This window comes from Nymphaea colorata, chromosome 12, assembly GCF_008831285.2.
Source record: "Nymphaea colorata isolate Beijing-Zhang1983 chromosome 12, ASM883128v2, whole genome shotgun sequence".
Lineage (NCBI taxonomy): Eukaryota > Viridiplantae > Streptophyta > Magnoliopsida > Nymphaeales > Nymphaeaceae > Nymphaea > Nymphaea colorata.
Window position 1 is genome coordinate 11093235 of NC_045149.1, and position 72089 is coordinate 11165323.

At 37.4% G+C, this 72089-nt stretch overlaps 1 protein-coding gene and 1 pseudogene across 1 annotated transcript; both read left to right on the forward strand.

The window, feature by feature from the left end:
* The first annotated feature begins 5148 nt into the window (after positions 1-5148).
* On the forward strand, positions 5149-23985 carry LOC116265254 (low affinity inorganic phosphate transporter 1-like; annotated as a pseudogene).
* A 15352-nt stretch (positions 23986-39337) lies between these two features.
* On the forward strand, positions 39338-41940 carry LOC116266239 (probable inorganic phosphate transporter 1-3). Its single transcript, XM_031647371.2, has one exon. The coding sequence runs from the start codon at positions 39779-39781 to the stop codon at positions 41369-41371; it is 1593 nt and encodes a 530-aa protein (XP_031503231.1). The 5' UTR covers positions 39338-39778; the 3' UTR covers positions 41372-41940.
* Positions 41941-72089: the final 30149 nt, after the last annotated feature.

The following is a 72089-nucleotide window of genomic DNA, read 5'->3' on the forward strand; positions in this document are numbered from 1 at the left end:
AATCCAAATTTTGAACTGAATCTAATCGATTTTCAAAATGTAAGAACACTATCATATTTATTTAAAAATAAATCTGATCCGGATCCAAATCTGAATCAAATCAAATATTTATGTATATCCGAATCTGATTGAATGTCATTTCTTAACTCCAAATTTGATCTGATTTCTTAATCAGATGTTAAATTTTTATGGATATCTGATATTTGCAGAATGGTTCGGTCAGATATCTGATTCAAATCGGATATATATTTGACATCCCTAACCCCAACGACCTGTTTTCTTAAATACAGGAGCATTGACTTGAATCCTTTATTTTAGCAACGTAATTCCAGTTTAGAAAATGGGAGCATTCATTTTATATATCATATGGCTTCTTTATTACCCACCTTTCCATTTTGTTGACGATATTAGGACTGGATTCGGTTGGTGCATAACTTGGACATGGCACTAGATTTGGCATAACAGTTGATTTTGCCATCGGACGAAGATTGAAATGAACTTACTTGCTGAGTCATGCTAAGATCGCCCTCAAGCTTGCTTAAGAGGCAAAGCTTGGTCTAAAGCTCAGGTAACGATTTGGTAATATGTAAGCTACTTGAAGTTTACAGTTAATTTTGCCCCGAACGAAATGAACGTTAGTGTCAACATGCATGGAGCTTTCTGTATAACTGGATTAGCTACCATGAACGTGGCACTCACATATATACCAAATCCAGAGGCCAAAAGTTTTGCCGTTGAGGATGTCATATACTCTTAACTGTATTTGCGTGTGTGTATATATATATATATATATATATATATATTTTCACATATTTGGCTTCTAATACAAACAAAGAAAAGTCATATCCTAATCCAAATCTAAAATCCGATTTTACAATCCAAATTCATTTTTTATGTTCATATTGGAATCTGAATCCAAATTTTGAACAGAATCCCGCTTATTTTCAAAATGTAAGAGGTTTGCATATATGGTATTCATTTGAACCTAAATTTAATCTGCATTAGAAAACAATCGGATATTCATGTAAATCCGAATCTGAATGCAGCCCAATGTCATTTCTTAAAAACTAATCCAAGCCGGATCCGATTTTTTAAGTTCAACCCATGAACAGGTGCATGATGCTCCAGTTCTACGTTGGATTGGACCTAGCAACCAGCTTATTCTGTTTTTTGAGAACTCGTGGAAATTAAGTTTTTACTACCATAAACAGCATAAGCTCCAACCTATTTGCTATCGTTTAAAATTGCCCGCCCAATCTGCGTCAAAGTAGGTCAATTGTTGAAGCTAGGAGACAGAGAAATGAGAAGCCATAGTCTAAAGTGCCTTAAAACACATTGCGTTATTATTCTGGCATGCATTTATTGCCACATACTCAATTGACGACAAATGTAAGAACCAGTTTAGTATATTGTTGTGGGATAGGGTGGGGTCGTCCAAAAAATGCCACTAAATGCCTGGAGTTTGGTGACGGAACCGAGCAGCGACAATGGGTTTTTGTTGGCGATGAAGGTATTAATGGACCAGGGATCCCAACGGCATGAAGATCCAACATGGTTTCTCTTGTGTTTTCACTTTGGTTGTGTGCGTCGTCCAACATGGCATCAGAGCCGATACCTTGATCCTCTGCAGTGGTGTGTCCCTTTGCCCTCGGTGCGTTCCTGTGTACTCTCTTCGAGCAATTTCTGGTGTTGCCTCTTTGAAGGCGGTCTCCTTGCTGGTTGGGGTGGTTACTGACCACGGCTTCCCTGTTTCAGCGTGCTGGTTTCGGTAGTTGCAGATCAAGGCTTCCATGTCTAGTCCGTGGCTGTTCTAACAGTTGAAGTCATTTTATTGCTGACGATGTGCATTGCTATTCGTGGCCTGTTTCTGATTTTTCAGATCTGTGCAGTGGCTGTTTTCTGTTTTTCTGTGTCGTGATCACATATCTGTGTGAGAATCGTGTGGGCATTCTGTGCCTTTATTGTTCAGCATCAAGTTGTGCTCAACAGTTCGCTTGATTAAACTTGGTTAGTACTCTACAATCTTTTGCATCTTATCCGAGCATGCACATCCTTCATATGAAGAAAGATCTTCAAACCATCAAGAAGGAACCAAGATCCATGTTGGAGAGTCTCATCGAAGTTAAGTTTGGGTTGGATTTTTTGTCCCCTTAAATGAATCTATTAGTGTTGCATACTTTGAACGGCCTGCCCGCTTTGTACGAGGGTTTTGTAACAATGATATACAACATCATTCAATTATCTACAATCATTTTCGGAGATCTATGATTTCTTTCTCAACCAGGAAAAGAGAGTTGAGATGTTGCATCCAGCCATAGACAGCACCAATGAATCTGCTACCACTGTTCTTTTACGCCTAATCTGATCCAGCTTCACGAAATCGATACAAAGGGAAAGGCGATGGCAAGTTCAACCACAATAATAAAAACGAGAGCCAGTTGTGTGCACAGGCTTGTGCACGAAATTTTTGTGTGCGCTTGGAGTCCACAAATTACGTTCTAATATTGTCTTCAATGAAAATGAAAAACTTATCGCATTGACCTAAATACTCTTTTCGTGTCCAGACTCAATAAAAAAAGAAAAAATTATTGCCTTGACCTAAATGTCCTTTTATTTCTTTTCCTACTCTCTGTCATGTTATGAAAAATCTGAGCTGAATAAAACTTGGTCATCAAGCACATACAAGGAGAAGGTTGAAAGGAAGAAAGAACAGCTTTGTTCATTATGTCTCGCAATCGGTAGTTTCACAATGCCAATGTGTTCTACAAGCTCCAAACTTTTTTGGTTGGCATTCGATATTTTGACAATGTAAAGGTGTTCTACAGGCTCCCAAATTTTTTTCCAGTGGACATTTGAAATGATTGAACGAATGCTTTAATACTCTATGAAAATCAACACTACTCGTACATAGGAAGAAAAAGGATAGCCAACTGGTATAGTACTATCACACACACTATTGCAAAGGTGGTCTACAATGAGGATATGCATGGTTCGCACACTTGCTCCTACACTATCACTCACATATAATCGCAAACATATTATTGGTCGTACACAGTCGTATACACTATCATGTGGCTTTTTTGTGGTGTTTTGTTGTTGACGTAAACTGCATCACAACTCTATCCCACAAACTGTGGTGCTTAATCGTTGATTCTCATACACTACAGATGACATGACTGTCATCCATTCATCATCATCTGAAAGCAGCATCGAGCAATCTGATTCGGTAGCAGAAGAATTTAAATGCGTCGAAGAGAACAAGTGTTTGGTACCTGCAGTCAATTGCCCATAGGAAAACGTATTGCCCAGCTATTTTTTCCTGATGAAAAATAAATACTACATATGTAAGTGCCGGAAAAGATGAAGGTGTCCGGACCTGTGTTACTATGGTAGGAATGGTGTTTGACGATGAGTACGATGCTTACTATAATCACTTCAAATTTTTTCAAAAAGACTATGTTCTTTTACCCAAACACAAAACTCAACTTTAGATCTGATTTAAATCCAAAATTCAATTCTCGGATTCAAATTAGATCTGAAACCCAAGTTCAGATCAAAGTCAAGCATTTCAAACCCAAAATTCGAAATCGAGTTCAACCCAAAATTCGAAATCGAGTTCAAAATGACAAAATTTGAATTTATGAACGCCTCGCATGCACTGACCTTCATTTTGTTTTAAGTTCTTATTCTCACACCAAAACCTGTCTCTAAGCCTAAGTCTGCGCTAGAACGAGTCGACAACCGATTGAACCCAAATCGTATTTAAAACGATTTCGAAGTCTTTTAAAACCCAGACCCAACTTATTAATATTATATCACCTGGTTCTTTTTTTTGAGAGACTTGGGCAAGATGACCGTTTCTGTCCCACGCACAGGAGGGAGGGCAGCCGCCGACCACCGACAAGCTGCTACCCTCGTCCTGCCCAGCGACGTCTGCCAACAAGCTAAGTTCCAGCATTGCATGGCTCGAGCACGATGGCATCGTGGCAAGCGGTCGAGCTGCAGGCGTGCAGCTCTTTGCAGGCGACCGATTCTGGCAGAAGGTACCAAACATTGCAGGGAGTTGTCGGGCGTGCTTCCTCACTGCACCATCGCTGTAAGGGGTGAGGTTCTGATGGCAGTGCAGAAGGTGGGATGCAGCCAGTGGTTGAATGCATGACAAGCTAGCAGTGACAGGAGATGGCGTACAATAGGTCCTGTCCCCCGATGGTTCGTCTTTCAACAAGGCAGCACAAGCTTTAGGCGTGCAGCAGCAAAGTAGCTTTGGAGATGTCCGATAGAGGGCGTGGGTAGCAGCATGCGAACCAGGTCTTTCTTCTTCTATAGAACTCATTATCGACTGTAAATCAGGGGGCTTTAGACCTATCTTGAAAAAACTAAGGATCATCAGAGCAATCCATGGTCAATTTGAGTACAAATCAACTCCATTCCTCATTTGGAAACAACACCCTGTTTCCTGGAGAGGAGACTCTCTGGCAGATCTGTTTAAACATCCACCGCTGATTTCTCCGATGGTCTTTTGCCCTCCCAAAGCTCAGACCAGATCCTCTGCCTCTTGCGGTTCTGATGAGCCCAAGCTCGACCGGTGCCGTGACTCCAGCCGCCCATAATCAACAGAACTCTCGCCGCTAGTCTAATCCCTGCAGTAACCCTCCCCTGTTCGCACGAGGGAGGAAAGGGTGGCACTATCACCTCTAGTTACTAATCACTATGAAATTGCACTATATCACTGAAGTATGACGGTTCCAACTCACTGGAGCTCGATCGGAGAAGAGGCTGGAGTTGCCGAAATAGCAAGTTTTTCGGCTGCTGCCTATTTTGTGAGTGCTGGCAAGATGTCATACTACTGGGGATCTGATCTCACAAGAAGTCATAGAACACATAAATCTGAGCAAGGATAAAAAATCTGTAGAGGTGTGAAGCTGCCCCTGTCCTTCAACCTAGAGCACAGGACCTACGACAACCACTAGAACAGTTCATGTTCCGTGGCCTCTGCCACCCATTCCGCTGTGGTTTCTCTCTCTCGTTGGGTCCACAGTGTGCTTGACCTATCCACCTTTCCAACCATCCATAGCATGCCCAGATCTGAGCTGTGAACTAGGAGCAACGAGGCTGAGAACAGAACCTGTCCACTGGATATCTCAGACCATGGCTTCTGCGACTGCCGAGGCTGTTCCGCGGCCATTTTATCAGCGCTTTGCCATCCAATCTTCGCAAGCCACGGCGTACCCCAATCCGACCTCAGAGGAGGAAGCAGCGGCATCTGGAAGCTGCACTTGTCTCTCAGCATCAACAGGCATGACAACAAGCAGACCGGTCCTAGGGAGGAGCTTGCTACCTAGCCCTCTTCGGCTGAGACATACCAGCAACTTCCGGCTGACTAATCCTCTGTATTAGCCTATGTCTGAGGAGCTGAACTTACAAGGTACCCTGCTACTTCTCAAGGCACTGCATTGTCGGAAATATCCCTAGTCACCGGCAACCGCTCTAAGATCTTTCGAAGTAAGAATTCATCTTTTAAATCATTATCATTAGAGGTACGGGACCAATATCTCATTCTATTTCTTTTCCTTATTTTCTCTCTTCTTCATCTCCCCACGACCATATGATATAGCTTTCAAATCTCTCTTTTGGAGTCAGGAAGTTATTCTTGAGTGTACCAGGAGCATTAGAAAATGAGATGATATTTCATTTTATGATTGAAACATGTTCTCTTTTTTGCTTGAATGTTGTTTCTTTTTGAGATATTGTTCATGCATAATTGCTTAATTTTTCCTATTTATATGTGAATGCACGGCAAAAATGATAGTGCAGTTTGGGATTTTATCTTTATTCTTATGTTAATTTTTGACGTTGAGATTTGTTCAACCCGAGAAAACCTTCACGAAGATGTACATGCTAATATGCATCCTCATGTCATTATTGTGTTTAGTTTCCCTTTTAATCACCCAATTAGGAACCTTAATGAGCTCCTTATCATGTAGTTTGATTTTCTTCTATACCCAATGCTGGAAAATATTCCCTTGTAACAAACAAGATATTAATATATTATGTTAATATATAAAAATATTTGAAATCATGGTTTCCAAAATATTTTTGAATGAACCTTCTTTAATGCAACATTGCAGACTTAGCTTAGGCTTTTACTTGAGCCCAAGCTCCCTTCCGGCCTACATAAAACTTGAAGTCAGACATTTTAAGTTATTTCTTGTTTTTTAATCTTATGAAGACACATATGTATATACATGTTATATACGTATATGTACACATGATGATTTTCTTCATCTTTCTCTTTCTACGTTTCCACATTTTATTTTACAAATTTTCATATACACAAGAATGTGTTTATATACGTGTTCTATTCTCTCTCTCTCTCTCAAAAATCTCCCTTTCTCTTCAAATCAATATCCTTTTCCTTTTGAACTTTCATATATGTGTATATGTAATAGTATGTACACGTATATGTGTATCTTTCTCTATCTTTCTTTCTTTTTCTCCTTCTTTTAAGAGTTTTCTTTTCCTCTCTATTTAAATTAAGACTTTATTTTTAAAAGCTTATACATACATACATACATACAAAAATATGTATCTCCCCCTCTTTTAAAATCTTTCATTTAGTGATATTCAAAATCTGTTTCTCTTTCTCTTTCTCCATATTCTTCTTGTGATTAAGCCTTTATTTTTTCCATTCTTTTAAACATATTTCTCTTTCAAGTTCTTTTTATTTACCGACTTCATCAAGACCAAAACTCAAGTAATGACCCAACGTTGGATTCATGCTTGATGGTCTACAACTCCATTCAATTTTACAAAACTTTTTTTTTTGTAATAATATTTATGACAATCTCATAAACAAAAATGAGAAACTTGGATGTATGTGATGGTAGAAATGCTTTTAGATGAATGTTATGGTAGGAATGAATTATTCCCTTCTAATCATATAGGATTAATGCATTCATACTCACTTAACATCACTTATAATTACAAGCACCTCTCCAAAAGAACTTAAGCAAAATGAGATAGAGCTCTAATTTGGTGGCAACCGAATTAGAGTAAAACCTCAAACCTACTTAAAGTCTTAAGATAACACCAAAGTATTTTCCAAAAGATGATTTTCAAATGTTTCCAAACAATATTTGTAAAGATTTCTCAATTCAAGTTTTTCTCAAATCAAAATGTTTTAGATTCTTCTCAAGTGTTTCTTCAAAAACTTTTTCAAAAGTTTGAAACATCAAATCTTCAACATTTTCTCAAACACAACACTGCATTTAAAATAAAAAAGATATTTAAGCCAAAATGAAATGCATCAAGGATAATCATAGCCCTTGGATCGATTACCCCTGGTAAAGGCACTAGGAATGGTCGATCCTCGTACTGACGGGCGAGTCCCTTACTCTCTCATTTTCAAACAAAAACTCATTTTTTTGGAGCACTTCAAAACCAAAAGAAATTTTGGGGATGCAAACACTTACATATTTTATAATTTTTATACTTTGGGACATGGATTTAGAGTTAAAAAGTGAATAAGTGATGAAAATGCACATGACATCATTGTGAGAAAGTCATTTGTTTGTTTGAAGCAATGTCGTAAGAAACCTAATGAAAGTGTAAAAAAAGTAGGGATTAATACAAGATGTGATTGTGTAGTCAAATTTGTGTTGGGAAGGCTTCCCAATAAAAAAATACTATGTCCACACATTCACAGATAACCACAATCATCCCTTGGCACCTCCTTAGTCTTATGTTGAGGTTGTATCACAAGGTGCAACCAATGGTGAACTAGTTGACAGTGCTGACATTCTACCTAGGAAAATTTATATTTATTTCATCAAAGTATATGGTTGTCAGGAGAATGTTTCATTCACACCCATAGATTATAGAAACCACTTAAAGAAAAGGAGATCAGAATGGAGAAGTAAAACCCATGTTAGATTACTTGGATACAAGATCAAGCAAACACCTAAGTTTGTGGAAGTGAACCACGACTCTCAAAATTGTCTACTTGGAGAACATGATGAATGATTTGAGTGTAAATATCATATTCAACAAGTTAGGGGTCCATGTTGTCAACTATCATGGAGTGATACATACATCAAAAGGTTTAAAGAAAAAGCTAGGATATGATATCAATCAATATGTGACTAAAAGTGTATTGGAGAATACTGGCAGAAGAAAGAAGAAGAAACAACTAAGTGATCACAGGAACAACCAACCAAACTGCCGAATTATGTAAAAGTGTAAAATCATAGGGTTGAAATATTGATAACATCCCACCTAATGCACAAGTTATATCTAAGCTGCAGTTTTATTGACCTCATCAAAAGCTTTGATATTTACTTTTATTCTTTATGCAAGCATATCATAACATGAGAAATGTTTGACTATCATAGAGTTGTGTGATTTTGTATCATCTCCAATAAGAATCTATGGAAAACAAGAACCATGGTCATGTTTCTTCATTGAACAGTCATCATTTTTGTTCTGGTAATAAAGCCAAGCTTTTCTTAGAAGAATTATCTAACTGTGTATGATTTTCTAGTTTTCAGTGTTATTTGCACATAGTTCATTCAATGAAACACACATAATAAAAGGAAACACACATACGAGGAAGGTCTTTGTCTCTTAGATCCAGGGCTTGGTGAGTGCGACAATGTACAAGACGTTATGATAGGGAGAGCGATGGTGTAGCCCTGTCCAAATGATGCCAGCCCTTTTGGCTTCTTTTCAATAACTAACGCTTTAAAACTGATCTTCCAGTCCAATGTGACTACATCGTATGCCATGAGACAATATGCCTGTGATATTAATAACTGTGAGAATATCTAGGAATGTGATACAAATACTACCAAACTTGTACGATTGTGAATGAGATATTGCATATTATAGCCATCTCATCGGTTTGATGGATGCATTCCCATATATGAGTAAGAGTCCAAGTTCCTACGTTTGAATGTCTGCATGATATTTCTGTTGGATATTGAGGACAACTGCAAGGATTTAACTTCATATAGTAGATGGTCCGATAATGAGCCCGATAGTGCTGGAAACTGCAAGGATTGCAAGTGTTTGTGAGACCGATATTGCATATGATATTGTCTGTTTGGCATTGAGGAAGATTGTTTGTGTAATAGTCTTGGCGAAAATGAATATGTATTCTATTTGAAATAATACAACAATCCATACATGGTCAACATAATGGTGGATTCTTCTTGGAGGAAGAATCTACATAAGTACCACACACTTTTCGCTTTTGTTATTCAATCGACAAATGATAGTAGTCCCATTGGAGATAGCTCGTGACATCTTCCTATGTAAACCTTGGCTTATGCCATTTGTGTAAATCTTCCATGAAGTTCATCACAACCACACCACAATCATAATAGTTGTTTTGATATGGACATTCGATCGGAAACATAATGTAATCGATGATAGGTTGAGCTATCCATTTTTTCATGAAATCATACTATCAAACATGATGAAAGCATACTATCAAACATGTATTTGAACATGAAATGTAGACTGCTCAATGTTATAACCATTAATATGGATACCATTACGCACGCATTGTATGTTTGTTGCTCAGGGTCAATATGGGTAAGCAAATTGTACATATATGGATGTTTCTTCCTGTTGATGATATATAGCACCCAATATTTGGGTTCAGACCACACATAAGGCATAATGAGCTGGATGGACATGCAGGAAAAAAACAATTAATGAAAACAAAAGTGCAGAAAATCAAAAGTAGTTTAGAGACATACCATTTTACAATTGACAACACTCACATAACCTGGACAAGTAGAAATTCATTGCACAGTGTTGTCCTAATCAAAGACTGTTCTAGTTTGTGTAATTAACACTTCAAACAAATATTGTAACAACAAGAGAAATGTTTTATGAAATCTACCTTGATCAGAGATGGCATTATTATTCTAGTGCGATCTCTCCGAGAATCTTCAAAAATGTTCATGAACTCATCAAGAACCTACATAAGAACATACCTAGCAGGCACCTTGGATATAATGGTCACTGTTAAATATGGTGTGAAAATAAGTACCTCGTCACTGATCTCTTGTTTATGCTGGAAATCCTTTTAAAGGATTCAACCAGCTCAACATCAAGGTACAGAATAAACACTATTGATGCCTCTACACATTGGGCACACTCCATTGTGCCTTCTTCTTCCCTCTATGGGTGTTCATTTCTCTGTTTTACCCCTTCTACTTGAGAAACACTGCTTCTATCCTTCTTGCACATTATGTTGGTTTATTCCTTCCTTTGTCCAGTTCGATTGGTTGTGTGACTTTCCTTTGTGTTCTGGCTGTGGGGGCATCTATGGTCACAATTGCCTTCCTCCTCTTGAAGTTAGTTATATGCACATGCCTGTCCATGACTCTTTTTTCCTCATTTGCATTCTTCTAGTCCCACACTTCAAATGGGGACAAGAGACTACTATAATGTTTCTTACATGAGTCACATTGTTCTAAATCCCGATGCAGGCATCCTTTTTAAAACCATACAAAAAAACATGCTACAACAGCCACTGTTAGATCACGTCTAATCTTCTTGCCCGTACTCTAAAGGCACAATGCATACTCTGCCATCGTTATTGTGTAACAACATTTTCAGTTGGATGAAAGGTGTTATCAGTGTATTGAGCATACTGTAAGGTACGTATTGTGCAAGGCTATGTATGTTCATTTATCAGTTGCTTTTCTTTCATACTTTCGAGTTCATGATCACAAGTATGACCATCTACTCAAGTTTTGTGTACAAAGTTTGAGTTGGTTATTACATCCACGAAGAGCCATTGACTGGTTTGGTTTACACCCTAACAGCGAAGATGATCTCCAGTTAACCAGTTGAGTTTCGGGCCAATGTTCCCAAAGGTAAAACATCGAAAAACAAGATTAGACTAAGAATTTCCCAATATCCTCTGTGATTGAGCATACAATCACCTTTCACCTTGTCCAAACCACATGTTTAACCAACACCTTAACATAATCCCTATGGCCATTTGACCGATCTTCATCAACACAATTAGAGTTCTTCCATATCATAGCTTGAGGAGCATGCATCAAAAAACATGATGAGACTCAGAATTGATCTTTATCGGCATCTATCGAGCATACAATTGGCTTTTGCACTTTTCCAACATGATAACCATAAGGTTAGTGTTGTGTGATGCTATATTCGATCATTGATTGGTTACTTTGTTTTATACTTTCCAGTTCATGATCAACAAGTAAGACCATATGCTTGGTCTTCATGTACATAGTTTGAGTTGGATATTACATTAATGGAGAGCCGTTAACTGGTTTGGTTCACATTCTCACAGTGAGGATGACGTCCAGTTGAACGGCTGCATTGCAGGTCACTATTGAATAGAAATCAGGCTTAGGAAGACTGTTTGCTCTTATGTAAGTAGTTTAGTGCATCCCCTGAGAAAATACACCAAAAGACAGGATCGGATTCATGATCATTCAACATCATTTTCTATTGAGCATACCATCGCCCTTCTCCTTTTTTAAATCACATGTTTGATTGAAACCTTAAGGTGTAAGCCTTGCAACCATTTGATCGACCATCTGTGCAATTGGAGTTCTTCCGTCTCATAACTTGAGGGCGTGCAACAAAAAACATGATCAGATTCATGACCACTCTTCATTGGCGTGTATCTGGCAGACAATCTTTTCTTTTTTCACCAAATTTGTAAGGTTTTTGTGACGGTATGTATGATCCTTTCTTGCTTATTTATTGTTATCTGGCAGACAATCTTTTATTTCATGTTTGATTGCTTGCGAGGGAATGTACACTTCATTGGCGTGCATCCGGCAGACAATCTTTTTTTTCAACAATTTCGTAAGGTTTGTGCGATGGTATGTATGATACCATCTCGATTATATTTCTAATTATAACAAGCAATCAAATACAAAAATACCTGTTTTGCTTCTAATCGACATCAGTCAAAAAGAATATTTTTGCAGAATATAGTAAGACTGGAACTCCTTCAAATTCCCACAATTTGTTCCATCAGACAAATGCTCATAATGCTGCTAATTTTCACACATAACTAATTGCAACACCTATCAAAACTTTTGATGGCTAAAATCTAAATGTGCTCAAAAACAACATTATAGTGAACTCATTTTGTTGCCTAACCCAGCGCTTTGCCTCAACTACTACCTTGTCCACAATAAGCTTCCCAAAATATAAACAAAAGATATTGGTCATCCAATATGCCAAGATATACATATACATACATACATACATACATACATACATATATATATATATATATATATATATATATATATATATATATATATATATATATATATATATATATATAGAGAGAGAGAGAGAGAGAGAGAGAGACGATAAAATGGGAATCAATACCAAAATTTGGGGACAAGAAGTTCCCCAGTTACAATAACAAACACAAAAAACATAAGCAAAAAGATGAAATATACAATAAAATATACAGTAAAACAAAATAAGAGTGGTGGAAAGAGAATGAGGAGACGGAGCTGCACATTCACCGAGCTGCATAAGAAGGACGAAGTTGTAGCCGAATGGAAAAATGTACATCCCCTGCACAAGACTTGCCACAGACTCCGACGAAGAGAAGGTGCCCCTGAAGACCTTGTTGTTGTGCTCTTCCCAAATGTGCCACCAAGCTAAAATGAGTCACAACCTCCAGACACGACACCAAAAAACCGTCAGGCAGGGAGAAGGACAATAGAGAAAAAAAGACGAATGGAGGATTGATCTGTAAGACTACTAACAAGAGAAGGCCAGGAAGAGGCAAGAACACTAAAGAAAAAAGGGTAAGAGGTAAAAAGGTGGACCCGAGACTCAGCCACGGTGAGACAGAGGGGACACTGGTTAGCTAAATTGATGTCAAGGCACTACCAGTGGTCAAAAGTGTTGATGTAACATCAGTAAAAAAGAATACTTTTGCAGAATATAATAAGTCTGGAACTCTTTCAAATTCCCACAATTTGTTCCATAAGACAAATGCTCATAACGCTGCTAATTTTTACACATAACTAATTGCAACACCCGTCAAAACTTTTGATGGCTAAAATCTAAATGTGCTCAAAAACAACATTATAGTGAACTCATTTTGTTGACTAACCCACTGCTTTGCCTCAACTGCTACCTTGTCCACAATAAGCTTCCCAAAATATAAACAAAAGATATTGTTCATCCATTATGCCAGCATATACATATACATACATACATATATATTCTTGTCCCTCTATTCTTGTGAATATATCTCTAAATAATGATTTTGGCTCAGATTTTTTAAATGTGCCTCAAGTTTATCATGCAATTTCACATATCCCGATAGATATATACAGATTCCTTTTGGCATATATGATTATGCACAGCTGTCATTAAATAGAAATAAATTTCATTAAGCAGAAATAAATTAAAATTTCTATATCTGACAGCACATTCATTGCCAAATTTCACCGGATCTAATTTCTAAGGCCTTGCATCTGGATCATTAATAGAGTAGAAATAGATCTGTCGTGGCCTAATGTTTTTGAACATTTAACCACAGCTGGGTAACATTACAACCATAACTATATTGGGATTTTCCACTCTATCTAAGACCTAAATCTATACAAGTGATAAACCATATCGGCGACCACATCAGCACGACATTACAGTTTCTACATTTGACATAACTCTCATTAATGTTCAGTTCATACTGACCCTAAGCTTGTAAGTGGCTTCACCAGTAAGTCAAACTGCAACTCTAAACTCCCCTTCAATTTTAGATAATTGTTTTCCTAACAAAATATTATCTCAAAATGGGGCACAAGTGATGTGCTGTTGCTCTTTATGAAGAAACTTATGGATAAAAGTTGGTGACTTACTTGAAGGACCACTAAGTCAGTCAAATCTCTGCTGTTCACAATGACCATGATTGGAGACAGCCATCCATCTTCTGCATCCACTATGTCTATACACGACATGTTGAAATGACACACATTTTCCCAGAAAGGGATACTAGTGCCCCTTCTTCCATAGACAGATATAAACTGAACAAAAATATAGTAAGTGAACTAAAAAGAAGACTTTAATATAGGAAAGTATGAAATGATGCAAGAACACACTATGGTTGCATAAAATGATCAAGGACAAAGCAAGGTATTTGCTTGAGATGGAATCTACTGCTAAGGAGTTCTTTGTACAGAATTGCATGTCAATAGTTGTTTGGTGGTCAGCACCTTCTATGTTTGGTATGATAACTGAAACTTGGATGCCTTGAGCATGATTTAGCATCAACCTGACTACCAGAACTTACTAGCACACATGAGGAAATATAAATAACTTAAGACAACTCCAAAAATTACAGGTGAGTACTTAGTAGTGAAATTTCCTTTGTCTTCCAATCCTTGGCTGTTCTAATGAGTATCTCATTTTTACAACCATGTATTTGCATTTTATCTTTCTTGTCATGTGGTTTTCTTCCTTCTTATAATTTTGATATAATTAAGTTTCCAATGATATGCACATATATTGTTTGAACATGCATTACTGAAGGATGTGAAGCATATCTCTTCATCAAACATGTTCCACTTGTTAAATAATGAAGCTTGAAGGCTCAAAAGCATAGTGTGAGTAGTATCATGCACCGATAGAGAAGCTGCATGTCATAACCAGTCGATAGATATGCTACAAATATGTGTCTGATGTGGCTAAATTGCTGCCATCTGAATCTAATCTAAAGTGCTGACCATGGGATTAGCTCTTGGGTATCTTGGGTGAGAAGAATAGCTTCACACGGAAAGAGAAATGCATTGGCTTGAAAGTTGACATAGCCGAAGTTTTGAGAAGAGCAGCTATTATTGCAGAATCTAGAGTGCATGATCTAGAGAAGGAGATAGAGAGGCAAACTCAATAGAGAAATTGGTTGGAAGGTAAATTAGAAGAAGCTGCAAAGGAACCAGTTATATGTATAGAATACAGATTGCATCTTCATTTGTTATTTAACTTTATAAATTAGAAGAGTGCTTGAAGATATTCCTTTGTTATAACAGGGGTGAACAACGAGCCGAGTAACTCGAACTCGGCTCGTTAAAGCTCGGCTCAAATGCAAGTTCGAGCCAGCTTTTCTACTCAACGAGCCCAGTTCGAGTTGATTGTTCGGCTCGTTCATTTTATCGAGCCAAGCTCGAGTTCGTTTAAAGAAGCTCGCTTAACCCAACTCGGCTCGATAGGTTGGATATTTATGTGTTTCGTCATTGATTCATCTTCATTTTTTCGTCTTTTTTTCTCTCTCATGCTCGACCTCGAGGCTGTGCCTCTGCCGCTGCCCTTGGTACACCCTCTCTCTATCTACCGTGTTCTTCTATTTCTGCTTCCTCCTCCTCTTCTCCCACCCACAGACGGTCATCACTTTTTCTTCCTCCTCCTCTTCTCCCACCTAGAGACGGTTGCTACTTCTTCTTCCTCCTCCTCTTCTCCCACCCAAAGATGGTCGCCTGAGTCAAACATCTTCTTCCCATCCCAAACCCTAACCCTACTCCCAGCCATCACTGCAGGCCCTCCACCGTCCGATCCATCCCTCTGGCCACCATTGCCAACCTCGGCCCCGTCCTCCTTCGATTAGCACCGACATCCGGCGATTGGTGGAACGGTTGATGGCAACCAACAATGGTACTCTTTTCTCTCTCTCTCTCTCTCTCTCTCTCTCTCTCTCTCTCTCTCTCTCTCTCTAAATCAGTGAAAACATGGTTTCTGAAACCCTCTCTCCCTCAAGCGAGAGATGGGTCCTTTAGTGCTCTCTCTCTCTCTCTCTCATATTCTCTCAAACCTTCGCTCGACCAAAGGTCTGCTCTCTCATACCCTCGCTCGAGGGTCTGTTCTTGCTCAATTGCTAGAGCAGGTGTTTTGGAAATTGATACCGATTTTAGGTTTTGAGGCTTTCAATCGTTCTTTTTATTCTTTTAAATTTTTGTAACTTATGATTGTTCTTCTCCTTTGCAGAACTACCTTCTCCTACTGGCCTCTTCTTCCCCCTTCCACAGTAGCATCTGCTACTGCCGTTTTCTTCCCCCTTTCATTCTGCTACTAGCCTCTGCTACTGCCGTTTTCTTCCCCCTTTCATTCTGCTACTAGCCTCTTCTTCCCCCTTCCACAGTAGCATCTGCTACTGCCATCTTCTTCCCCCCTTTCACTTGCACAACAGAAGCATCCATCTTCTTCCTCCTTCCACTTTCACAGCAGAAGCATCTGAAACTATTGCCGTTCTCCCTTCCACAGTAGAAGTATCTGGAACAAGCAAATAATCGAGTTAAACGAGTCGGTCGAGTCAATCTCGAGCTTGAACATAATCAATCGAGTCAAGCTCGAGCTACCATTGTAAAGCTCGACTCGAGTTCGAGCCGAGCTCGAGCTGACCAAAACAAGAGTCGAGCCGAGCTCGGGCTCGACTCGGTTCGTGTTCAGCCCTATATATATATATATATATAGAGAGAGAGAGAGAGAGAGAGAGAGAAAGTTGCAGAAATCAACTGAGACCGAAGAATGGATGGAGCAAGAGTAAGGGGAGAGAGTGTCATTGAGAGGCTAGATATTTGGGATGAAACGACAAATTAAGGAGATAAGTCATTAACCTTGCAGACATATTTCAGACCGGTTCCCCAAACTGGTGCTAGGGACCTGTTCCTAGATCCAATCGATTTTTGTAGTGTGTCTCCAATCCTATCCAACTACTACTGCCTCCACACTATGTGATCACTTGTCACCTTCCCATACCATTTGTTTTCTTCCCAATCCTCTTTGGTAAGAGCTTGAGGAGGAGATCAGTGGCTGACTGGGTGACCAAACTCTTATAGACGAGGAGCCAGATCCTATGAATATCTCTATGTTAGCACCATCATCACCTCCTCATATGGATGCTAGTCATGATAGTCACGTGGAGACATATCAAACCATGACCATGAATTGCCATCCTTTGGGATCCAACCTGTTGTTGAGCTTCCTGTTCGTCAAGAGCATGACCAGAGCACATCCAGCACAGATCCAATAATAACTAGATCCATGGAAGGCATGAGGTTTCTAGAGTTTTACATGATAATTGTCGTGAGGATGTTGAACCTAATTCATATTAGGAGGACAATCTTGTTCCCAAGCGGGTCAAAGCTATGGAAGACTAAATTTCTACGTGTCACAAGAACCAAACATGGGCTGTAACTACCCATGGAAAGTTTAAAAACATAGCTTCAAAATGATGTATACAATAAAAAAAGAAACTGCAGATGGATTTGTGCGTGGTACAAGGCTAGACTTGTTGTTGCTAAAGCACATAGTCAAGAGGAGGGAATTAGCTACTCAATGACTTCCAGTCCTATTATCAAGTCTGCCATTGCAAGATCTATTCTTTCCAGTTTCTAAAGGATGGAACATTCAGCCATAAGATGGTGACAACACTTTTCTTCATGGTGTGCTCAAGGAAATTGTGAACATGAGCCAGCCTCGAAGCTTTGAACATAAAGCTTGTCCTCAGTATGTGTGCAAGATTCAAAGGCTGCATGATATATATAAATAAAGCATGCTTTGAAAAGTGTGTTTGAAAGACTTCAAAACTTCTCTCACCAACAAAAGTTATAGGAATCTCAATCAAATTCATCTTCATTCATGAATAGGGATCATGGAACAATAACTTATGTTCTAATCAGTGTTGATAACATTTTTATGTTTAAATGATCACCTTAAAAATACAATGTCCAGTAGATGAGTTTGCATGGGAATTCTGTATTCAGTATTTGGGCACCCTTAAGTTCTTTTGGGGCATAATAGCAATTAGATGCAATCATGGTTTGATGCTATTGCCATGGCTGTGTATCATGCATCTTCTTAAATAGGCAAAATGAGCAACTTCATGTAAAGCCCCGATTGTTTACCATATTTTTTTTTCTTTCAACACAATGCACCAATGAGTGACGACACAGCACATCAAAATAAAGCTGCACATTTTAAAACAACAATGGGTCAAATAATTTATTTATGCACAACAACTGTTCATGTGAAAGCAACTTTACATAGTTAAAATGGCCCCCATGAGAAAAATGGTTCAAAGACAAAACACTAATGTCTAACAAAAACAAGACATCAATAGATCAAAAACTTGATGTGCCAGCACGACTATGTACAAAAAGTCTCCAGTAGGTTATGAGTTGAGCCATTCTGATCAACCTTCTACCCCGTGTCCACCAAAACCTGAACAAGGAAAACGGAAGCTTGACCCTTCATATTATGACAACAAACCAAATAAATCCTTGACCTTCTAGGATAAGTGCTTTGATTTAAGCCCAAACATACAAAGAAAATATAATCACTTTCATATGATGACATGCATTCTCTTAAATAATCATTATAGTCCCTTTCATATTCCACAATATGTAGGAAGCTAACCAATTGTCACAAAGAATACACCTTATTAGTGGCATTCAATTCTTTCATATTTGATTCATTCACATTCGATTATTTAATTTACAGCTCCTGTTGGTGCAAAACACAGGCGCGTGCACACCACAACTGACCTCAAGCTGGAAGACTACCTCTACGGTGGCTTGAAGTACTAAGGATCCGTACACAATGTAGAGGTACAACGTTCCGCTCAAGAAGAGTATTCCAAGAAGAGTTGTTTGTCTTTCACTAGGACACACATGTTGGGAAGGTGGGAGTCCAATGCTCCAAGCACATCACACAATGATATCCAGGGCTTGCATCGAGCACAGGCAAGACTAGCGGTGACGGTGAAATGTATCCCAAACATATTGCCATAATCCACTGCCCTCAATTCAATTAATCTTTCTCAATTTATCAACAAGGACAAATTCACTTTGTGGTTGACTAAAGCACAAGGTTGGTTCACTTCATGAGTGTAATCGGACTCCAAACCACTTTTATAAAAATGTCATACATTCAGTTAGTACTCTTTGCTAACCGAACCACACTCTAAGGGTACCTCTATGCATTCAGTCGATTCAATCACATTATTTCACAATTGAAATGCACATAAAATCTCATAATGGTCAATCCACACAAAAACTTCACCCAACCACAGAGAGTAGCCATGATCCATGGTTGGCTTGTTGCTATTTTCAGCAAATATCAAGCTAGAATGCTCACTAATGCATAATTGGGTTCGAAGAGGTATTCGACTCGATATTCCATCTAAGTTGTCCCCAGAAGCTATAATTCCACCATGCATATGCTAGCCAGGGATCCTAATAACTTGCTCTTGGAAATGCGAAAGACAGTTCATATTTAGTACCAGGTAGGGATTTACCTCGAATGTCGTCATACCTTTCCACAAACACCATAAATCACCTTGAGCACTAGATCATGTCGCTCTGGTATGCTTGATGCTCGTAGTCTACATGAAGAAACTCAAAACAATAAGTTTTTCATATATTTTGCTCAAAAAATCTATTAAGGTAAGAAATAGGACTATCAAGTCAAATGTTGTCGATCCTAGAAAGTGTCGAGATGTTGAATCTGCTAGTAGGACCTTCCTTTAAGTGTTTCCATACTTACAAGGTCGTAATAAACCAATCTCAACACCAAGTCTCCCATTCAGCCAATGAGTTTTATACTTCTCAACTCACCTTATAGTCAAGGCTCGAAAGGAAATCTCAAGTATAGTTTTGACTTGACAGTTCACACTAAGTTATCAGCAGTTACGAGTTGCCATCTAGCAACATATACACATTTATACATATATGTTATTTACTTCATGGGGTCCCTTTTGCTTAACCGGTGCACGTTCATAAGAGCCTTCGTCCACTTTACATCAAACATGATTTACCCCCAGTTCGTCGATCGCAAGTATAACCTCATATTACTAACCACAGTTTACACTTACAACTTGCTAGCCCCAATCAACTATGGGGCGCACAACTGGGGTCACTAAGCATGAATCTTTCCTAAGAAATTACTAAGTTCATATCAATTAATTAGACACCGAATTCTAGACGGCTAACAATCTATTAAGGCATCACCAATGCACTTAAGCTTATCTATCAACAATCCAATTATGATGCAATACTAGTCTACAAGCAAGATCATACAACTAATCAAATCAGCTAGAAAATAGCATTTCTTTCGCGCCCTATTGTATGACCAACTATAATAACTTGTACATTCAGTCTTCTATCAAATTGTAAATTTAACATGCAAGTCAACTTAAGTACTCTCTCCTCACATGCATTGCAATATCCAACAAAAGATAACATGGATCAATGCCTTGTTAAAATAGTCCTAAACCTCCTTGATATTATAAAAATCTATACCGTTCTCCCTAAACATTTTAAATATAAGTCCAACATGCTGGAAAGATCATCATCTACATTTTTGGGGTAAATATTCATTAAAATTAGATTTTCTCAGCTGTGCTCACCCTTCCTATGACACCCCAGCTAACATAGGCATCCCTAGCAGCTATAGTGAATGCTTGGCCAACTGCCAAAACCGGAAGGCAGTCAGTTGCCACCACTCTCAACTTCTCTATTTGTTAGGAAAATTAGGAAATCATATTCCCCAAACTACAACAACCCACCATGATCAGCAAGAGAACGAGAGTGACCATACGAAAGAGAGGGAGAAGTCTGACATGAGGGGGAGAGAGTAATGTCAGATAATAGAGTAATACTGTGCGTTTTGAGAGGGTACATACAAAATAAAAAGAGGGAGGGAGCATGTGGAAAAGAGAGAGAAGATAGGAGAGGGAGGCGAAGAAATAGGAATGAACTTAGTTGAGCTCGGATAAACAAAGACTAGAAGGGAGAGACCTTAGGAGATAGTGTAGGAGAGTGAGTGGGTGAGTGAGAGAGAGCCATAGAAAAAACAAAAGAGAGCATAGAGAAACTATGACAGCAGAAGAGTGAAAACAAAGGAAGATAGTGAGGGAGAGAAAGCTCAGGAGATTGAGACAAGAAGTGCAGAGAGAGGGGGAGAGTTTAGGTAAGCAATGGAAAGAAATTGAGAGAACGAGGGAGAGAGAAAAGAAAGCGTTGTTACCATTTTTTACGCCTCCTTTTTCCTCTATTCTCTTCCTCAACCTCTTCTGTTTCTTCTTCTACGGCTCATCCTCCTCCTTTGTCCTTCTTCTTGCTCACTTCTTCCTTCTCCCTTCTCTGTTTCTTTTTCTCCATTGCTATACCCCAAAGCACCAAGAGTGATAGAGCCCTCAGTCGTCGAGCTCCTCTCAAGACGACAAAGGTCTCGGGCCATGCCTGGAACCTATTTCAGACCCAACCACACCTGCTGCACAAAAATATCACATGTATCCTAACTCCCTTAATAAATTTTGTCCTCGAAATTTAGAACATACCTCATTGTGAGAACAAGTGCTGGTACTTCTTTTGCGTGACAGCCTCGAGTTTCCTTGTGCACTGTTTCAACCAAGGGTGTTGTCATTCTTCCTTCATTGGAGAAATCCTCTTTGTGCGAAGTACTTGTTCTCTTTGATCCACAATTTTGATGGGTTTTGCTTCCATCATCAAATCATTTTGCACCTGAACACTTTGAAAATCAATCACATGTGATGGATCTGGCACACACTTTTGATGCATGAAGACCTGAAAAACGTCGTGAACATGACTCAACTCTCATAGTAGCACCAATCTACATGCATCTCTCACTTTCTCTAATATGCAATATACCTCGGGTTCAACTTTCCCTCAATACTAACTCGAAAAACGTCCTTAATAGATTAACTTTTAAAAAACACATGATCACCAACCTCAAATGCCAACCCTCTACACCAAATATTAGCATAACTCTTCTATCAACTCTGAGCTGTCAATCACTTCTTCTTTATCAACTATACTTGGTTCGTATAATGCTACAAAACCAAAGGGTTTTCGATCTATTTATCATTGGTCAAATAAGTTTGCAATTTGTAATGCCTATAATGCCTTAAAAGGTGTCATCCCAGTGTTAGAGTGATAACTATTGTTATATGCAAACTCTACCAATTTCACATATCTATACTATGTTCCTTTCTAGTCTATAATACAAGCACGTCATGTCCTCCAAGGTTTGGATGGTCCTTTCAGACTGCCCATTTGTTTGGGGGTGAAATCTTGTGCTTAGCTTACACTTGATACCCAATGGCATTTGTAGTTGCCCCAAAGACCTTAAGCATTGTAAAATATGTAAGTGTCGGTTTCATCATGGAACCACATTCCTACTGTAGGAACTTCACCAATTCCCACACATGCATATGCAATATTATCGTTCATTAATTCATAGGGACAATCATTGGGAAACATGTTTTCCTGTAAGCATTAAGTTGTAGGCAATGAACACTGATTTTCTTCGTCATATTCACATTCTTCTACTGCCGAATCAGATTGTTTACTGCTGCTTTCAAAGGATGATGAAAGGGATACAACCAAGCTATTTGTAGTGCATGAGAATCAATGGTTAAGATCACACACATCAGAAAAGTGCAATGCAGTGAGTGAGAGTTGAGATAAGTTGTGCGATAATGTGGCATAAGTATGAGCGATAATATGTGTACGACAAAATAATAATAGCGTTTGCGACCGTATTGGAGAAAGTGTATGTGGTGAGTGTGTGAACCGTAGATAGATTCATCACTGACCACCTATGTGATAATATGTGGGATAGTGTCGTACCTATTGGCTGTATGTTTTCTTCTTGTGTGCAAGTAGCATTGAGCTTCATAGAGAGTGGAAGCACTCATTTGATTTCTTCAAGGTGTCCATCCGTCAAAAAAAAAATTGAACCCTGCAAAATACATTGGCATTGTAAAAATATCAAATGCACACAAAAAAATGAAATGATCAACTGTGATTGGGGGAACATATATATTCACTTCTACCTTGCTTTTTTTGTCTCATTCCTCACCCACGAGCTCTACAGCTGTTCTTTTCTTTTTTTCTTTCCAACCTTCTCACGATTTCTGCTTGATCACCAAATTTTCTTCAGTCTGAGTTTTACATAACAAGCCAAAGGATAAAACATGAAAATACAATTAGTTTTGTGCATCGATGCACTAAAAGGGGATGACCAACTTGTCTTCAGCTCGAGTTTTGCATAACAAGGCAGAGGGAATTATAGGAAAACGTATGTTCTATGCATTCGTACACTAAAAGGGCATTAAGGTCAAGACGATAAATTCTTCTTTTTATTGTGTTTGTACACCAAAAGGCATTTAAGTTAACGCAATAAATTCTATCTTTAATTGATGACAATATTGGAACCTAATTTAAAATATCTGATACCACGTGGCAGCATCATAAGGTTGTGCATGGAACTTTCGTACACACACCTAGCTCTCCTTCCTATCTCTAACCTCTCCTTTTCTCTCTATCTATTGTATGCTAACATCACGTGATGGGGTAGCTACAGGTGCTGAAAGCGCTGGATGTGACCAAGACACAGTTGTACCACTTCACGGCCATCGTCATCGCCGGTATGGGTTTCTACACCAATGCCTATGACGTTTTCTCCATTTTCATCGTTACAAAGCTCCTTGGATGCATTTACTATGAAGATTGCAGAAAACCAGACCACCCAAAATTGGTTCCCCCAATGTCAATGCCGCTGTGAATGGCATTGCCTCTTTGGCACTCTTGCAGGTCACCTCTTATTTGACTGGCTGATCGACAAGATGTGGAGTAAGAGGGTGTACGGAATCACCTTCATCCTTAGGTTTGCTTGCTCCATCTTTATCGGCCTGTCCTTTGGGAAGTCCGCCAAGGCTGTCTATGCTTCTTTCGATTTTGGATGAGCTTCAACATCGGTAGGGACTACCCACTCTCCACCACCATCATGTCCGAGTATGCCAACAAGAAGACCACAGAGACCTTCATAGCCGCTATCTTGGGCATTTAAGTTTTGGGCATCCTGATCGGCAGGATCGTCTTCATCGTTGTCTCAGCCGCATTCATGAACCGTGAACCTCTGCAAGAAAGAAAGCCCTAGGGGTGAACAACGAGTCAAGCTACTCGAGCTCGACTCATTAAAGCTCGGTTCGTAAACAAGTTTGAACCGAGTAATTTGCTTAACGAGTCAACTCGTTCAAATAATCGAGTCAAGTTCAAGTTTTCTGATTTCAGACTGTTAAAGCTCTACTCGGGTCGATTAATGATGTGTAGCGCCCAACTCGTTTCTTAATTAAAAAATCGGTTTCGGAATCCTTTGTCTCGGTTTGCCATTTTGTTCTCAATTGTTTCAAAAATGTTTTCCCCCCAATGTAGAAACCTTTATTTGTAAGAAAGCCCTTCACCCTTCAATTTCAAATGGTTTCAAGCAAGGCACCGCCGCTTTGATCTCCCCTTGTTGATCAGGACTGTCGGCGTTGGGTTCTGCCATTCCAGTGAACCTGGTGGAACACCGGCAGCTCTCTCGTCGCAATGAGCTAGTGAGTACCTCTTTGCCCTTTTGTTCTCTCTATCGTATCAAAATTTTGTTCCCCAAATGAAACCCTCATAAGTTTGTTACTCTGCATCATCCTTCAAGGTTTCAGGTGAGCACCGCCGCCTTCAACCGATCTCCCCTTGTTGTCGAGGACCGTCGGCATCGGGTTACGCCTTTCCAGTGACCCTGGTAGAACATTGGCAGCTCTCTCATTGCAGGTAGATATGATACGATTGTAACGTTGAAGCTTCATTCATCATATAGATAGATGATTGTGATTTGTGGGTTACTCCTCTCCTTATGTTTCTTCCTTGAGCATTTGTCTATCTGTCATGTCTCTGAACCATTTTCATGTGGTTAGAAAAGAGATTAGTTGGTGATGTTTTATTGGAATGAAGCTCTCTCTCTCTATCTGCTATTAAATTTCTATGCGTTTAGCCATTATGTTTCTTGAAGTCTCCTCTCTGGTGTCTTATATGAGAAATGAGTAAAACAGTCCCAAAATGAGACCGGCTTTTCAAGTCTCTTTCCCTGCCAAGGATTCACCAATCTCGTGAATATACTTGCAATGGAACTTAATGGAAGGTTAACCCGTAACATGCATGAGAGAATGAGGTTTTAGGTTGCTACACTGCCATTACATTTTACATCAATCCTGAATTATTTTATTGTCAGCAGTCTTACCATGCTGCCAATGTTCGCGAACGTCACTTGTTGGCTATGTTAGTTGCCACCTACCATTGCAAAAGGGAAATTATAAGAGCTCAGTGGAAAGCCTAGCAGAAGGTCAACCATCAGACTCTTAGAGGCAGAACCAATAGTATTCGAGCAAGATTAGAGGAAAACAGGCAATACTATGTAATCTACTTTCTTGCTTGAGGCACAGAAAGTGGCTTACTCACCATGTCGCGAAAACAGATAGTGGAAGATTACTAGGCTGTAATCAAGATCAATAGATAAATTCTATGCAATCAAGATCAACACTTCATGCTAAAGTATGACACTTAAACATGATATCTAAATATAGTTGATTTGAGCTAATTTTATTTGCATGGTGGATCTGTTCATTTTGCAGGACCAACAGAACTTGCTATCTCAGAAAAGTCAGTCTCAAAGTGAACCTGTCAAAATCACACTACATGATTTCTTAGCTTGCAAGTTGTTCTGAGTCCTTTGGTTTTTCCATGTTTAGTTTCTCTTTATAGTTATGTTACCTAACAAAGGTATCATATGAATCAGGATACTTGTTACAATCTTAATTGTGTAATTCTCATGGAGAGACAGAGTGACAGATATTAGTTTCTGGATCAGCATGTCATTAACTACTTGGATATTTATGTTGTCTGACTTCTTTTTTATCTTACAATGGTTGTATAACATCAGCTGAGACTGTGATGCTTCAACAGCAGTGCTTGCAAGAGTTTCTTTCTCCTTTATAATCAAAGAAAAAGTCTGTTATAGTTTTTGTGTCACCTCAATCAAGAGCATCATTAGCAAACCAAGGTTTCTATCGCAGCCGAAAGCAAACCAAGGTTCTTTTTTTTAGTTAATTTCTCATTGCAAAGATTCTTTCAGAGGTTCCAACTATTTTGTCTAGGCTTATTTGTTTCATGCAACAACATATAATTTGTACTTAGTTTGCAACTAAACATGTTTGCAATACTATAGCAAGGAACTTCTTAAGTTAGTGGAGTCAACACTCTCAAAGGGTGCTCGACCAAGTGGCCAAAGAAAGGTTTCTGATTCTATTGGTGAGTCTTTTTTTCTTACCATATCTGGTTATTTAGCTACCTGTTAATTATTTGAACACTTCATCTACAAGCTCCCCGACCAAGAGGTGAGTATTGTTACTAAATATGACAGTCAAGAACTTTAGCATTTCATGAATAAGATTTCATATTCTCTTAGATTGAAATGTGTTTCCGTCAAATTTCATGTTCAAATAGGAGAATAGCTTGAGCAGAAGGGAAAATTACTTGTTTGAAGAATGATAAATTTAGAAAGAAATATAACTGATAAGGGCAAGCAAGTATGTGATTCGAGACAAAGCTCAGATGATGTCTCAATCAGAGTACATTTCTCTAATGAAACTCCTATGGATTCGTAAGACACTGAAAATGAAGGAGTTTCAATAGATGCTCATGGAGCACGTGTAAGTGGTGCAAGAAGATCAAGAGCAAAGACTTCTACAATATGGAATGATTTTGACGAGTTAATTATAAATTGTATGAAAAAAAGAAAATGTAAGTACTGCAGTACACTATTTATGATAAGTACAGGAGGATCTACATCATCAATGAGAAGACACAAATGTTTGACACGTTTTGCTAACAAAAAGCAAGCGATTTTAAGTTTTAATCTCGAAATACTTCAGATGTCACGAAGAAGCTTATAGAAATGGGTTCCAACTTCGATGCTCAATCCATAAGAGAGATAATTGCAAAATTAGTGGCAATAAAGCAGAAGTGGAAATGATAAAACAATCTTTACAAGATGTTTATGAAACTTACATTCAAAGAAATGAAGTAGATGCCAACATTTCTACCATATCAACTAATTCCTTCAGTATTCAAGGTCGAGAGACTCGAGACACACCACGCGGTGGAAGAAAGCTATTTTTTAAGTTCGTAGGTAAAGCTGAGAATGTTGCTTTTCAAGTCACCAAATCTGAGATAGACACATATTTGGAGGATTGATTGATTAAGCATGACGATAATGGTGATGAAGATTCTTTTAATATTTTGTAATGGTGGGAGGATAAAGAATCCAAGTATCAAATTCTTTCACAAATGGCATGTGATCTGTTGTCAATTCCAATAACTTCTATTGCTTCAGAAAAAACTTTTAGTACAAGAGGTCGCATTCTTAATGATAGTTGTAGTTCATTGATACCAAAAACAATTGAAGGTTTGGTTTGTTTGGATAATTGTGTAAAGAATGCTGGATGCATGAAGTGTTAACAAAAGTAAGTACTGGAACAAATTGTATTCATTAAATATTTTATGAATCATTTGTTAATTGACTATATGTATTTCTTTCAGGTTGAGGATGAATCAAGTGAATATGTATCATTAGAATGATTCAAGTTGCCTCTTGGTAATGCTTGTTTTTTCTCTTTTTTTGTTTTCTTCTTTTCTTGATCTAATGTGATCTTAGTGTCTGTTTTTGTTGTCTCTTGCAGTTTTCTACTTTGATGTCAAATGTTCATGACTGTGTGAAGAGCTTCTGTACATGTATGTAACCTGAATTACCTGAAGAGCTTCTGCGGGCGTGCATGTATGTAGTTCTCTCTCTCTCTCTCTCTTTCTCACTCTCTCTCTCTCTCTCTCAGCCTGATTGGCAATCAAGCCTCTTGGCCCTGACCTGGTAACAAGATTGAACAGGCAGATGCTGGTAAGCAAGGTAGCTCTAGCCTACTAAAGGCTGGGCCTGCATTTTTTTTGAACTTTCTATCAGAATGCATGGCTGTGCTTGGTCAGCAACCTTTGAGAAGCAGTTTAAGGATGTCTTGACTGCGAGGACTGAGGTTGAGGCTCATGGACTTTGGTGGTCTTAACTATATCTTCTGTTACTTAAGAAGTCCCTAAGCATTATGTTTTCCTTGCAGAATCTAAAGGCTCATGAATCTAGGTGACAAATTTTCATATCTCAACATTTCTTGATGTCTCTTTATTTGTTTCCTGTTATCAGCCTTTCTCTTTGTTTTTTCTGAACAGATTATCTTCAAGTGGAGTCTCAAATGGAAGCCAGCTGAGGCATAAAAGAAGAGCCTATGTTTATGGTGAACTTGCATAGCACAGAAACACTAAAATATCTGCATGTGGATGGGAAGGATGGCTCAAAGACATATTAAACCCATTGAGTTGATGTTCTCTGCAAAAGAATTTGCATTTAAATATTTTCTTTGTTGGGATAAAAAAAAGCTACAAAGAAGAGCCTATGTTTATGGTGAACTTGCTTAGCACAGGTACACAGAAATATCTGCATGTAGATGGGCAGTATGGCTCTGAGACACTATTAAACCCATTGAGTTGATGTTCTCTACAAAGGAATTTGCATTTAAATATTCTCTTCGTCGGTATCAAGAAAATTGTTTGCTAGGTTAATTTAGAAGAAAAGACGGATGAATTTTGTGTCATAGTATCATTTTCCAGCAGAAAGGGAAAATGTAGAATCCAGCTGATGTCTTCAACTGTTGAATCGTCTCCAGCACCTTTATAAGGTCCAATGACAAGCGGCTAGGCCCTCTGGCCTCTAGAGGAGAAAGCCGCTACCTTTGGAGATGTTACTCTTCCCACCACTGTATCGGGTGAGCTCAACTTTGCAAATGGGTTCTTGTCAGTGTATATATATATATATATATATATATATATATATATACACACACATATATATATATATGTGTGTGTATATATACACACACACATATATATATATCAGTTAAACAGCGGAATCTTATATTAATGAAGCATCTCCAAGAATATAACATATCTGTAACACAACTTGATTAGCAAAAGTAGAAGATTAAGCCGGGAAAAAAATAAATCCCCACCATGATGACATAATATAGTTATACGATGAGTATCAAACGCGTTTGTCGAGCCTTAATTGAGTCAAGCTCGAGCTCAGCAAGTAACGATGAGTATCAAACGAGTTTGTCGAGCCTTAATCAAGTCAAGCTTGAGCTCAACATGTGACTGCCGAGTCAAGCTCGAGCTGCTGTTGTTGAGCTATTCTCAAGCTCGAGCCGAGTCGAGCTTAAGGTTTCCTTTAGTTGAGCCGAGTTCGAGCTGACTGAACTTGGGCTCAACTCGGCTCGTGTTCACCCCTAGAAAGCCCTATTGGCTCGACTGTCCCTTAGGATTTGTATGGATGGAAGGAAAAAGAGGAAGGAAAGGAAATGAAAGGATTTGCTAATCGTGTGATTAGATGGAGGGAGTAGAAAAGAAGGGGAGGAAAAGAAATGGCGTTGTTGGGTTATTTTTAATCCCTCCAAAAGTGGAACGATTGAAGGAAGATCTTCAAAATGACTATTCTATCCTCATTATTTGAGCCCCTTTTGGACTAAATGAAGGAAAGGAAAAAAAAAAGATGGAAAGAAAAGAAAAGGTAAGGGAAAGAAAAGGAAAAGAAATAAAAGGGAAAAAAGTGGATGGTTAAAAATGCTTGTTTGGATAGAATGGAAAAAAATAAAAAAAGTGTTGAAATCATGTTTGCGTAGGCTATATAAAGGAAAAGGAAAGAGGAAAAATTAAGTTGGTTTATAATAATGCCTCAATAGTTGATAGCGAATATGATACTTCAATTTATATCATATAACTAATATAATATACCAACTTTAAATTAAATAGGTACCACCCTAAAAAAATACTGAATTTATTTTATTAATGTTTAATTTCTAAAATCGTTCATCCAATTTTTTTAATTTGTTGCCATGTACAGTCCACCTATATTTTCTAGTGTCCATGCATATACATATATATGTTTTTTTATATTTATATGTATAGGTGATGAATTTTGGTTAGTTAAATTGTATCATTTCTGTCATGAAACTTACATGGAAAACTAACGATCTACATTGGCATATCCAAGAAGAAAGAAGAATTCATGTTGAAGTATAAATCATGATTTTTACTGCTCCAAAATTGTAAACCAACGTCTGGAAACCAATTCACTATGTTTATTATTTTCAGGCAATAAAGCCTTTGAATGTTCATGATATCTTGAATGTGGTCATTTTGGTTTTTGTTCTTGGAAATCAGTTTTTAAAGTTCCTATCGTCTTTTGTTTGAAAGACACAGAAGTTTAGTCAGTTGAGCGGGTTGAGGGATAAGAATAGGAAAGATCATTTCCTATCTACTACAAATCCAATCTGATGCCTTTCATTTCTTAATTTTTCCTTTTTTTTGCCTGTCCTCATATTTTTTGCTTTCTGGGGCTCATCTGAGTGACGTGTGCGGCACATTATAGTTCATGATGTATATTTTGATTCATCCTATTGGCTCTGCCTAGCCCCAATGGATATAATACTTTATTGGATAATATTAATTTACTTGAATTAATTATACGTAAGTAAACTTGGATAAAAATAAAATCTAGAATAAGGCACCATAAGGGTTTGATTTGTGAAATAAAAATAAAAATGGTATAATACGTCTCCACAAGGACTGATGAATATTAAAATGCTTTTTCTGGTATCATTTTCTTATGGTCACGTTGAAAACAGAGACCCTTTATTCGGCTTTCTTTTATACAGACTAGGGTTAGACTCTTAACTAAAATCTATTTTGTTTACAGTGGGATGCTTGGCAGCTGGGAACATCTCCATGCTCTCTTTGATTGTCGTGGCATTCTTTTCACTCAACGTCTTTACCCAGTTGGCTCTCTCTCCAGTCATTAACCAGTCTACTTGCCTTCTCTTCAGTTATCCTTGACAGCCCAAAAGTTAATTCCAATCATGCTGCTTGAACTTCTATGCAGTACTCTGCCTTCAGCCGTCCCACAAAGGCACCAATCAACTCGACTGCTGCTTTAACTTCTATGTGGTACTCTTCTTTCAACCCACCCACGAAGGCACCAATCAAGGCTTCAACTGGCCAGCCACACACCACATTGCTCAATTCTTCAAATTCTGCCTGGTGCTACATCTTCTTCCCCTTTTGTCTGATCTTAGACAATTTTACATTATAATCCAAATATGCGGAGGGCCCAAGCCCAAACCTTACAATTAATGCCTCCAAAAAGGAATTCCACTGTTTCCCTTGTTGGACTACAAACCACCTATACCAGTGGATCACTGCCCCATTCCAAATGCAGCGCTGCGTGGGAGACCCTCTGCTTTGGTAGAATCCTATGAAAATCAAAGAATTGTTCAGCTTGAAACACCCAAATTAATGAATCATCCCCTAAAAATTTAGGGAACTCCATTTTGGGGCCTTGACATGTCCATTCGCTTCCCATTTGCATTCGGTAAACTCATAGAGGTGCCATTAGGGGTTTGCACACCTGCATTTGTACAGCCATGTGGAGATACCATTGATTCAGGTCCCTTGTGCCCCATCCCTCCACCATCGTAGTTCTTTCCCCTATTCAGCTGATGACTTCCTTCAGCAACGGCATCAGCTCTTGCTCTCCACGTCGCATTATGTGCATCTCTTTCTCCATATTGATCTTCCTTCGTCCTAGTTCACTATTGCTCTTCTCAATCCCCTCCAACCTTTTGGTGATGCAGTATGTTGGAGCAATTGAAGTGGCAGCAGAAGATGAACGTCGTCACCTGCGCAAAATGTTCACCAGAGGCTCTAGTGTTCAAGTGAAGAAGCAGCACTGTCCCCTATAGAAAATAGCAGAGCAAGAGCAAGAGGAAGAACAAGAAGAAGAAGAAGACTGATTTAGGGGTTTTCTTCTAAAGGGCTCCTCACGACCCACTTCAAGAGAGTTGATTAAACATTAAGCATTGCTGGGTATAAACAGCCAGTCCCTTAGGTTTTCCCAAATCCTAGCAGCGGTTAGAGTGAAAGATTTTCTAGGAAAATGTTGAGATAAAGATTAAATTCATCTTATGAGAAGTTTTGAGTAAATCTCGTACTGCAAGGCAGTTACGAGATATCCGAATAGGGCTCAATGGCCACTATCCAACATCTCCTACTTGGCCATGAGACCGCCAGTTTTCTTCTACTATATGTAGGTTTTTTTCATTTAACTACTTACGTGGTTTTCCATAATTGGTTTATCCATCGTAACCCAAACTTTATCCAAGATTTACAGCGAGGTTTTCCATTCAATGATTTTTCCTTCACAACCTTTCAAATATATTTTAGCCCTATATGAGTTACATGTTTTGAAAACAAGTCTTCAGATATTCCCTTAGTTAAGGGATCGGCTACCATATCATTGGTAGGCAAATAATTAACTGAGATTTCATTTTTCTCAATCATTTCATTAACATAATGGTATTTTACCATGATATGTTTACTCTTTGAGCTAACAGCTCAATTCTTCATAAGAGATATCGCTGTCTGATTATCACAGTACAGTTGAACTGGTTCATGAACAAGATCCAATTTCAAGTCTTTCAAGAACCGACTTATCCAGACGGTAAAAGTAGTTGCAACATTACATGCTACATACTCTGCTTCTTGAGTGTATTGAGCAACACATCCATGTTTCTTACAGGACAAGGCTATCGCTCCACCTCCAAAAATGAAAACATACCTTGAAGTAGACTTACTATGATCTTTGCATCCTGCAAAATCTGCATCAGAATAGCTAACTAAAGTTAGCTCATCTGCTTAATAGGACAATTTCAGTCCTTTCATTCCTTTAATATACCAAAAAATCCTTTTGACTGCTTGCCAGTGAGGCCATCCAGGATTACTTTAATAACGATTCACCAGACTGATAGGAAAGCTTATGTCTGGTCTAGTACAAAACATTAAATACATCAGACTGCCCAAAGCTTGTGCATATGGAACACTTAATTTATGTTGTCCTTTAGTAGGACAATCACTCCTACTCAAATTTGCTCCTTTAGCTATAGGAGTCCCAATTGGTTTGCAGTCTAACATACGAAATTTCTTCAAGATATAATCAATATATCATTCTTAGCTTAAACTCAAGATTCTTGAGTTTCTATCTCGAGTGATCTTTATTCCTAATATATAAGATGCTTCACCCAAGTCCTTCATTTCGAAGTTCTTGTTCAGCCATGTCTTCGTTTTGAATATCATGTCGTTATCATTTCCTGTTAGTAATATGTCATCAACATATAATGATAGAATATAGAAAATGCTCCCACTTTTCCAGACATATACACAGTGGTCTAGTTGGTTTGCAACAAACCCAAGTTTTGTAATTGCTTTGTGAAAAGCAAAATACCATTGTCTAGGCGACTGTTTCGATCCGTACAACCATTTATTCAGCTTGTACACTTTGTCTTCCTTTTCCTTGACAACATACCCTTGTGGTTGAGTCATGTATATAGTTTCTTTCAACTCACCATTTAGGAAAGTAGTCTTCACATCCATCTGACAAATATCCAAGTCATAGAATGCTACGATAGCCAAAATTATTCGAATTGATGCAAACTTTGCAACTGGCGAATAGGTTTCTGAGTAGTCAATTCCTTCCTTTTGGGAAAAACCTTTCGCCACCAGTTTGGCTTTGAATTTTTCGACTGATCCGTCAGCCTTATACTTCTTCCTTAACACCAATTTGCATCTAATGAGTTTTCTATCACTAGAAAGATCTACTAATTCCCAAACTTTATTGTTTTCTATGGATTCAATTTCTTCATCCATAGCATTCATCCAATCCGATCATTCATGCGAGCTTATGGCTTCGTCATATGTCAGATTGTCAGACATTTCGTCAATATCTGCTGAATAGCATAGCTCCTCTGTCAGATATACATAATAATCATTCAAATATGAAGGAGGAGCTCTAGGTCTTTTATGACCTAATAACATCTGAGATGACGAGGTAGTCGGATCAGTTGGTTCATTACCAGACTGTTTCTCAGACGATTCCTGCCCAGTTGGTTCATTGCCAAACTGATCTCCAGTAGGTTCATTACCACACTGTTCCTCTGAATAAATCAGATCATCCAGTGTATCATTTCGATATTCAACTAGATCAAAATCTTTGTTATTGAGTTCTTCTATGAACTCTACATCTCTCCTTTCCATAAGTCTCATAGTTGAATGATATAATTTGTAGCCATTGGATCCCTTTGGATATCCAATAAATACACATCTTACTGATCTGTTATCTAGTTTATCCATTTTTGGATCTAGAATTTTCACGTGTGCTAGAGATCCCCATCTCTTCAGATGTCTCAGATCTGGTTTTACACCAGTCCATCTCTCATAAGGAGTGGTTGGGACTGCTTTGCAGGGCACTCGATTTATTGTATACATAGTTGTTAACACAGCTTCACCCCAAAAAACTTTTGGTAATTGTGCACCTGTCAACATGGATCTCACCATGTTCAAGAGAGTTTTGTTACACCTCTTAGCCACACCATTATGTTGTGGTGTTCTAGGCATTGTCTTTTCCCTATTAATACCAAGGTCTTTATAGTATTTGAAGAATTCATTAGATGTGTATTCTCCTCCTCGATCAGACCTTACAACTTTAATATACCTCCCAAGTTGTCTCTCGACTTTAGATTTGTATTTCTTGATTTTTTCAAGTGCTTCTGACTTGTGTCTAATCAAGTGTATATAACCAAATCTTGAGAAGTCATCAATAAACGTTGTGAAGTATAACTTGCCACTATGAGTTTGAACTCTAAAAGGTCCACATATATTAGTATAGATTATCTCCAATAGTTCAGTGGCCCGAATTACTTCAGACGGAAACGATTTCCTTATCATCTTTTTGTATACACACGACTCGCATTTCGCGAAATCATTTGTATTTATGTCAGATATTAAACCCTGTTGTGCTAGAGTCTTCATCTTTTTTATGCTTATATGGCTTACTCATGCCATAAGTTTACATTGACACTCATTGCACAATCGTAATAAGCAGAACTCATTAAGTTTGAACATGCCATGTTCTTTTACAAATTTTTCATGGAACATGGACCTTCCATGTTTTCCCACTATTACTTTTCTTGGAATAAATCGAACTTCAAAACCTTTTCCAGTTAGTGCGGGAACAGACACAAGATTCCTTCTCATGGAAGGGACATACAAAACCTCATTGAGTACGACACTAGTATCCCAACATTTAGTCGATATGCCCCAACTCTCATGACCTCACAATATGAGTTGTTTTCCATGTAGACCTTGTTTGTTGTAGGACTCAGTTCTTCCATGTGAATCAACCTTCCATTGTCTTTGCAATGTGATGAGTAGCTCCTGAATCAACCCACTAGTCACTCAAATCCTCATCAGCAAAAAAACATTTTGACATAACACTTATGACTTCTTTGTTAGAGTCCCCTTGCAGCTTCCTCTTGTTGTTGTGGTCCTGACCATTGTTATCTTTCTTATTCGGAAATTTTTTCTTGTAGTTCTTCCTGATATCTCCAGGTTTTCTGCATCTGTAGCATTTCACTAGAGTTCCTTGAGATTTCTTAGTACCTGCAAAATTGCCCTTAAACTTGCCATCGTTTCGATTTTTAAATTGTTTGGGTCTTACACGCACATAACTAGTAGCAGGTTTTTCTTGGACTGTCATCAGTTCTACATTCTTTCTCTTGTTCAGACATTGTTGTTGTAAAGCTAACTGTATAAGAAGTTTTTCTAAAGTAAGATTATCAAATTAAAGACTCAAGGCAATAACTGTCATATCCCAAGAAGGAGGTAGGCTGCTCAGGATTGTGCTAATCTGCATATTGTTAGATATAACATTTCCCACCATGGCTAAATCTTTAGCCATGATTAACATCTTATTAACATGGTCCATTACATTGTCTGACTCTTTCATCCTATAGCAATTATACTATTCTAACAGTAACTGTACGTGCATCGTAGTAGTGGTGTTGTACTTGGAAGAAATAGTATCAAACATTTCCTTAGCTGTTGGACAATCCTCAAATACCTTGATTTGATTATCTTCCATGAAAGTTAACATGATGGTTTTAGCCATCAGGTCATCAGTTGTAAAGGATTTATATGTCTTTCTTTCCTCATCTGTAGGTTTATCTCCTAAAGTGAGAGAAGGCTCATTGATCACATAAATGAGTCTTTCCAAAGTCAAGGCCAACATAATTCTACGTTTCCATGCATGGAAGTTTGTCTCATCAATTTCTCAGTCTTAGCTAACTCTGAGGCTCCCACTCTTGATGTCATTTCTAAATTGATTTTCCATGACAAGTGAAGAACAACAATAACAAAAAATGAAAAAATTCACAATAAATATCACATCAAGAGGTCTTAAAGAAACTATACTAGAGCATGTACATCAACTCAAACAACATTCTAAAATAAAATTTAGAACAAGAAGACTTTAGATTAAAATTTAGAACATGCATATCTCTTTTCAAAGTTTATTTCAGAACCCTCTTTCTACACTTTTTAACAAGCTAGAGGGTGCTATAAGTAATTTTGCTTAAAAGCGCAGTCTTCCATTGAAATTACAAAATAATTTTTCGGAACCCACTTTTAGCAATTTATAATAACTCTGAGGATACCCAAAAGTAATTTCTGATAAAGTTCCCGATTTCAGATTAAAATAACTTTCGCGAGCCTCTTTTTGAAAAACTTTTTAGCAAAAAATGTTGCGGCTTTAATTTCTGATAAATGTAACAGCCCTTTTGTGAATAACGCATAAATGGTGGACTGTTTTTATAATTTTCAAAGTTAGACTATAAAAGCTCTTTTCGCCCAATTTCTCCTCATTTTTCTGCTTGATACTCTCTCTCCTCTCTCGGGAGCAACTCTCTCCTAGGGTTCGCTGGTCACGCCTCTTCTGCTGCCCCTGCCCGTTTTCCTCCACCACCGCTGTAAGCATGCCGTTCAAATCCACTTCTACCACACAAAGGGCGGCAAGGGTCGAGTCCGATTTGCAAAGAGCAACTTTAAGCCTTTCCAATCAGATTGGGGTTCGTCTGGCGCTTTCGGCAGCCGCTGCCTTCTCCTCAGCTCTCGATCTTTCTGTACTGTCGTTGTGAGGAAGAGAACCTCCCAAAACTTGGAGCAACGTCTTCCTTAATCTCCACTTTCGTTGAGATAGAGATGAACCGGCAGGCCCAGAGAAACGACAAGAGGAGGTTTGCAGGGTTTCAAATGCGGTTTACATCTTTTACCCAAGTTCGACTAGCATGAGAAAGATCTCAGCTTCTGCACGAGGAAGACGACTGAGTTCCATTCCATCGGGCGACTGCTACACGTCGGTAGAGAGGGCAGGAGCAGAGAGCGAAGGTTCTATATTTCCTTCCCTCTTATTCGTTTATTTGGTTTGGGTTTGTTGTATGTCGAGCAGAGTTGGCTGTTCACCGGAGTCGCAGGTTTATTGCTTTTACTATAGCAGATGTTTCCTGTGGACAGTCCCTCTACGAGGGTTCTGATATATATTATTAAAAAAATATTACAGAGCCATTTTTAGGCTCAGCTATGGTCTCTGTCTCTCGCAAACACAGAGAATAAAAGGCGACATAATATGGAAACCAGAGAATTCCAAACCCAATCAATACTATCATGCTTCATGAACTCAGTATCTAGCATGCTTTATTTCAGAAAACAGAACTTGAAACAGCATGATACACATGCGATTAGCATGCTCACGCACTCCACAAACGCCTCAAAGATCAAGGTCAAATTTCACTTACTTGAATTCGACAAAAACCTGGCTCTGATACCACTGTTGGAGCAATTGAAGTGGCAGAGGAAGATGCACGTCGTCACCTGCACAGAATGTTCACAGAGGCTCCAGTGTTCAAGTGAAGAAGCAGCACTGTCCCCTATAGAAAACAGCAGAGCAAGAGCAAGAGGAAGAAGAAGAAGAAGAAGAAGACTGATTTAGGGGTTTCCTTCTAAAGGGCTCCTCACGATCCTCTTCAAGAGAGTTGATTAAACATTAAGCATTGCTGGGTATAAATAGCCAACCCCTTAGGTTTTCCCCAAATCCCAGAAGCAGTTAGAGTGAGAGATTTTCCAGGAAATTGTCGAGATAAAGATTAACTTTATCTTGTGAGAAGTTTTGAGTAAATCTCGTAATTGCAAGGCAGTTACGAGATATCTGGATAGGGCTCAATGGCCACTATCCAACACAATAGCCATTTTTGGCTCTGATACCAGATGTTAGCCACTGGCCAGCACTTCCTATGACATAGAAAAAATAACCACAGCTGCCTAATCTCACCAAGAACTACGTAACACACCGGGCTTGAAGGCTGCCATACCCATGTCAACATGCTGACACTCAGATTTCGGTACAGTGATATACATGGACACCTCAGTTTTGATTTTTGAATAATGTTTGCAGCATTTTGTAGGTTTTGTGTTGAATTTTGCTTTTTTTTGTGGTGTTTTGCATATTTTTTGTAGAAATCTGCATACGTATATACATATATGTATGTATAACTTGTCTTATCCTCATGCCTTCAATTTTAAAAATTGTCGTACCTCATGCCCTTGTAACATGACTTTCTCAACCAAATATAATTTAGGTCGATAATCAAGTATGTTCGGTCCAGCCATTGGTGGGACCCTAACCATTGGAAAAAAAAACATTTTTATTTCCAAAACCATATTCGTCAACCTTATTGGTTATAATAAGGCAGCACTACCGCTGTCAAGTCTGTCTAATGAAACGTTATTCTGTTCAGATTCAGAATGGAAAATGAATTCGGATCTACTTTTTTGAAGACAAATCCAATTCAACCTACAAAAGATCTGATATTTTAAAAAAGGATGGGTTTGGTTATTATGGATGTTAAATAAGAGATTTTTAAATTAAAATTTTCTTTTACAAAAAATTGATCTCATTTCACGTTTTCAGAATGATATTACTTGTTCAATTAACATCTCACTGATGGATTATTTGTTTCTTTTTTGGTCGCTTAGTGTGAATAGTTGAAACCGATTTCAGAAACGAATGAACTATGATGGGGGGCTGGATTTAATACCCTCAAATTGACGAAAATCATGACTGACCATTTGATCTGTATATGTCTTCATTGTCATAATCTGAAAAAAAAAACCCTGCCCAACCTCCATTTTCTATCTAAAAAATTGTTTTCTATGGTCCCTCGCCATTTTGGCATCGCATAGGAAGACCCTCAAGTCAACCAATATAGATAGATAAGGGTTGCAGCGCACGAGGTCTACTTCAAAAATTCTATGGTTGCTGTCACAACCAAGTGCATTTTTTTTTTCTATTGTAACTGAAGCTAGTTATTTATGTTGTGCTGGTGCAGGAAATTTGGTATTATTATAAACAAAAATGCTTTCATTTAAATGGTTAGCCAATACAATCCTCAACGACGTTACTCCGCGTTGAGCGAGAACCAGAGCATCTAACGTGTTCCGTGGACGATGTGGACCTGTTGAACGCGCAGAAACTTAGAAGCTCCAGAGAAATGGAGGAGGAGAGAAGCGGGTGACAGACGGCACGGCAAAGGAGATGCCCCCACACGCACTGTCCAAAGAAGCATCCTTGGACGGTTCAGAAACCTTCAGCAGGGCCGCCATGGCCCATCCGTGGAAGCTGTGTGGGTGATTAGGACAAGCAGTTGACTGACCGGTTCAGCTCTAAGGTCTCCTCTCTGGCTCCTTCAGTGGTCTGCCGTTTCACCTGCGTCTTAGCTTAGAGCTCCGCCACTCTTGCCCTTCAATCAACCACGCTCTCTCTTTTCGGTCTCTGATCTCTTTCTCTGCCCGTTCTGTGCTTTGTTAACACCTTGCCGATGGGGCAGCTGCACGTGCTGAAAGCGCTTGACGTGGCCAAGACACAGTTGTACCACTTCACGGCCATCGTCATCGCCGGAATGGGTTTTTTCACCGACGCCTATGACCTTTTCTCCGTCTCCGTCGTCACAAAGCTCCTCGGCCGCATCTATTATGAAGATGGCAGCAAACCAGACCACCCAGGATTGCTTCCCCCCCACGTCAACGCCGCCGTGAACGGCGTTGCCCTCTGCGGCACTCTCGCCGGCAACCTCTTCTTCGGCTGGCTCGGCGACAGGATGGGGAGGAAGAAGGTGTACGGAATCACCCTCATCCTCATGTTTGCCTGCTCCATCTTCTCGGGCCTCTCCTTTGGAAAGTCCGCCAAGGCCGTGATGGCAACTCTCTGTTTCTTTCGGTTTTGGCTGGGCTTCGGCATCGGCGGGGATTACCCGCTCTCCGCCACCATCATGTCCGAATATGCCAACAAGAAGACCAGGGGAGCCTTCATAGCCGCCGTCTTCGCCATGCAAGGTTTGGGCATCCTGGCCGGCGGGATCGTCTCGATCATCGTCTCCGCCGCATTCATGAACAGCTACGAGAGGGGGCCTGCCGGCAAGACCGTTCCCCAGGCCGACTACGTTTGGCGAATTATCCTAATGTTTGGCGCTGTGCCGGCTGCGCTCACCTACTACTGGCGAATGCGGATGCCGGAGACGGCCAGGTACACGGCGCTCGTGGTAAAGAATGTGAAGCAGGCTGAAGCGGACATGTTGAGGGTGTTACATCTCAAGTTCGAGAATGAGCAGGACAAGAATGTCGCCTTGGATACGGCGACCTCCTTCAGTTACGGCATCCTTAGCCGCGAGTTTGCGAAGCGGCACGGTGCCCACCTATTGGGCACTGCTTCCTCATGGTTCTTCCTCGACATCGCCTTTTACAGTCAGAACCTCTTTCAGAAGGACATCTTCTCTGCCATCGGCTGGATTCCGGCGGCCAACACCATGAACGCCATAGAGGAGGTCTTCCGGATTGCACGCGCGCAGACCCTCATCGCCCTCTGCGCCACCATCCCCGGCTACTGGTTCGCCGTCGCCTCCATCGACGTCATCGGCCGCGTCACCATTCAGCTGATGGGCTTCTTTTTTATGACTCTCTTCATGTTTTCACTCGCCATCCCTTACAACCACTGGACTCAAAGGGACCACCGTATTGGCTTCGTGGTCTTGTATGCCTTCACTTTCTTCTTTGCCAACTTCGGCCCCAACACCACCACCTTCGTAATTCCCGCCGAGATCTTTCCGGCCAGGTTCCGGTCAACCTGCCACGGCATCTCTGCTGCAGCGGGGAAGGCCGGCGCCATTGTCGGGGCCTTTGGATTCCTATATGCGGCGCAGAGCAAGGACCATAAGGAGGTGGAGCAGGGTTACCCCCCCGGATTCGGAATCAAGAACGCGCTCATCGTGCTGGGCGTCAGCAACGCGCTGGGGTTCTTGTCGACGTTCCTCGTGCCTGAGTCGAAAGGAAGGTCTCTTGAGGAGATGTCCGGCGAGGCCGAGCAAGGGCACGACCTTGCTCGCGAGTCCAGATACGGTCGCAATTTTCCAGTGTAACAGGAAAGCCTCTTCTTCGTTCCCCTCTAATCGCTCTTTTTCCTTTCCTTAGGACGCCAGTTCAGTGACCTATGAGGTTGCAAAATATACAACATATGAATCTTAACCTTCTGCAAGCTCTTTTAAGTTCTATGTTACAGTTGCAATCTCTCCAAGAAAGGGAAAACCGATAACGAGGAGAAGATACACATGAGGCATCCAAACAGAGGGAAACCATCGACACAAAATTCACACCAGTCATCCAAAGTTACGGAAGTCACAAAAGGTCCAATATTTCCAACATATACCCAAAAATGAGAAGGAAAAAGCGGGAAAGTGTGAACTGATGTGCTGAACGCAATGAAAGGGCGTCGTTCTGGTGTTTGTCCAGCAATCCAAATAATGCTAGTTATAGTCCATGAGAGCTTTGCGAAGTGTCTGCCGTATTTTGGAGTAGTGGTGGAATAAGTAAAATATAGTTCTGGTGTTTAAGTGTAAAATAGTTCTTTCGTGGTGGAAAAACATACATAAATGTATAACTATGTTATCTAATGAATGGCGGCTTGCATGCCTTCAGTTTGAGGATGAAATCGATGTTCTCTCGTGCTCAACGGGGACTAGGCTTTCACAATTTTCTTAGAAACCCTTTAATGTCCACAACCCTTATCCCATCAACGATTCTATCTCACCTTCACGCCTTACTTCTTTTATTTTCTCCGACTCTGTTTATCTGTTTTTGTAACCACCACCTTAGCGGTCAAGTTATGCGGACAGTTATAAAACTGCATTTGATTTGCAGTATCAGTTTGGATCCAACCGATCATGGGCAGATCTAGATCTGAAATCCAACATTATCTCACTCGCACGTAACAGGTAGACTACTTATTATACTCCTAGAGTATAAAAATACTTATCTTTGAATAACATACTAGTGATAGGGTCAACTGTGTATCGGTTAGTGTAACACAATGGCTTAACCTGCCAAAAAAAAATTTATGTACTTTAGCTATGTTCTATATACCCTAGATCAAATTTTGCTTTCAGGAGTCTCAACACATTGAATCCATTTACATATGATGATGCTGACTATGTTAGACTGAGGCCTCTTCTTACAATTATTTGTTTGCTATTGAATCTAAAATATCCTTTCGGCAATCCAATTTGCTGGCAATAAATAATAAACATGTGTGAAGTGATAAATGATCTTTTTCTCCTACATGTATTTATTAAATCATAAGTAGTTGTTTTCATAGATATGCTCCTATTAGGATGAAGCATTCATGGTCTTCATACAATACATTAAAGGAGCATCACCAATTCATCATTGCAATATATATATATATATATATATATATATATATATATATATATATATATATATATATATATATATATATATATATATATATATATATATATATATAGAAAGACTATGAATGATTCAACCTAATAGGAGCATATCTATGAAAACAACTACTTATGATTTAATAAATACATGTAGGAGAGAAAGATCATTTATCACTTCACACATTTTTATTATTTATTGCCAGCAAATTGGATTGACGAAAGGATATTTTAGATTCAATAGCAAACAAATAATTGTAAGAAGAGGCCTCAGTCTAACATATTCACCATCATCCATGAGACCCTCACAATGAAGGAGCAGAAATCATTATTCATTTTCTATACTATAGCAAAGTTGTCTCACCCTTGTGAGATTTGTGCATAAACTGAATAATTAATTTTTTATTGTATAAATCACCAAAAGTCCAACCCCTCTGAAAGAGTCAACTTGAGTTCTCAAAGATAACACTCTCAATCCGACTAAAATAATCAGAGCCCTCGGATCTAGCTACTAGGTATACATGATTTTGTATGATCCAGTCGGTCTTATGATCTTTAGTGTAAGACCTCATCTTGATTCAGTCAAACCGATGTTTTAGTATAAATATATGCAAGATGACACTAATGCATAGTGTCTAAGATTCATTGACATCTCAACATACAAAACCTATCTTGCTTATCAGTAAGCATCCCGAGGTCATGCTCATCTTATCTCAACTCACCTTTCATATAACGCCTAAAGCAATCAGTTCGTGTGAGCAAACAATCTCAACCTGGTTGCATGGCCGAACATTTATATGTAACATTCTCTGAAGTATTTATCACACAAAAGTTTAACTTTTAGATTCAATTAAGCCCCATTGTTATTGCATGTTTTTTTAATACTTCAGTATTAATTGGCTTAGTCAATGGATCAGTCAACATTTCACTAGTGTGAATATAATTTAACAACACTTTTTCTATCTAGACATCTTGCAGATACTTACATTTAGTATCAAATTGTTTAGTTCTACTATAAAACTTTTGATTCTTTGTATATGCAATCGTTGGTTGATTGTCACAATACACAATTATTGAGATATTTGCCTCAAAGACAATCCCAAGATTATTAAATAATCTCATCAACCAAATACCTTCTTGTACTAGCATAGGTTGAACTACAAATTCAACTTCCATGGTTGAGAGGACTACACATGTCTGTCTCTTACTAAATCAAGATATTGCACTGAGGTTAAGCAGAAACACATACCCTTATGTGGATTTTCATTCGTCGGGTCTAATTTGCATTTGTGTAGCCTCTTATATTCAAATCTCCACCTTGACATCATAGAGTCAAATTTTTAGTGTTTTTCAAGTACTGCATGATACTCTTAATAGCTTTCAAATAAACATAGCAAGGATTTGAGTAGTCTCGACTGACCATATCGATGGCATAGCATATGTCTGGCCGTGTACACATAGTTAGGTACATTAGACTGCCAGTTATATTTGAATATGGTACTCTTGGCATTTGGTTTTTCTCATCTAATGTTTGTAGACATATTTTTATTGACAGAATATTGCCTTTTTTCATTGGAGTATCAAGTAGTTTGCAGCTTTGCATATTAAATCACTTTAAGGCATTCATTATGTACAATTCTATGAGAGAACAAGAAGTCTTTTTGAGCGATCTCTTTTTATTTTCATTGCTTAGAATAATACTATTTTACCATTGTCCTTCACATCAAAATGAATAGACGACCAGTGCTTGATTGATTTTAGTAACTTCATGACATTATTAACTAATAGTATAGCTCAATATACAATGAAATAATCACAACATTGTTTTTGTTATTTCATATAAGCACAATCATTTTTATCAACCATATCGAAATCATTTGAAATGATCATCACATGAAATGTCAAATACTATTGTCTGATGATTACTTAAGCCCATAAATAGATGGTTTGAGTTAACATCTTTTGCATTCATAACCTTTAGCAACATATCCCTCGGGTTGTTCGTGTAAATTTTTTCATTCAATTCTCCATTAAGAAATGTCATCTTTACATCCATATGATTTTATTCCAGATCCATATATTAAACATTTCTAATATGAGGCAAATAAAAGTCAACTTGACTACTGGAGAAAATGTTTTATCATAGTTTAGACCCTCCTTTGTATCCATTTGCAACTAAGCAAGTTTTAAATCTTTCAATGGACCCTTGACCATTTCTCTTTATATTCAAAAATCATTTGTTATGAATAGCCCTTCTTCTTGGAGTAAGATCAACAAAGTCCTAGAATTTATTGGTGTTCATGGATTTTATCTTTTCTTCCATGGCACTCTTTCAATTTTCTTTTTCTGGGCTGAGAGAGTTTCTCGCATAGATTTTAAAATGTCAATGTCATCTAGAGCTACTATCATAGGCTCTACTTCTACGTTAAATCTATGTCGCGGAATTGTCTTTGTTATACTTTCACGAAACATTGTGATTATGCTAACAACCTGTTCTATACAATGTTCACTCCTATTGTTTAAGAATGATTGACACATCTCAAGTTGTGTTTCAGTTTCTTGAACAATATTATTTACTTGTTCAAGATAGTCTAACTCATATAATTGAATATCTCTCTTTATATTACCTTTTTTAGGAAATTCATTCTCCAAGAATATAGCATTTCGAAAATTTATTTCACTCATACTCTCTCCTAAAAATACATATCCCTTGGAGTGCTCACAATATCTAATAAATATACTTTTTTTTTCACTTGGACCCAATTTCTCATGTTGATGAGAATGATCATGAATATATGTTGCAAACCTCCATGGTCTTAAGTGGCTAAGGTCAGGTCATCTACCTATCTACGATTCATAAGGAGTTAACGAAACATAATTAGTAGGGACATAGTCAAGGACATGCGTTGCAATCAATAAACAATTTCCTCAAAAAGAGATAGGCAATTGTATTTGTGCTATCACAGATTTGACCATTTCCATTAAGGTTTTATTTTTCCCTTCTAAAACTTTATTCTATTGTAGAGTATAACGAGTGGTCAATTGTCTATATATATTTTTTTCTCATCACATAGTTCAATGAACTATTTACACAAATATTCTCAAACTTGGTTTGTTCTAAGAGCTTTGATTCTATGATCAAATTGATTCTCAACCAAATTCAAAAAGCTTTTGAAACAATTCAAGCTTTAAATTTATGAGAGATAAGATATGTGTATCCATATTGTGAGTAATTGTCAATAAATGTAATAAAATATCGAGTCTACTAGATACACTCATAGGGCCACATATGTCGGAAAGAAGGCAATGGAGTATCAACCTTAATTGCCTTACCAAACGACTTTCTTGTTGAATTTTTTGCTAAGCAATGCTTGCAGTCAAGCATATCAAATTTCACAAGGGACCCTAGTAATCCCTGTGTGTGATTCTATCTATCCTCTTTTGTCTAATATGCCCAAGACGAGTATGCCAAGTTAGCAAATCAACATATATATTCATATTAAAACATTTACCATTCATATAACATGAATTAAAACAAGAATCCAACACAAAAAAACCATTCGATAGAACATTAGAACATTTCATAGAATTTTTTAACAGTATCACAAAAGAATCGTCTTAAGAAACAAGCCTATAACCAAAAGTGTAAACTAAAAGAAAGTTTTGTTGAATGTCAAGAACATATAACACATTGTGCAGCAGAAGACTTCATCCATTATATAGGTATAGCTTAAAAGTTCCGATTCAAAAAAATTCTACATGATTTTTGTTCCCTAGAAACAACTATCTTCTTCCAGTTGAGATTTTCTAATGTTCGACAAACATACTACGATCGCATGTTATGTTGTTTGTTGCTTTTGAGTCCACAATCCATAAAAGATGAGATACAACAGTTAGAGCAGAACTAGAAACAAATGAATAAACATACTGGGTCATCAAAATGCAAGTCTTCTTTGGTTCACCCTCCTTCTTAGGTTCGCTGCATTCTCTCATGAAGTGGCCAAGTTTACCACAACTAAAACATTTTACTTTTCCCTTATCTTTTTTTCCACCATGCTTTTCATGGCATCCTAGTTCTCTTTCATAGTTCTTGTTGCTCTATGATTTATTACGATTACCCCTGAACCTCGTTGGACCAAACCCTTTCTTTCGTTTGTAACTGAGAACATTCCTGAATTTCTTGGCTATGTAGGCCTGATTGTTGAACTTAGCAGCGTCTAAGTGTTCATGTTCCAACTTCAAGTGACAAGCAATGTCATCAAAGGTCATTATGCAGTTATTATAAGCCATATTAATTTTTATGTATTCTCAGTTGTTTGGCAATGACTTTATCACTGACTAAACCTATTGTTCATTTATGAGAACATGTCCAGCAAAATTAAGCTCTCTAATCATGTTGGTCATCTTCTTGAGATGCTTACTTATTGTGTGTTGATTTTGCTTTTTATGCAAGTCAAATTTAACCACAAGTATTCCAAGCTTCGTTAAAAGTGCCTCCAAACTTGCCTTTCAGAGTTATCCACATATGATGAGCAGTCTCATAATATTTACATGGATATATTATGTCATCTTGCATTGAGCATAACATTGTAATACAGTCAACAGTGTTTATACACTTCCATGCATTACATGATTATATGCCTCTACATGATTGTTGACCGTTTTCCTCAGATTTAGTCATGACATGGTTCAGGGATTCAAGGGCTTCGACCTCCTTGAAGACAAATTGGATTCTAAGATAACAATGTCATAGTTATCTCCATTCAGTTTTTCAATGCGGGATAAGTCTAGTATGTTCTTACTTGGTGCAGCTGTCTCCTATGTCAATAAAAAAGATTAATGTTCATAATGTGTTGTCCAATCCTGTTCCTAATTGCATAACACATCTATGTTCAGTCATGTTCTCATGACTAGAAACATGATTTTTTTGTATGAGACGTGGAATCAAATTGTCACTATGTTCAAATTATCTCTCACTATTCTAATGATCCAAATTATTTAACTAATTAGTAAACCCTAACTTTAATATACAATCAAAGTGAGCCCAAAACTTAATTGTCTCTCACTCATGATGACACCATGTTATATTAAAAATGAAAGAAGCATAGCATGCATAGATAATCATCACAAAGGAAAAGTAATAAATGTCACACGTCCATATATATATGAATCTTATTGGCATCAAGTTTAAAAACAAGATATGTCTATCATTATTGACAAAAGCAAATTTATAATGAAATCGAAATTAGACATACAAGTAGCAACTAGTCAATTGTAACTGTATCTAGGACATGATCGTATGACTCTGAGCTTAGATGGACAGTATCTAGAAAAGTTTGCATGTAATCAAATACTCTCTCAGATGTTAGAACTTCTTGCAATTCTTGCTTGTGCAGCATCAACTATGCTTCCATGTCATTCCCTGAAGCCAGGTATCACACTTTTTTGTTTCGAAGAGTAAAATAGTCCATGTGATCGTCTTGAAATTGACTTCACCAAAATGTTCTTTTATCCGGCGCTCAATCGCGTATTCAATGTCGATCAACTTCCTATGGAGAGTAATTTGTTTTTCATGCCTTAACAAATAATTTTCTCTAAACTAAGCCCAATCATCTAGAAGAGAACTCAAGATAAAAGTTCCTTGCTGTTCGAGGCTAAAAAAGATCCCAATCTCTGCCCTCAAGTGACCAATCTTATCATTCCATGTCATTCCCTGATTCCAGGTATCACACTTTTCACAGTTTAGATCATCAAGCTGGAGTGAACAACGAGTGACTTGAATCATTAAAGCTCGGCTTGACCTCTAACTGGAGCAGAGTCTTTTTGCTCATGGGTCGAGCTCGAGCTTGAGCCTGAACTCATTTATTTGCTCAAGTCGATTTAAAATTTACTGAACTCAACTCGTTAAAACTCGCCATTTCGTTGTTTTTTTCATATCGATTGATTAATATTTGACTCAGCTAACAAATTGGTCCTTGTACAGTTGGAAAACTGAAAATGTAAGGCTCAACTCAAACCCTCGTGGTTCAGACTCTCAACCAAAAAAACAAAAATGCAAACCCTCATCCCTCTCCTGCTCTCCTTCATAGGTAGTGGCGCAGCTGTGCAAGGTAGCAAAAGCTCTTCGTCTACATAGGGCAATAGGAAGCAACCATCTCCTTGGCAGCACCAGCTTGAGGCTTCCTTTCTTCAGCCACTTAGCGAGACAGTGACCTACTCTCGCTATCTCACAAGGCATCTTCCTTTACGCTCTCTCTTGTGTCCCCCTTTTCATCTCCTCCCCCATCTTCTCCTTTTTAGTTTTCATCTAGGGCTCAGGAATGATGTTAAAGAGGGGCATAAGTCATCAGTAGGCAGCAGTCTTCTAATATGGTTACAGCCACTCGGGTATCTCCTTGCCATGCTTCAATCATGTTAAAGATTTAAAAGATGAAATATTTTTGTGGTACATCCTTCTGCAATCTTAAAATCCTGGGGTTCAGCTTTAATCATGTTAAAGACTTCCAATTGTTTGTGTATATTATGATTAGAAAATTATTGATATTCCATCTTAGATAAGATACAGAGAGTTTTTGGTGGTACCAGTGAACCAGACAGTGTAAAGTAAAAACGATATTTTTGTTAGAAATGATAAGGGATATGTGGAAATAATCCCATAGATTTGCTTTTGAAGTTATTTACCTTCTTGTTGATAAAAGTTCTGTTACATACTACCTTTACATTTTTTACCACTTATGTTATTTTAAAAAGAATGTTACACTAATTTTGTTTACATAAAAAACATACTGCATACAGCCCATTATTAAATAATAAATAAGCCATTGTTTGTTAGCATGGCTCATTCAACTCATCTAGAAAGTGAAAGAGCTTTCAAATTCCTTGAAACCTGTAGAGCTGTTAACTTTATCCAATCATTCTCTATGTAACTTATTGATGGGATGTACAAGTATCTTCTTGCTACTTGAGTGTGTAAGACCAAAAGGTTAAAAATCCAAGGATGTTGATGGCCCTTACGTGTAGACATGTCAGGATTAACACCATTCCTGGTTCATATTATACTGAACAATTCATTTTATGAATAAATAACACTGTTATTATTTCATGATGATTTGAAATATAAAATTGTAGAAATATATAAAGCAATGGTGTTTGCCAGTATTCAAGGCAGGAATTTTTTTTTTTGTTGTTGTTAATAGCACAATAAGAAACTCAAATACAAAAAGGAAAATGGCCTGCAAGAAGTAGCAGAAAAAAAAAATGAGGCAATTTTTTGACCTTTTATGGCAGAATAAACTATGTTCTTCCTATTTCACATACAGTGATATGTTGTCAGCTTTAAGTAGTAACCATCTTAAAATTGATGATCCAACTGATTGGATTTGGGGCTTGACAAACTTTGTCTGACTTCGTTATCAGTTTCTGTTTAAACTATTGTGCTTTTTTTTCACAAAAAGCACCATGACTTTGTGTAACAGTTTTATTTCCCTGTACTTTATTTTTTTGAGGTGAGAATATAACAAATCAGGTCAAGGTAGTGGTGAAGGCCTTCTAGTATTCAGTATCAAAAGTGAAAATGATATCAAGATAGCCAATGTGGCACTACATTCCTCTTGCATTGCTGCAATAAGGAAGCCAGGAAAATATGCACTAGTAATTGTCGTACTAGTGTTGCATCAGTATGCTCTCTCTCTCTCTCTCTCTCTCTCTCTCTCTCTTGCTTGCCTATGCAATAGTCTTCTATGCATTTTAAGACTATTATGTCATGCAACTGATTGGTTAAATTTGATTCTTTGAAGTATTTTTCTTTACACACCATGAAATTTGATTCATTTCATATTTAATTATATCTCATGACCATGTAGAGGTAAGCATTGTCCCAAAGACAAGCTTTTTGTCATAAGAAATCTCATTGAAGCTTATACACTTTATGTGTAATTGCTCGTCTAAGTTCATTTTGTTCGTCTCGTGTTAGCACTCATTTTTCTTCCCTTACACTCTATTCTGTTGTTATCCCCTTCTGATCTCACTATGCACATGCACAAATTTGTAGCTCCTTGTGGTAATGTTGTAAATTGTATATATGCAACTAGGTGTTAGTTCATCTCAAATGTTTATGACTGTCTCTGATTTCAAGGAACCATAAACTTCAGAAAGCAACTCAGTGAGAGTGTGTACTCTTTGCTAGCTTTGATGATAATCCTTCTCCAACTGTCTTCATAGATCTTTCTCACAAGTTTTTTTTGGTTGATTATTTGGTTCAAATTTCAGTTCTTTTTATGGATTTTTATGTGTGTGTGTGTGTGTGTGTGTGTATATATATATATATATATATAATATAATATAATTTAGATTAGGGACAAAACCAGACACCTCAAAAAATGCATGTAGACATGTTTTAACTTGTCCAATGAACAAGTTCACTTGTGTATTTTGATACCTGAAGTAGCATGAACTATCTTGAAAGCACACATTCCCTTTTTTCTTTTGTCTTGTGTGAATTTCTTAGACTCCTTTCTTAGTTAATATGTATGTCATTCTAGCTTGGTTTGTCTTCCTATATTCATTAGGTTGATGGATATTGCTTTGTACACCCAGTGAGAAAAATGCAAAAAGACCTTTTTTTTTAAGAAGCCAATGTCATTGTGTGCTCTTGTTTTTTTTTTGGCATAGTTTGACATGTGCTAAATTGTATTATGTGCATTGGATGCTCATTTTTTGTCGTAGTTCAAGACATGAATATGTTTATAATAAGAATGACAAGTTTTTGTGGACAAACAGTGTGGTAGTTAGAAGAAAATACTGTTAACAAGAGAAAACCAGGATATAATTCAATTGATATGCCTATGGAGGTGCACTCTTCAAATGAAATTCCTAGACCTCCAGTATTTCTAGGCAATGACTGTAAAGGAACTTCTATGGAACAATCTGAAGTACCAGTAGTTAATAAGAGATCTAGAACAATGACTTTTGTGGTATGGAAAGATTTTGATGAGTTAGTTGTAAATGGTGTCAAAAAAGAAAAATATAAGCATTGCAATGCTTTATCTGTGGCAAGTTAGGGTGGGAACATATCATCATGGAAAAAACATAAATGTCTGAGCTGTTATTTGAACCAAAAAAATAGAAGACTTTAAGTTGTAGGTTAAGTGGGATTTCAGATGTCACAAAAAAACTGATGGAAATTGATTCTAATATTGAACCAAAGACAATACGATAAATCATAGCAAATATGGTGGTAACTAGAGATCTTTCATTTTCCACAATAGACAATTGCTGATTTAGGTTCCTTTTTAGGCTAGACTTATCTAGGTAGGTGTCAATTTCAAGAACGACTGTCTAGAGAGATGTAATGGTATTGTATAAATACAAAAAAGAAACTGAAAGAAGCTTTCAAGAGCATTGATAAGGTTGCCTTGACAATAGATAGGTGGGCATCAAGTCAACAACTTGGGTATATGTCTGGAAAGTGCATCACCGTATCATCAAACTTAACTGAAGTTGAGCCACCTCATATAGGGTTGGTGTTAGTAAATGTAATTGCTAAACACCTTGTAGATTGGGATATTAAAAAAAAAAAGTCATGTCTATTACACTTGATAACACATCATGAAATAATGTCCTTGCCAAAAAAATAAATGAGAACATGGAATTGAGTTGTGTAAATTAATATTGTGGAGGTAAATTTTTTCATGTGCGATGTTGTGCACATATTTTAAACGTAATGGTGCAAGATGGATTGAGTGCCATTAAAGATGAAATTATTAGCATTAGAGAAGCAGTTAAATATCTCAAAGTTTCACAATCATGACTATAACTTTGCAGCAGTAGTAATAAAAGTTTCAACTTCAAGACATTTGGTGTTAAGACACACTCACTTGATGGAATTCCACATATCTTATGTTGGATACAGCATTTGTCTATAAAGATATATTAGGAAGATATTTCATGAAAGACTCAGGTTTTGTCTAGTTGTTTTCATATGAGGATTGGAAAAAAAAAATGGCAACAATATATGAATTTCTTCATCTTTTTGAAGATCTCTGTTTTTTTTTTCTCGGTCTACTTATTCTACTACAAACTTATTTCTTATTGAGATTTGAAGAGTTCAGGACATATTGCAAGACAAGTTGAAAATGGAGATGGAATTATGAAAGCAATGACATTATGAAAGCAATGACAACAAAAATGAAACAATGACAACAAAAATTTGATAAGTTTTAGAAATCAACTTGTTAATGATCATTGCATTTATCTTACATCAACGTATAGAACTTATATTATCAGAATTTGTCTTCTCAAATGTTTGTCAATTGAGAGAAGAAAAGTAACAAGAATTGAAAAAGATAAAACGTACACTGCGAGCGGTCTATGATATATATGTCAACATAATTGAATTGCAAGTGCATGGTAATTATTCTAGTTCATCAAGTAGTAGTAGTTCATCTATTGTATCTACCCAAGGTTGAGGGGGTACATGAGATCGAAGTAATGGAACTAAGTTATTTCTTATGTTCTTAGGTAATGACGGTCATGTTCCTTTGCAAGATGTGAAGTGCAAGCACTACCAAAGGAAAACTGTTATACCAAAGTGTCAATACCGGGAAGATTTAAGTTCCTGGTCTATACCGGTGAAAATATTAATTGCTGTAGATAAAATCACGGCTTATGTCTTGCTCTCTTGTGTTTGTGTATGGGTTTTGCAGGTCCAAAGCTTCCAAAGGGAAGGAAGAGGAAGACGAGTCGGTGACTGTTACTTTTTCTTCTTTCTATCGCATCCATGGCTTTGCATAGGCAACAAGTGGTTAGATCGTGACATTAGACTTTCAATCGGAAGGTTCATACTGTCATCGCTCACGCTTGCAGTGTGCGTGTTGCGCCCTGCACTGAGCGCAGATTTTTGCAGTCCAAAAGGTTGCTCTGAGCCCCTCAACTGGGTTGCACATGCTAGTAAGAGAGGGCACAAGCTTTTTTTTTTTTTCCTTTTCCCCTCTCTAGCTTAATGAGGGGGTGTCTTTTCCCTTTTTGCCAAAAGACGCTGAGAGCATTCTGATTCTACCACCTCTCCACAATCTGCCACAGGTAATCTTCTACCAGCCTGTTTTCCTAGGTGTGTATGTCCAACACACAGCTCCTGTTGCAGGTAAACTCCTCTCTCCTTCTCTTTGTTTTGTGGCCAGAAAGCAGTCCTCTTACAAATGTTTGGCAAGTCTTAGTGTCCTCTTTTAGGAAGATGACTCTTAAGACTCCTCCTCATGATCCTCTACAAGGGAAGAAAGCCAGGTGCCAATAGCTATCACCATCTCTCTCACATTGATGTCGTTAGGAATATATATATATATATATATATATATATATATATATATATATATATATATATATATATATATATATATATATATATATGCAAGGAGTTGAGTTTTGTTTCAAGCACGCTTGCATCATAATACAACATTTGCATGTTGTTGCAAACCAAAAGTGTGTTCCTCAAAATTATGGGATTTTATGTCTAACATGTGAACTAAGACATTTTCTTCCTTGCTTATATTCAGTTTCTTAGATAAAGCAGATATGATATCTGATATGGACATGTAGAAGGGATTTACAGAAACCCTTGGAGATTATGCACAGTCACACAAGTGAAGGATCTAAAGTTACTTCTGAGTCTCTTGCCTGTGATGGTTACTAGCATCATATACTGTGGAGTATATGCTCAGATGTACAGTCTTTGTAGAACAAGGAAGCATCATCGAGAGAAATCTCAAGAGCTTTGTTGTTCCACTAGTGACATTATATAGCTTTGAGGTGCTCACTACCATCTTATGGATCCCAATTTACGATATCATCATTGTTGCAGTTGGTCAAAAGTTTACGGACAATCCACGCAGGTTTACTGAGTTACAAAGAATGGGGATAGGGTGGTTGCTAATTATTCTTTCCATGATAGCAGCTGACTAGTGGAGATGAAGTGGTTGGGAAGCAACAAGGGAAGCAGATGAACATAGCATGGCAACTTCCTCGGTGGTTTCTGATAGGTGTTACTGAAGTGTTCACTTGCATTGGGCAGATGGAATTTTTCTATGACCAATCACCTGATTCTCTGAAAAGTGTCTGCACGGTCATGTCTCTGCTAACCAAAGCTCTTGAAGGTTAATGGAGCTTTAATTTGTCAAAATTATTACTCAGAATTTATAGTAATTTAAATACACTATCTTCATCTCTTCACTCAAGTAAACCATCATACTTCAGTTAGTAACATATCAATATTGGTAAGTTGTTTATAGAATGGATTTACTTCATCATAGATAACAAACATCTAAATGCCAAAAACTATCTTATTTCTGCAAATCTTTCTCTAAATGTTCACTGTTGGAAGGTTATTAATCATTGTTAGCATGTTCAAGTGATCGTTAAGATGATTCCATCTGCAGGATAGTGTCTTCCTATCTTCAATAATTATGTTCAACCATTTCTTTCATTTTAGGTTGTTGGTAACCACTTCTAAAGCAATGTTGTAAAAGGCGTAGCATATCGCGTATCGGTCAGGCTGACCTATACATTGTATCGTAACGTATCGTAAATGTAGCCTAGCGTATTATAAAATTAATCTTTTAATTTTTAAAAATATTAAAACTAAAAAAATATAAACAAATCATAAAGATCCAAAAAAATAAGTAAAAAATCAGAAAAATCAAGAAAAATGTATTTAAAGGAACATTCATGTATATAAACAACATATTCCAAAATAAGAAATCAAAGATTCAAAATAACATAATAAGCATCAGTCTAAGCCTCTTAGCATGCCGAAGAGAATTAGATTACATCACAATTCATAAGTTCAAAACATATAGTAATCATCTTTCATGATTCAATGATAATCCTCGTCATCTGCATCATCATCTTCATCATTATCTTCATTTTCTTCATTAATTGCTTCTATTCCTTCTGTTGGAATCTCAGCAACAGTCCATTGCTCCCCAACCTCTCCTTCTTCAATAATCTTTGTTGCTCATTCACAAATCTAATAACAGATGGAAAGTAAATACAAAATAGTATAAATATCTAAGAAGGTAGAAACAACAAATAAAATAACAACCAAAAAGTATAAAGTCCCTTTCTCTAATACCTGGATGCAAAGATGACCTGCATCGAATTGCTGTGTCTCAACCCATGCTACCAGAACCAGTATCATATTTGTTGATCAACACATGGATAGCTTTTTTTTCTCTATAATCACTTACTAATATCTCAATACAATCCAACGTGCCATACTTGACCTCTCTGTCCTTCTTAAAAGTGGGAAGAAATCTAGTAGCAGCATTTAGGTAGTAGGCTGCTGCATGAAGTGGGTAATGAAGTTGTCTAGACCACCTTTCATCTATAATCTTTCATATAGGCATGTACAACTTCTTTTTTCCCTTCATATTATCTCTAATGGCCTCCTTTGCTCTGTCCATAGTCTCATATAAATATCCAATAGAAGGTCTATCTTCACTGTTAACTAATCTGAGGACTTTCACTAGAGGTACCCAAATCTTCAATAAGTTCACACATGATTCCCAAAAGTCAGCATTGAATATGGCATCCACAACTATCGTGGCCTTTTTTTTATAGGCATGTGAATATGCAGCCCAATCATCACATGAAAACATCTGCTTGAGAGGATTTATTTGCTTGCAGGTCGAATCAATTCTGCTCCATTTGTGAATTTTCTCATCAAATTCAAGATATACGCATGATTATAAATAAACTTTGTGATTTCTTGGCATCTTAGAACTGCCCACTTCATATTGTCTCTTTCTCCAAGATCCTGAAGCATTAGATTGACATAGTGAGCAACACATGGACTCCAATAAAATGTTCATATCGTGCTGCTAACATTTCACCTGCAGCTTTATAATTTGCTGTAGTGTTAGTGATAAATTGCATGACATTCTGAGGCCCAATTTCTTGTATAACTTCATCAAAAATCTCACACAAAACAACAACAGTCTTAGCAGTATCAGACAAATCAATAGATTTTAAAAACATGAGCAATATACAAGGAAGTTTACCAATGTTCTGTTCTTGATGTCTGTCCACCCATCTGCCATTACATTGCATCATGTCTCTTTCCAGCCCAATTTCAGTTCATCACAATATGCCTTGACATATCTAACTACATTATTAAAAATTTTACCTCGCAATTTATGATAAGAGGGCATTTTATACCCTCGGCCAACAGAAGCAATCGCATCTGCTATGGCCTGAAAATGAAAAGAGTTTGCTACAGTAAAGGGAATGGATGCATCATAGAACCGCCGTCCTATGGTTTCATCTGTTGCTTCAACAATATCGTTCGAACACATGGTTGTACGAATCTCAGGCTGTGAACCAGCAACAATATAATTGGGAAAAAAATTCTTGAACGAACCAGACCCAATAGTCGACCTCATAGTAGGTACTCTACCACCACCAGTTCCAATAATACGACCATGAATCCTACCACGTCCTCGTAAAACTGTACTTGCACTAACACCTCTTCTGTTTCTGGTTGCAGTTGAAGAAGAACCACCTCCATGCATGATATCTTTCCCTTTAGCTGTTCCTAAACTGACACCAACATCTTCTTCTTCAAGCTCAGCATCTTCACCTTCACTTCCTTCCTCTTCATATGGGTCCCCATATCCTACATATGCATCTTGCATTTCCTTTTCAATCCTATTTGCTTTCATGGCATTAATAAACTCAAAACATTGGTACTTGACATAGGATGGCAATGGGTTCTCTTGGGAGCCAGTGCAATGAGCCACATCGTTGTGTGTACCAGCTATATGGTGTTTAAAGCGAGAGATCCCACTTGATATGATTGGATTATAGAAATTACACTTAACTTCTAATCTATCTTTGGGATTCACCCTTGTACACCACTGCCACGACTTCAAAACAAATAAAAACATACAATTAACTGTAGGAAATAAGAGAAATGAACGATTCAACGATGAAAATGAGTTACCTTTTACCTTCTTGGTGTTAGAAACCAAAAACCCTCTTTCTTCAAGCTTCTCTTCTCACCGTTCTTTTCCCACTACTAAAAAGCTTTTTCACCGGCTACTTGACTCTCCCAAATCGATGAATCCTTAATGATTTTTTATGAAAATGGGCAAAATCTCTCCCTCCCACATCTCTTGCAGCATTTAGAAACAATAAAAGAGAGAGAGGAGAGTGCTCGTCTTTAAAACATAACGCAAAAAGGGGGTCCTCAGGCCCCTTTTAATCTTTTCCCCATATCGTACGATACATGCGATACGCTTACGATACACGAGTGCATCGTGTATTGTAAGCATATTGTATAGGTTTTTAGGAGATATATGATATGTATCATAGGATACAGATAACATTGTTCTAAGGTGTTAGATGTGGATTGAACTGATGCTATCCAGTTACATAATTGGCTATTTTTTGTTTCATAACCCTCTTGCTAAGCCCTACTTCTCAAAATTGAAATTGATAGTTCTTTCATTCCTCCACATCACATAAACAATTTTCATCTGATTATGGATGGAGGATATGAGAATATATGTCCTATTGAAACCATTGCCGATGTTGCTTCTAATATGCAGATGATTCTAAAGCACAACCAAACATCCAATACAGTTTTTTCCTCTTCCTTCCATTGCTTGCTTTTGAAGTTGAGTCTATAAGTCTTTCACACCATGTTCTGAATTTGTTTTGGCATTAGGCCCTCCATTCTTTAATGAACGATCATGTTTCTGGTTGTCCATAAGTGTGAGCAAATGACTGAAAAGCAACTGTCCTCACAATGTTTTAGCCAGCTGAAAGGAAGATAGGTGGACTTTAATTTAGTAGATGATATGTTCTGCTAACCAGTGTCGACCCAGTACTTCTATCTGGATTTATTGTGCTGATTGGTGTGATGGCAGGCGCTCGGATGAGGTAAAACAAAGGGCAAAGCCTTACAAGTTCACCAACCAATGTCTGATAGACCTGGGCTTCTCATTCATGCCCACCAGGCGCTGCTTCTATGAGATGGTCAAGAGCCTCCAAGGCAAAGGGCACCTTCCATTGCTTGCTTTTGAAGCTACATCTATAGGTCTGTACTCTTGTGTGGGAGCTTTTGAGCAAGTTAAATCAAAATTTATTGTTTCCGTTCTACCAAGTTTAACTTAACTCGCATTATCAAATTTATAACCTTGTTTTCCTGTTTGGGCTGCAGATTTGATTTAAATTGTGCTGCTACATTGCAACAGCAATTGGACGCTTCTTAAGTAGCTAGGCTACGCATCCATATTTTTAGAATATCTGCAATTCAATTGTAAGGTACACAATCCAAATTCCCAAGCAAAGAACTTGGCAAGAGCTCATGGTTATAGTGAAACAAATGTTGAGGGTTGAGTAGCAATTCATGCTGCAAAAAGTTATTTGTGCTGCAGATGGTATTGACCGTGACGGTTCTTTGTGAAGTCTCTCATTTGGAACAGCAATGAAGGTTTTCTCTGGACACTGCCATTATAGATGGTACAGAACTTCCATTGCTACCACAGAATGATGAGTGAGGGCAATTTATGACCATTACTAGATCCCTTGAGCTTGAATCTGACGAATTAGATCTTGGTGCAGTTAAAGCATGGAAAGACTGCTTTGACTGATTGGCATAGCTAACCTTCAGTAGGACAAGGAGAGACATCTTTCTAGTAAAGCTCTACTGCCTGAGTGTTGCTAACCTTTCAGTAATACTCTGTTTGTTGGTATGTTATAGTATTTCCTCTCCATGCTCCTGTTATGTATTCTGTTGCATTTTCTTCTGAGTAACAGTTTCTAATTTTTCAAATTGCAGCAATCCTTGCTTCTAGAAGTAACTTGGGCCTTAGTGTTGGCATCATATCTCCATATGCAGCCCAAGTTGGGTCTATCAACTCAAAACTGTTGCAAAGATACAAGTCCCAGAGCAAGTTTATTGTGACGCAAGGCAATAGATGGATACGAGGGATGTGAATAAGATGTTATTATTGTCTTTACTATTCTTGTTAATAGCAATGGCTCTATTGGGTTCCTTGCTGACCATAACAAAGGATGTTGCTTTGACAAGAGCAAGGTAAGATATATTTATAAATTCTTTAGATGTTTTTCTGGTTTTTGGTTCTTCTCTTGAAGGCTTGATTTTTTTTCTTCTTTGCTTAAATTGACATAATCACATTGTTGAAATGCTCTAAAAATCTTAATTATCATTGCAACAGATTGTAATCACCTCAAATTTTTTCAAAAAGAATGCCCTCTTTTATTAAAAACACAAAACCCAATTTTTGGATCTAAATTGGTCCAAAGCCACAATCCAAATCCAAATTAGATCTAAAGACCCAAGTTCAAATCCAAATCAAGCATTTGAGACTCATTTGTCCTTCCTTTAACAAAAAGGTCACTTTTTAGAGGGTAATTTTGGTCTTTTTGGTAAACAAGACCCATCTACCCTTCCTTTTTTACAAAGAACCTCCTTTTAAAGGGTAATTTTGGTTTTTTGGTAAACAAGACTCATTTACCCATCCTTTTTGACAAAGAACCTTCTTTTAGAGGGTGATTTTGGTCTTTTACAAAAAAAAATTCAAATTTTGGGTTTTGGCTCCAAAATCCACTATAAATACCCCTCACTTCCCCCCTCTTGGGCAAGATTGGTCATTGGGAGAAACTCTAGTGTATTCTCACTTGAAGATTTAGAGTTTCTCTTGAGCTCTCTCTCTCCCCCTCTCTTTGTTTCGATTTCTCTCCAACTTGGAGCAAGCCATAATCCTCTTGGAGGCATCATCTTGGAGCTTCACTCAAGGGGATCTTCAAGCTAAGGTGTTCATTTTCTCTAAGCCTCTCATTTAGTAGTATGTAATCCAAACCTCACTCCATTCTTTATTTTCTTTCCTCTCTTCTTCATCTCTCCATGGCAATATGAGATAGCTCTCACTCTCTATTTTAGAGTCAAGAGGTTATACTCGAGAGCACCGGGAGCATGAGAAGATGAGATAATCTTTCATTCTACGATTAAATCATGTTATTCATTTTCTCAAATATAATCTAGTTGTTGTTGCTCTTTCCTTTCTTGAATATGGACTTCTTTTGCTTTCTTCATTTTTTTCTCATCTTCCTCTCCCCATGGCCAAAGGAGATAGCATTCAATCTCTTTGTTTAGAGACAAGAGGCTATGCTCAAGTGCACCGGGAGCATGGAAAGATGAGATGATCTTTCATTTCATAGTTACTTCATGTCCTCCCTTCTAGTTGAATCTTTCTCTTTCCATCTCTCTCTGTCTCTCTCCCTTTCCTTCCTTGAATATTGTCTATATATTATCTATGCATAGTTGGTAGGAATGACAGTGTAGTTTGGAGATTCTTCATCTTCATATTGATTTTTGAGATTGGGACTTGTCCAACCCACGGAAACCCTCACGAATATGTACATGTTAATATGCATTTGCGTGACATTTCGTGTTAGTTTCCCTTTAATCATCCCATTAGGAACCCTAATGAGCATCTTATTGTATGATTTGTTTTCTTCCATACCCAACGGTGGAATAAATATATCCCTTGTGGCAAACTAAATCATAGCATTCTATGTTTTTATATAAATCATATTTTCCAAAACATTTTCAGAAGAAATCTCTATAATGCGGCCTTGGAGACTTAGCTTTGGCTCTTGCATGAGTTCAAGCTCCCTTTCGGCCTATATCAAAATTTAAAGTCCGCTATTTTCAAATCATTCCTTGATTTTCATATTCATGCAAACGTATGTGTATATACATGTTATATACGTATGCATGCACATGAATATCTTTCTTTGTTGTTTTTCTTTCTATGATTTAACATACTTTTATAAACTCTCGTATACGTATATATAAATATATATATGTACGTGTATTCCATTTTAAAATTTCTCTTTCTCTTTCTAAAATGATCTTCTCTTCTCTACTTGATATAAACATCATTTTCATAAGCTTTCATATATGTATACAAATACATATGTTTCTTTTTCAAAACATGTGATTTTATGATTTTTAAGATCTTTTTCTTTCCCTATATCCCTCTTGGGATGTAGTCCTTCATCTTTTCTATTCTAAGACCACAACTCAAGTAAAGACCCGATATTGGATTCATGCTTGATGGTCTACAATGTCAATCAATTTTCAAAAACTTTTCTTTCTTATATCTGATAACTATAAAAACAAAAGTCTTAGATGTATGTTATGATAGGAATGCCTTAAATGAATATTGTGGTAGGAGTGAGTCATTTTTCTTCCATTCATCTTAGGATTGATACATCCATACATTCACTTCCACTCAATATCACAAATGAGCACAAACACATCTCTACAAGAATTTAAGCAAGATGAGATGGAGCTCTAACTAAGTGATAACCGAATTAGAGCAAAATCTCAAGCCTACTTAAAGTGAACACTAAAATGACTTCAAAGTGATTCCCAAAGCTTTTCAAATGATATTTAAAAGATTTCTCAACTCTAGTTTTCATCAAAATGTTTCACATTCTCAAGCAATTGTTCAAGAACCTTTTCAAAAGTTTGAAACATCAAACTTCCAATATTCTTCTACACCGCATATAAAAAAGATGTTTAAGCCAAAATGAAATGCATCAATAATAAACATAGCTATTGGATTGATTACCCCCGGTAAAGGCGCCATGAACGGTTGACCCTCGTACCGACGGGTGAGTCCCTTTGCCTTTTATTTTCAAATAAAAATCTCATTTTTCTTGAGCACTCTAAAACCAAAAATTTTGGGGATGCAAACACAGATATATTGATCTCCAAATTTTTTGCTGCAACAGAGACATGTTGTAACTAAATTGTTGGCAATATATCCAAATTTTTGCTGCAAGGTAGACATGTTGTAACTAGATTATTGGCAGATGTCTCGATCTTTTGTTAAATTGCTTATCAAAAAATTAGTGAGCAGGGTAATGAATGTATGCAGTGTTAAACATATCATACAATACAGAGCCATATTGTACGATACGTATCGTTGTGTTTCAAAAATGTGATATGTGTTCGCATCCCCAAAAATTTTTGGTTTTGAAAATGAGAGAGAAAGGGACTTGCCCATCAGTACGAGGATTGACCGTTCCGGGCGCCTTTACCAAGGTTAGACCTCCATCTCATCTTACCTAAGTTCTTCTAGAGATGTGATTGTGTTCATTTACATGATTCATTCCTACCACAACATTCATCTAATGACATTCCTACCATCACATACATCTAAGATATTTATAATAAATATTTTTTATGAAAGAGAAAACTTTTTGAAAATGGAATGAGGTTGTAGTCCCTTAAGCATGATTCCAATATAGAGTCATTACTTTGAATTTTGGTCTTAGTGAAGTCGGCAAATAAGAAATAAAAATCTTAAATCATAAGAGAAAAATATTGAAAGAATGGAAATGACGAAAGATTTTCATAGAGAGAAATGTAGAGAAAGAGATCTTGAAAATCAAAGATTTAAAAGAAAGATATATATATATATATATATATATATATGTATGTATGTATGTATGTATGTATGTATGTATAGATACGTATATGAAAGCTTGTGAAAATGAGGTTTAAATCAGATAGAAAAGAGAAGATTATTTTAGAAAGAGAGATAAAGAGATTTGAAAGTAGAATACATGTATATATATTTATATATACGCAGGGGCAGAGGGAGGGGAGGGCCCCGCCTAGGCCATGGCCCCACCCTAATGAATTGAAAAAAAAATACATTCTAAAAAATAAAAATTTTTTGTTGCCCTATGTATTTTTTGGTTGTGAGTTCAATTTGGCCCCACCCAAATCAAACCCAAAAAACCCAACCTCCGTTTGGTCTGCCCTTGAAAAAAATCCTGGCTCCACCCCTGTATATACATATATGAGAGTTTGTGAAAGCATGTTAAATCATAAAGAGAGAATGACAAAGAAAGATATTCATGTGCACGTATATGTATATTACATGTATATACACATTTGTCTTCATGAGTATTAAAATCAAAAAAATGACTTGAAAATAACCGACTTCAATTTTTTATATAGGTCATAGGGGAACTTGGGCTCATGCATGAACCTAAATAAAGTCTCCAAGGCTGCATTAGAGAGGGTATTTGGTTTTGAAAATCATTTGAAAAATATGATTCTAAATATTTTTGTATGTGAATAAAAACAACAATTATTACAAGAAAATTGATTTCTCCCACCATTGGGTATGGAAGAAAATCATAAATACATGAAATGGAAAATGACGAAGCATTCATTGGGGGTTCCTAATCGGGTGATTAAGAAATAAACTAAGCATGAAAATGGATGCGCTTTAACATGTACAATATCGTGAAGAACTTTCTCGTGTTGGACAAATTCCAACCTCAAAAATCAACATAAGAATGAAGAAATCCCAACCCCAAGCACTCATTTTTACCGTGCATTTGCTCATTAATTGACAAAAAAATTTGAATATCATGCATGAACATCATCTCAAGCATATATCAGACAATATAGCAAGCATATTTTTGGAGATAAAATGAAGAAATGGAATTTATTCCACCTTGCTCATACTTTTCGTGCACTCAAGATATAGCTCTCGATTCCAGATAAGAATCATTTGAGCTTTCTTGCACGGCTATGGGGAGGTGGCAAGAGGAAAAGAGGAAATGAAAATAAGAAAGATTACATACCTCAAATATGAATGATATTAGAAATGAGCTCTCTCTTTTGAATGATCTTGGAATCGCCTAAGATGAGCCACCAAGATATCTCTTTGTACTCCTTTGAAGAATTTCAACTTGGAGAATGTTCACTCCCAAGGTTGCAGAAGAAGAGAGAAATGGAAAGAGAGAGCAAAGAAAAATTTGAAATTTTAGTGAGGAAGCACAAGAGGTTCTTCCATGGTTAGCTCATGCCTAAAAAGGAGGATTGTGGGGGTATTAAGATGGAGTTTTGGAGTCAAAATTCAAAATTTGAATTTTTATGAATTTGACAAGATTTTCATGCGAATTTCAAGTATTTTTGAATAATTTAAAAATTTGAAATAGGCTTTGACTAAATGGGATTGGTTAGTAGCCCTGCAAACACCCATTTGGGGTGTGGGCAAAGTTATTGCCCACCCAAAAATGCCAAAATCAAGATGGTTTTTTAATTTTAAAAAAGGGAGGGCATGCGCACAGGACCACTCGGCGCGCCAGGCGCTGTTTGCACGTTGTCGCCCTTCATGGGCGCGCAGCACGCGACGCATTGCTGCGCGAAGGTGCTCGCGCGCGAAGGTGCTCGCATGCGATGGCGCGCTTGTGCATGGGCACGCATCGCGCTTGCGCATGGTGCGCATTGCGTGTGAGCAAGTGTTCACGCACGATGATGTGTTCCCGCAGGCGCGTGTTCCTTTTTTTTATTTTTTTAAATTTAAATAAAATCAAATGAAATCTAATAAAATAAAATAAAAAAGTTGTTTATATAGGAAGTATAAAACACATTTTTTTTATTCTAAAATGAGTAAAAGAAAAGTTTTTGTTAAAAATGGACGGCCGACTCCATTTGATTCAATTAGCCACCGACAAAGCATAAAGCAAAATGAAGGTCTGTGCACGTAAGCGATGCTCATAGCACCAGACTTTATTGATTTGAACTCGATTTTGGATTTTGAGTTTCAAATGTTTGATTTGGATCTGAACTTGTGTTTAAAAATTCATTTTAAATCGAATAGTTGCAAATTTGTTTTGGGTCTAGGATTAACTCCGAATACAGTATTTTTGAAAAAATTTGGGGTGATAACAATACGGTACACCACCTGTATCATAAACTGGTGGTGTATCGTGCTTGTATCGTAGTATTATATCCGTATGATATAGTTACAATACATTACCATATAGTTACGATACGTTACGATAAAGTTACAATATGTTATGTACTTATGTTTCCTTGTTGTGTTTTCTAGATTGATATTGACATATTTTTATGAATTTTGATGTTTATGAATGATGAAGTAATGAATCATAACTTTATAGCAATAATAAGTCTATCATTCTGTACAACATATTTTTTATGAAAAACATATTGTTCTTGATTTTTATTGATTTTTTTCAGAATTTTTTCTATTTTTTCTGATTATTTTTTTTTTTAAATATGATACAATTACGATTCGTTATGATATTTTACGATACAACATATCTTAAAGTCAGACCGATACGAAATGTTTTTGCCAATTTTGAATGCATGTACTGATTGAACCTTAGTGAGTGGCTGACGCTAGCAAAATCAGCTTTGTCTTCCTTGATTACTTTCATGGGAGTACCTCCCTACCAATTCGAATCCACCTTGACAGTCTGGATAATTATCTATTTCTAGGATACTAATTAATGATGCACACCAGCCACGGCATGATGATTTAGTTCTAAGTGGGTGCTTACTAGGTTTTATATATGTATATATATATATATATATATAGAGAGAGAGAGAGAGAGAGAGAGATCTCTTGGGTTTTAGCATATTAGATCATTAATCATTGAATTCTTAACCTCCTTTTATTGGTTAATGTCCTAAAATCCCATTCACAGGATATGCACAAGAATTGTATCTAAAAATATTCAACCGTGTTTAATGAACTGTTATTTTTTTGTCCATTATTGAAGGCTATACCGGTGATGAAATGCGTTGCTATTGTATATGTAAATCAGTAATTTTAATCACGGGTATAGATTGGCTACACCAGGCAACACATTTTCACCACAAAAGGCTATATCAACGAAAGCAATACCGGTGATTCCAGAGGTGAAAATTTTCACTGGGTAGCGAAAAGATCACCGGTATATGCTTATGTTGTGAAGCTAAGTGAATATCTAAAAGAAGATTTGGTTGTGTTTGATAATGATAATGATAATTATACATCTGACATTTTTCAATGAAAGAAGGATAAACAAACCAAGTATTGATGTCTTTCACAAATGGCATGTGATCTGTCGCCAATACCAATCACTTTTGTTGTTTTAGAAAAAGATTTCAATATGGGAGATCGAGTCATCAGTGACAGTCATTGTTTACTACAACCAATGACAGTGGAAGCTTTACTTTGTTTAAGTAGTTGGATTAAGAGTTATGGTGATCCTATCAATGAGATGTTGAATATTTTTATTACTATAGCTTTTGTTTGTTGATGTTTTTCTTTCAGTTTACTGTTGACCAAGAATCATATGACTATATACCTTTAGGATGATTCAATTTTATCTAATTCATATTTGTTCATTTATTTTGTCAGTTATTCTTTTCCAAGCAATTATTTTTAGTTAGAGAAATGGTTGTTACTTCTTTTATTGTTGCTATTTGTTTATGTAGGCTTATGTGCAGCTGTTGGAGAACAGTAGGATAGAACTAAATCAATTAGAGGAAGAACTTCACAAAGTGAAGTTGTAGGTTAACTTCTTTTTCACCATCAGTAGTTAATTTTAATATTTCAATTTCTAATTCATCTTTTGTTCTAACTTTCTGATTTTCTCACATTGATTTATTACATTTTTTGTAGGCAGTGAGTGATAAATGGACAATGAAAACTCGTGAAGCTGCTGCTAGATTCATTTGGTTATTTTGTGTAGTTATGGAAGTTTTTTTTATTTATTTTGTGATGCATGTCTTACAAACTTTCATTGTTTGTCTGGTTGTAAACAAGTTGCATTGGATAATTTATCCTTTATACTGATATTGGATGTTATCACCCTTTGTCCTAAATTTTCTTCAAGTATAATATTTTGTCAATTGATGATCCTATACATTTTGCTGGTTTTATTATTTCTATTGATGTTTCTAAGTCACCTTTTAAGTCGATTGCCAAGAGATACTTTAGAAATGCATGGTAGTTGTTTCATCTTAACTATGTGCATCATTTACTAACTATGTGCAGCATTTACTGTCCTTGCTGTATTTCCTGGATTGAAATCTTAATTCATATTCTCAAAAAATTGATAACTTGAGAATTGAATATTCTCTTGTTCCTGAATATATAAACTTGAGTTTATTTGTGTCGTGTGTAATAGTTAACATTACCGTTAAACAAGCTCGACGAATTTAAACGAGCATCAAAGGGTTAAGAAAAGCTTCAAAAGGAATCAAGCTATCGAGCTGAGCTCAGTATTCTATTGCTGAGTCGAATTTAAATGGGTTTCGAAGTTGTTGCAATGCTTGGAAAGGAAACGAGCTATCGAGCTCATCAAGCCGAGCTGAATTCAACATTCTACTGCTGTGTCAAGTTCCAGCCTTTTTGTCGAGCTTCGAGCTTGAGATTATCATTTTATGAATCAAGCCGAGCTTGAGTTGTCTCAGCTTGCCTCGTGTTCACCTTTACACCTGCTCTGAGGGGATTTACTTTTTAATGCAATGGGCTGACTGAGGCTATCCACTGATTGTAGTGTTGCCAGCGGGTTGGAGATCTTATCACTTTTATACCATTCACCTATAGTGTCTGACATTTTGACTAACACATATATGCCATAAAAACAGTATTGGCCTTTATTTGCATGAGTATACCTTTTCTTAAAAAAAAATAGTGGATGCACAAAGTCAAGTAAAATGTTTAGTACAATATAATATTTAATGTTAAACACCCTACTTGGACAAGCACAGAGTTTTGAGATATAAGTTCAGAAATTAGATCCAACATAACATGAACATGGATCCTACATTAAAAAAATTATGAAATGGATCCATCAATGCGGTTACAAATGAATTCCTTTCATGCACTACTAAATCAAATAAAATAAAATAAACAATATGGAATTTCATCCACATGAGGGTCCAAAAAAACTTTGTAAGCATGGACCTCAAGAATGGTGCCATTATATAAAAAATGCATACATAATCCAAATTATTAGATTTAGATGAAATTGATGCATTGAAATTGGATCCAAATCAACAATGGTACCACATTTGATTCTCATATATATGAGCATTCAAAATCTGATCCAAAATAAAAAAAACCAAATGGAAATTACAACATTGAATGAATGCGTATTAGACAAAAAATAATAATTACCAAGAAACAGAGGTATATACAAATCTGATCTAGAATAAAAAAACAGAGATATATTTTACTTTATGTGTCCATTAAGCACAAAGATAGGGTATGGATCCAAAATTGGGTGATTACTGTTCCGGTCATACCATTGCTCAAGAGCATAACTCAAGCACAAACGCACGAAATCCATATTTAACTATGCAATATATAGATTGCAGATCCAAAGTTCTATCCATAATATAAATGTCACACCATAACATAATCCTTAAACAACACTATAGCAAAAAAAAAAAGGGAAAAGGATCATGACACGTGAATCACCCATGCATATACAAAAGGATGGATGTTGTACTACAAAAAAGAAAATCTATATAGATGTGGGACCACAACACGTGAACCACCTTCATATGAAACAATGATGGAGTTTGCTAGTCATTAAAATATCAAGAGTGAGGAAAGTCCTCAAACTACTTTATGCAGAAACTACAGCCTCGAATATGGGGAAATGCCATGGGAGCTCTATCACCCTTCCTGTCCAAGGGCATGTTCAGATGTGTTTGAAGTCTGAGCATGTAATGGATATTGTGCCATTAAAGTAGAATCTAGAAAAGGGTTGAGATCCGCCCATCACAAAATGGTGAACCACCGCATCTCTTTCCTTTGTTTCGGCTATGTAAGGAGGATGTGCAGCATGTTGTAGCAAGGGTCTCCACCCTTCGACGAATGAGGAACAATCCCCGTTGCTGCATCCTTCACCCAATGTAGGGAAGAACATGGATCTGAGAGAACTTTCCACTACAGTTGTTTTTGATGCCCCTTTTTCTCTCTTTGGTAAACTGGGTAGGTTATGTTCAACTCTTATAGTAAGGGCAATAGATGACCACCATATAGATTATGTAGTTGACGCCATCAACTTGAAATGAAGGTGCATCCACGCCATTCCACTCATCTACCCAAAGCAACAGTGAATGGTTTGCTATGTGAGTGTTTTAGTTCCACGAATGGACACAAATGGCTGGGTGGACAGCACATGTCCAGTCTCCTCTATGTTAACCACAAGCTCGAAGGTTCATGCCCTTCCTCTAGCAATGCTCAAGGCAGGGGTAAGAGTGAAGGATGGGTGGCATTGATTTCCCATCATCAAATTGCTGCATGGATAGAGAGGGCAGCAACTATTGCTGCCTCCTTTTATTTTTTAGTCGGATGATGGAAGTCCATCCTCCTTCCACCTTAGAGTATTTTGAATGAAAAGAGAGAGGAAAGAAGTGCCGTCCATGTCTTATGTAGTGTATGGTATACCGTAGATAGAGTTTACTTGCCGTTGTTGGGACCCCGCAAGACAAGAAAGAGCCAAGTGAATAAACCTAGCTTTGGTACCATTGATGGAAAAACAAACATAAATATATAAGTATGTTACCTAATGAATGTGGGCTTGCATACCTTAAGTTTTTCTGTAGCAGATTGTGTAGATGAAATCGATGTCTGACTCTCATGCTCAACAGGGACTAGGCTTTCACAATTTATGGAAAACCTTCAATTTCCACAACCCTTATCACATTAAGGATTTTCCCTCAGTTTCACACCCAATATCTTTTATTTTCTTTTACCCTCTATGTATATTTGTTTCTATAACCACCACCTTAGTAGTCCAGTTATGTGGGCGGCTATGCACCTCCATTTGAGCTGCAGTATCAGTTTGGATCCAGGTCATCATTAGTGGAACTAGATTTTAGATCTAATAGTAATGAATAAAATAGTGGAAAGAAATAAATAACAAAGTGTGGTCTTGATTACGGACGGCAACTTATGTTTCATATGTAATGTCTATACATATATATACATATACCTTTAAGGAGAAGTAAGGTGAATGCAACAAAGCAAACTTAGTTTGTTCTCTCTTTTTCTTTTAAGTTCGTGCAAGTTTTTGTTCATGCGATGAAGAAAGTCCAAATGAAAGAAAAATCATCTGCACGTGTAGTTTAATCACTGCCCAGTGCATATGAATCCTTTGAATTAGCAACTCTGCTGCAAAAAAACCATACAAATAGCCCTAAATGTTGAAAGAAAGATTTGCTTGTCGCCTAGAGGCAGAAGGTAGACTCCGCGATATGCATTTGCAGCAATTGGATGAACTAAAACACAAAGAGAAAGGGGGAGACATATGTGGACGACATAACTGCGATCAAGGGTGTTGTTGGATCAGTATAGACAAATTGAAAGCAACCATTCTGAAGCAAGAGAAGTACTCACATAGGAGAAATACCTTCCCTCATGGCATGCCAGTGGTAGAATTTCACAACAATATTTGTCATGGCATGCCAGTGGTAGAATTTCACAACAATATTTGTCAATGAATGAAACAACTAAAAAATAGAACAAGAAAAAAAAACTCAAAATTCTGGCAATGAAGAAGTAATGGGATCTTACATAAAGATGTTCAGCATGAAACATAGCCTTTGGAACTCATGGATGAACCTTCTCATAGAAGCCACAAAGTTGAGATCCAAAGCCATTATGATTATCTTAGTTCCCCTAATCTAGCTCCTTGTCACCTTCTCTTCCTTTATGTTTTTAATAGGATAGGCAAGGTGAGCCTCACTACGCAACCCCTTCTTTCTCGTATGTCTTGTATATATAAGGTGGGCGTGGTGTGGCAGAAGGGTTGTTGATGGTTGCTATACAACGAGCTTGTTGGATTTAAGGAAAAGACAAACTAGTTCTAAGGGCCCATTCTTATACAATCAATTAGCACACACCACCTACATAGTTCTATACTTGCATTACAAATTATTCATCACTTATGCAACTACATATATCAAGGCAACGCTTTGGCCTTTGTGACAATATGCTAATCTTTGTATGGGCCTAGATTTGTTATTATTGATTTGCGCATTGGTTTAAATATTCAATATTAATAAATGTTAGTGGTCTCTATAATCACATGTGGCCAGATTAGTGTCTTTTCCTCCCTTTATTTTCTGCTGTAATGGTATGGAAGAGTCAATTATATTGAACTGACACAAGATCGATTCAGGTACGCCCACACGTACAAATTATTTGATTTTCTTTTTTATGTTTCAACAAGAACAAACTTATACTTCACAAAGAAATTTTCTAGCATGTGGTGCCAGAGTCATTTGTTCTTAGGAGAAATTTAGCTACATCATCTCCAATTCATCTTCTTACACTTCTTTCCAAAGGCAAAATTTCACACCAATATTTTATTTAAGAAAAAACTAGATTACGAACACATCTGAGCTTACACAAGGATATTCTGCAGCAAGCATAATGTTATCACCCTAAATTTTTCCAAAAGATTGTATTCCATTTTACTCAAACAAGATTCTTAGTTATTATGACCATTTTTACAATGATTTGGATCT

Excerpts from the sequence above, each read along its gene's own strand:
- LOC116266239 (XM_031647371.2), top strand. The coding sequence starts at position 39,779 with ATGGGGCAGCTGCACGTGCTGAAAGCGCTTGACGTGGCCAAGACACAG.